The sequence below is a fragment of the Nansenia antarctica genome (assembly GCF_963989245.1).
Source record: "Nansenia antarctica genome assembly, chromosome: 6".
In the NCBI taxonomy this organism is placed as follows: domain Eukaryota; kingdom Metazoa; phylum Chordata; class Actinopteri; order Argentiniformes; family Microstomatidae; genus Nansenia; species Nansenia antarctica.
The window spans coordinates 62,704,402-62,776,490 of record NC_137676.1 but is presented as its reverse complement, the minus strand read 5'-3'; the positions used below and the strand labels follow the sequence as shown (position 1 = coordinate 62,776,490).

Genomic DNA, 72,089 nt, shown 5'->3' with positions numbered 1-72,089 from the left:
TAAAAAGCCCACCTCTAGAGGTCACGCCTTGCAGGCTAATCTTAAAGCTTAAAGCTACCAGGCTAATGCTTGTTGTTGGAGTCTGTCTGCCAAAACAGTGACAACATGGATTATAGCAAGGCTACGTTAGTGCAGCCGTGCTAGCCGCAGAAAATGACAAAAACAGTCAATAGCAGGTTCATGGTAAACAGAATTAGCACAAAAGGCTAAACAGCGTGTTAGCCGGTCGAGAAGGTATAAGTAGATGAGAGAGCTGGCTGACATTGTCACCGGTGCCAGCCTCCCGCCACTTAATTTGATGTCGCCCTGATATTAAGAGAGAGACAGAGAGAGACAGAGAGAGAGACAGAGAGAGACAGAGAGAGAGGGAGAGAGAGAGAGAGAGAGAGAGAGAGAGAGAGAGAGAGAGAGAGAGAGAGAGAGAGAGAGAGAGAGAGGATAAATAAGGACAGTGTCTGATTCCCTCTTCTTTCTTCCACTTTCTTGGCCGTTTGTAAACAGATCTTCGTCCCTCAGGGAAGACATCAATAAGGAGAATATCCCCTCAGCTGCCGGCGCTAGCAGAGCTAGCATTAGCAGAGTTAGCACTGGTGGAGAGGGACGGAGGGCCTCTCAGGACAGCCAGGAGGGTCACGTAGGCCCCAGGCCCAGACCCAGGAAGCCCAAACACTGCCCTACCCTCACCCAGCTCAGCGACAACCAGGACACCCACCACACGGTGAGTCACTCTCCTCTCATCTTTGTCTTTCTTCATCTCTCACTCTCACTCTCTCTCTCTCTCACTCTTCATCTCCCTTCATCTCTTGCTCTCCTATGTCTCTCTCCCTCTTTCTCTCCCTCTATCTTGAGGTTTGCTTACAGGTGATTGCATGCGCTGTTTACCTGCTGTATGTTTGCAGCCGTAATTGCATTAATGCTAATCCTTGCAGTGACCAAGAAGCATTCTTCCCTCTGCTCTGTCTGGTTCAGGTGGCAAAAGCCTGTTAGGATGCAGCTCACAGCAGCTTATATTCAAGACAATTATTGACTTAACTCCAATAGCCGGCTTTACTTAGCCTACCAGTTCACAAACCTCCCCCTCAAGAGCACTTGTTTACCTATCCTGTAACGCACACATGAATGTTTCCGTCATGTCAGGTTTTTTTTGGGGGGGGGGGTTTAGGGTTAGGTTCCAAATGGCAGCCGCTGACCCTTGAAGTTCACCTAGCACAGGTTGGTTTTCAGAACCCTCCCCTTTTCACGCACAAGGTGCACATGGTGCGGCCAGGCAGATGAAACGTGAGCAAGAGTTTTTTTTTTCTTTCTCCTCCTCACAAGTCGTTCCACGTATTACGGCCAGCGACCCCAGGCCTACCCCCTCGATGGCTTCTGTGACTCACAGTAATTAGTGGCTCCGATGTTTCACAAGAACTGCTAAGTGGGGACAAGCAGCGAGATGGAGGAAGACAGGAACATTGGCATCAGCTGAGTGCCATAGAGCCCTAATGGCCTTCTCGCTCTGGACATGGAATGAGACACAGCTCAGCCTGGTGTTGTTCCGCACTAAATGCTTCTCTTCCCTTGGCTGGAACACTGTACTGTAGCAGGTTGAGTAATGAGGGTTAACTTAGCGCTTAGCTTTCAGCCGCTGTGGAGGATGATTCATTTTTAGAGGAACCAGAGTTCAACATGTTTGTCGCTGTGACATACGTGTTGTTTTTGATGTGTTCCCAGATCACGGTGTTCCAAACAGTTGTTTTTGTGAGGGTTGCTGCGCCGGAACACCTGTGTGCTGTCAATAGAGGAGGAGTGTGACGGGTTGTCACAATGTAATATACTGTATGAGGGACAATGGAAGGTTGACATTTAAATTGTGAATTCGAAATGCAACTGACCATGGATGAACATTTCCTGATTCCGATGTTATGTTATTATGATTTACTTACTACTGGCTTTGAAAAACAAGTTACTTGTGGCCTGGCAGGCTCTCTGAACTAAACCCAGCAGTGTTTAAATAAAGCTCATTGATTTTTCGCCTGAATGTATCCAATACAGTGAAATGTCCTAAAAACAGCAGTTGCCTGCCAACAAGCTTAAAGAGTGGCAAGTCATGTTATGTAACGCTAAGGCGTTAGCATTTAAGTGTGTGTGTGTGTGTGTGTGTGTGTGTGTGTGTGTGTGTGCACGGCTGCACGCACGCACGCACGCGTGTGTGCGTTTGCGTGTGGTGTGCGTGTGTGTTTGTATGTGTGTGAAGAGTTCAAAGTCACTGAGAGGGCAGGATGGGGCTGCTGGAGTAGCGTAGGCTGAGGTGAAAGGTCACAGCACACTAAGGCAACCCCTGACTGAGGAGTCTTTCCCCTATGCTTCCTTCCTTCAGTGTGGAAGTCGGTCAAAGATTTATTTGATGTATGTAGTATGTAGTACACACGTATGTACACACTCTTCTTATAACTCTCTCACGGCTAATGCATGGCTGTATCCTATAGTGCATGATATCCATATGACAGGGTGGTGTGTGTGTGTGTGTGTGTGTGTGTGGGGGGGGGGGGGGTGTGTGTGGGGGGGGTGGGGGGGGGGGGGGGGTATGGGTCTGGTGGCTGGAAATAGATGTGTGGTTTCACGTAATAGAAACAAGTCCTCATGGAGACCTTTAGTGGCTTTTTCCATGGCACTCTCTTAAGACTGTGAAGTCAGACTGAGATGATACTCGACATTCGTAAGATGAGTTGGCTGTGGTGATGGCTTTATTGCTCGAGAGTGGCACGGTGTGTGGGGCCCGGGGGGGGGGGTATGGCGGGTGGCTGCGTTTGGCTGATGCAACAGGGTGTAGCTGGGCCTCCAAGGAGCCTTGGGGGGTTGGGAAGAGGGGGGTTTAGGGGCAGTCAGTGGGAGGTAATTAAGTGTCTAAAACTCCCCCCCGGAGTTATTTTTGGGGGTGTCATGGGGTACAGTACATCATAGCATAGTGCATTCAGTAGTACAGCACATTCCCTGCTGTGACCTGCCATGTGTATATCAATCACTCTGTGGCACACAAGAGGGGGGTGATTTACAGTATATACAAGCTGAAGAGTAGAGGCCCTCAAACATGATATGTTTGAGGGTCTCTACTCTTCACCTTGTGGTTAAACTGACTGAGGTAAAAAAAAAAAAAAATCTCCCAATGTCTTCAGATGGTTTGACTCGTTTATCTCAGAGGACACCGCGTGTGAGAATCAATAACTTATCTCATCATTTGTTATTGATTCTCACATGCGGTGTCCTCTGAGATAAACGAGTCAAACCATCTGAAGATATTGGGAGACATTTTTAATTGACCTCAGTCAGGACACTCGTGTCAGTTTAACCATTTATTGCATTACAATTCTGCAACAGACAAGTATACAATACAGGGAGCCCATGACTTAACTACATAGGCTACATACAGAGCGAGCGAGTGGGTGAAGGCTGGGGGTGGTGGATGGAGGCTGGGGGTGGTGGATGGGACGACCACGCAAAACTAACTCTCATAGCAAGTACGACCATGTCACAACTGGCTGATTTTAAGCCTCTGTCCTTTGAACATGTGATGAAGTTTTGCACAGGTGTGAACCAGCTGTCAACTGACGGACAGCTGTGCCGTTCAACATAAGAGTGTCCTGTCTGAACTAACGCTATGCTCTATTATGTTTTGGGAGAAGAAACACTGTGATTCAACTGATCAAAAACACTATAATACAATTTGCTGACTCTGTTTGCGCAGCAGGCAAATTGCATAGGATGGAAATTACTGTAATTCAAATGGTCAATCGGTTGACCGACTTCTCTCTCAGCAGCCTTTGAAATGATTGGCAAAATGCAAATTGGTCTATAGTTACTAACTGCTAAACAATCTCCAGACAAATCTGTTGTTGGACATGTTATGTTTTTTTTTAAGAATACAGTATCAAACCTGTAAGCATCCTTGGCTTTATAGGTTTTTAAAGTGCTCAAGATGTTGTCATCAAACAAAGCAGCATCACAGGGGGTAATATATCGCTCAATTGATATTGATCAACTTCTCACCCAATTCTTCATCAGATCTGTCATCATAAGAAAAGCGACTCTATGTTATGATCAGGGACCATTGTATCATTATATCATTCAGTGAATTTCTAAACCAGACTGCAGTGCTTTCTTACGTGCACCATCTTGTGTTTCATTCATTACCATAGGGTGTCATTAATCCATTGGAGGCTTTTCTTGTTCTTAATGTTACATAATGAGAATACCAATACATTCCAAACTATTTTCATTTTTTAATTACATTTCTTCACACTTAATCCCACTACTTCACGTACATTAGAAAACATGTCCTGTCTAAATACATTGCCTCCTCGGATTGTATACATATTAGTTATCGGTTGTCATCATGTTTCAGAATAAAACTAAGCCAGATTGGAATCTATGAGAGGTTTTTCTAACTGGTCACATTTTGGTGTAAGACTTCTCATGTTCAGTTGTCCTCCAGAAATTCCCTTGCGTTTTAATCACAGGACTTTAGCATAGTTTAAACGGTCTTAAAGATTAAGGCCCAATCCCGATTCTCTTTTTTACCACTTCGGCTCGTTTTGGAGTCACTCGTTTTGGAGTCACTCGTTTTGGAGCCAGAGCCGTAGTGGTTCCCCGGGGGAAATGGGACAACCCTTCACTAATACGTCATCCGTAGTGTAATGAATGGGTTAATTCATAGTCAGGACAGCGCATGCGCCTTAGAGAGAGTTCATGATATACCAGAAGGTGACTGACAGGTGTCGAGAGAACCGAAGTAAACTGGTTTTACCTTTGTTGAACCCAGACTCAAGTGTCTTATTATTCTATGTCCAAGTGACATTACATGTAGTATCGTAGAAAAGCATTGACGCTCGCGATTCATTCACAACTTGAATGAACTTGAACGCTATCAATCGATCAAACAAGTCATCAAATAAAAAAGAACAATGCTTCATTATCAGACCATGACAGAATAAGCTCCTCTAACCTGTATGAAACCTGTGCTCCAGTGGTGTAGTCTAGGTGATACGCAGGACTATGCCGTATACCCACTAGGAAAGGCCAAGGATTTCCGTATACCCACTTAAAAATGTGTGAGGATACTTAACGGCGTTTTGTGACAGAACTTTCACTTTCATTCATAAAATTCACCCCGTCTGTGTTACGAAGCGCTTGACTTTTGGACCATTGGGACTGACTATAGCGTCATATACCATCAACGGGCGGAAACATGAAATATGTCAAAATGCAGCACTATCATGCGCAGATCAGCCTGTGGATAGATAACTTTAGATAGATAACTTTACATTACATTTTTTTTACCATCATCCGCTGTCAAACACCACAATTTATTTTTAAATAAACATGATTGTACATCTCTGTAATCGCGCACCGATGTATTTATATGGGGACGGCTGTGCTTGACGATTCCATTGGACTGACGCCGGGCAGAGGAACAGGGACTGTCGCCCTGCTTTGATAGTCTAATGCAGCGGTTCCCAACCTTTTTGGACTCACGGCCCACTTTACAAATCTCTACAGTATTCGCGGCCCACCTAGTGCGCGAAGCGTGTAAAGAAAAGGTCTATAATGCATTGAAATAACATTAAATTATATAACCCATCAACAATATTACATAATAACAACTGCTCGGATAGGATTGCGGGTTGTTTTGGTTTAATACGTGCCATAGCTGTAAATAAAACATGTCATGCGCGTCTATCATGCACACATCAGCCTAACGTTAGATAGATAACTTCACATTAAATATGTCTATCATCATCCGTTGTCAAACGCAAAAGGTAATCTTTTATTTCTAAACAGGAATGTACATCTCGATGTGAATCGCGCTCCTTATATTATTATATAATATATTATATTATGGGAAGGCTGTGCTTGACGCTTCAATGGGGCTCTCCTGCATAGGCACAATAGCGGCATAATAGCGATCTTTTTTTGTTATGCTTGTTGTAAAGAAAAGGTCTATGATGCATTGAAATGACATTAAACTAAGATAATACGATGGTTATCATATTTTTTCAAGTCTTTAATTACAAGTAATTCCAGAAAAAGTAAATTACATTTCAGGCTCGCTTCCGTATTACGAGAGCGAAAATAACATTTCTGTAGATGTTTCGCAATGCATGCCGGAAGGGAGTCTCATGGCTCCGAATCGAACGAGGGTCAAGATTTGCTCCAAACGGAGTCATGGCAAACCCTAACCCTAACCCTAAATGAGTAATGAATTGGGACGCCACTACGGCTACACGTGAACGCGCAAAACGGAGATTAGGGGTGAAAACGGAGCCGGAGTGGTGAATTGGGATTCACCCTAAGACTTAAAGATGTCTAATGAAGAATAATATATTTGTTAATAATTGATAGACAACAAACCGCTTTAGGCATCTGTAACCCCCAATAAAATTTCATCCAGAACATACATGTATGAAGTAACCATGGCAACATTTCTATTCTGATAACAACAAATGGCTGCACTTTGATCACAATGATGATGTCCATGAGTTAGTAATGACATGTGGTGTCTTGTTTCCAACCACAGCTTAAGGAATGCATCAGTGTCTCAAGAGTACATGACACAGCTGGGACATACGCAATGGAGTCATCAGATGATGGGTAAGCAAATTATATTTAAATATCTATTGTTTTGTTTATAAAACACTGCCAGTATATAGCCTAACATGTTATCTTCTAGACCTTGCGTCTGTGTCTTGCATAGAGAAAATAATCATACCGGCCGATTTCACACATTAATCTAGATCATAAGGTTATACGACACTGTTCATCGTCAGAAGGATTGTAGAAAAGGACAAGAAACTGGATAATGGTAAATGGTAAATGGACTGACTTATATAGCCTTTATCCAAAGCGCTTTACAACGGCCTCTCATTCACCCATTCACACACACATTCACACACCAATGGCGGCAAGCTACCATGCAAGGCACCGGCCCACTCACTGGGAGCAATTTGGGGTTCAGTGTCTTGCCCAAGGACACTTCGACATGTGGCCAGGCGGGGTTCGAACCGCCGATCTGCCAACGTTGCGATCATTAGACGGCAACTCTACCTCCTGCGCCACAGCCGCAGAGATGGACCACATCAAGCCTAGCCCTTTGGTAGCAGAGTGCTCACCTGTCTTGGCATTACATTCTAATGAATGGCATTCATTTAACCAGTCTTATCTGATGAACTTGACAAAAGCTGCTGACTCGGGTAGTATGGGGTGAGATAGCATATCTAAACTGATCACACTTTCAGTTTCTGGCTGGTATAAAACATTTTTAAAAAAAAACACTGATGCCCTTGATGTGCACTTGATCCTTACAAGGTGATGTAACGGGGCTGTTGGTTGCCCAAGTAGTACATTTACAGTGAGCCTTTCTCTCCCCTTTCCAACAGGAGCGATAGTCCAAGAAAGGAGTCCGGTCTTCCTCCACCAAGAGTGAGTTTTCTTTCTTGTGTTCTTTCTCTTTCTCTCTCTTTCTCATTTTCTCTCCCCTTCTCTCTCCCCCCCTCTCTGCTTTTCAGCTTTTCCCTCCCTCCCTGTCTCTCTCTCTCACCCTCCCTCCCTGCTGCTTCTTCCTCCTTCCCTCCCACCCGTGTGTGTTCTCTATCTCTGATATTTACTGTATGCAGTGTGTATATGTGTTCTGGCGCTGTGTTCTCACTGGTGGGGGAAGATAAGGCTAGTCTCAGTTGGCTTGCTGATTGATGTGTGTGTGTGTGTGTGTGTGTGTGTGTGTGTGTGTGTGTGTGTTACAACCAAACAGCAAAGGGGGGAGATTTATGATACCATGTTTCATGTGGTACAACCTCATGTTTGCTGCTCGTAAAAAAAACGACTAAAATCACTCCGGCCATATGCCACAAAAATGTGGTCCTCTGAGGTTCAGTTGGTAGAGCATTGCGCTAACAACGCTTAGGCTGTGAGTTTGATTCCCACTGGGACCATATATACTGAAAAACGTATCCCCTCACTGCAATGTAAGTCGCTTTGAACAAAGGTCTCCGCTAAATGGCATAAATGATAGACAGCAATACAAATGCTAATTTTTGTTAATAACACATGCGAAAGGCTAAACATTTAGCAATTGTACTCTCCCCGCTCTGCTGTCATATGCATTCAATGAGTCATCACACTAGATAGTGACCGTAGCTACTGCATCTGTAGAGCCAAGGATCTTGATAAGAATGCTGTCACTGTTTAGAAACAGCAGCTCTTTGTCAGTTTAAAGTACAGGCCTCACGGGCTACCCCTAGGCTACCACTGGAGCATGTGTCTGTTCTGTGCAGATGGTAACAGGCAGGCCATCCAGTCGTCCATATGCTTGTAATTTGTCGGTCCACGTGGGTGTGTGTGCGTGGGTGCATGTGCACATGTGCGTGTGTGCGCGCATACCTGTGTGTGCGTATACAGTACTCAACCCTCTCTCAGTCGAGATGGGGGTTTAGTTTGATTGGTGGTCGTGAAGACGGGCAATACCCCCCCCCCCCCCAGACGGGTAGTGTCCCCCGCCCCACCCCCCACCCCCTACAGCCAGGAAGTGCTACACCACCCCCCACCCCCAACATCCCAGATGGGCAGTGCCACTGAGATGCCATCTGTGCTTTGGCATTGTCTCGTCAGAGAAAGAGGGAGGCGCAGTGCTGGGGTGCCAGTCTCTCTGCTGGTTGTTTGTGCCAGAGAGGGCATGCTGAGATGTCAGGTCTGGTTGGTGTTCTGTGGAGCTGTCTACTGGCAGGTTTAGTAGGCCGACTCCAGTTGATTTATTTAGCATACATTCAAGGACATGTTCGTATTTTCTCATCTACGTCGACTTTACCCTAATTTGTTAGCGATATATTTTACGCGTTTTATGTGTTGTTTAAATGAAAAAAAAGGTTGTTTGAGTATGAAATTGTTAAGAATTCTATGGGAGCCCTGAAAATGTGCGTCTTACTCCATTCGTGCTCACCGGAAACCCAAGGATATGTTTGTCCAAAAGGCAGGGCACCGTCAGACATTTTCCAATCCTAAAAATAAACTGTTCGTGTGAACCGCTCCATCAACACACAGACATCCTTTTGGTGTTTTAATAAAGAAAATATTATGTTTAAATGTCACAATTTAATATTTCTCTTTGGTTGGTGCACTACATTAAGCAGTTCAAGCAAACATGAGATTGAGTTGTGACCTCAGCGTGCGTGCGTGTACACACACATGCACGCACGCACGCGCTGTGCTTCTTACTGTATCAGTGTGTGGCATGCCTGAACCCCTGTAACCAGATAACAGCCAGCCATGGCTGCCAGGACATGATCACCAGCTGTAGCAGAAGGAGGGACAGAGAGGTGGTGGTGCTAGATGTCATACACACACACACACACACACACACACACACACTGGGGGCAGGTTTATGGGGAAGCAGGGCAGGCAGGTATGCAGCCTAGTTTAAGAGATTAAGGACCTCAACACCCACTTTGCCTTTAAGTGCCACTAACGTCAGTGCAGATCAATGGACCATGGAATATCACTATAGATACAGGGTTGTAGGCAGACCTGACAGGGTGGGGGCTCTTTTATATGGTGAATACAAACAAAACAAGCCATGTTTAATGTGTCAATCAATCAATCAATCAATCAATCAGTCACCGTTTGGGAATACAAACAAATGAAGGCACAGTGTAGTGGTTTACATTTACATTTTAGACATTTAGCAGACGCTTTTAATCAAAGTGAATCTATCCATCGGTCATCGTAAGAAAAAGTAATCTATGCTAGGACCAGGGGCCATTGGCAGTCATAATGCTAGAAGAAGGAAGAATTAAGATTATTATTATATTGAATGTAGAGATAGTATCTCAAGCTTGCCGAGACGGCATGCCATTTGGAGGGCAGGCCGTAACGTGTAATCTCTGGGGAGATGTTTAATACCGATACCACTGATTTATATCTCTCCTGTGCCGTGTTAGCTAAATGGAAGGATTGTAACACAATAACAGAGGATCACAACGGATATAGAGGAGGGGATGACCCTCCTCTATGAGCCTCTTGTACAGTACACAAAACAAGTCACGTACTGTACAGGCACACACACACACACACACACACACAGCTGTTGTAGTGTGTGTGTGTGTGTGTGTGTGTGTGTGTGTGTGTGTGTGTGTGTGCGCACGCCATCCTAGCCTTATCCCTCCACCATGTGTTTTTGTGTTTGTTAGTACACAAACACACAAACACAGCTTAAGACCACCTGCTGTGTGTGAGTCTTGTCTCTCTCTCCATCCTACAGCCAATGGGCTACTGGGTGTGATGTCATCAGAGCGTGAGTTGAGTGAGCTGGGCACAGTGGATTATTCAAGTTCAAGTTTTATTGTCACATTACACAAGTGTAAGAGAATACAATTCTCAGGCTTCAGTTCCTTGGCATTGCAGCACACATACAAATAAGGCAATAGGATAAGTCAAGATAATAAAGTCACAATAGTTACAAAACATAAATGAGACAATTGGACAAGTGACAAGTTGTGGAAGACAAATAAGTCAGGACGCAATTTAGCAGTATTGTGATCAGGGAGATAGTGTGTGTGTGTGTGTGTGTGTGTGTGTGTGTGTGTGTGTGTGTGTGTGTGTGTGTGTGTGCGTGTGCGTGTGCGCGCACGTGCGATTCAGAGCTCTGTTGACCGCATGTTGTGTGTATACAGCAACAGCTTCCAAATGCAAATGCCACACTTGGCTAATGAAGGAATAACCCACACTGGTCCATGAAGCAGCTGTTGAGTCAAATTACTTTTGGTCCCTTGAAAAAGAGGTAGCTACATATTAAAGACCTGTAATTCCTAAACCCTTCAATTTAGATGTGAATACCCTTAAGCTGAGAGTCTGCACCCAATATGTGTTATATAACTGTAACTCGAATATGTTTTGGTAAACAGCTAAAATAACAAAAATGTTGTCAGTGTCCAAATATATATGGACCTAACTGTATAATATAGTATTTCTTACATCTTGACAAAAAGGAGATGCTTCTGGAGAGCACTCTGAGTTGTTTTTCAGTTTTTCCTGTAAAGCCGCATTAACAGTATTTTTAGCACAAATTGATAATCATTAGAGATGATTAATTGTGGCTGAAAAGGAATGAATCAGACAGGCACCAGTGAAATTAATTTGGTTTTGAATGGAGAGTGGTTTTGTAGTGATGCCGTTGAAGTGATTAGTTTCTCGTTCATGTCAATGAACGGATCAATGTGCCCTAATCTGCATATCAACAATGAATAGTTAACGATGTCAACAACATGAAAAAAAGAGAAAAGATCTGCTTTCAATAAACTAGCCCAGTGTCTGCTTGTGGGTGTGCCCTTGTGTGTGTGTGTGTGTGTGTGTGTGTGTGTGTGTGTGTGTGTGTGTGTGTGTGTGTGTGTGAAGCATGTCCAGAGTGGTCACCATGGCAACGTGTTGCCCTCATTGACTTGGTTCATGTCAAGTTGATCAGACACCTCCACTGTGAAGTGGTCGATATTGTCTGACCAAACAGCCTGATAATAGCGTACTCATCATGTCCTCTAATGGGGTTGAGTGGTGGTGGTGGTGGTGGTGGCAGGCAATGGTAGTACTTTTCCATACTGTGTGTGTGGGTGTGGGTGTGGTTGTGGGTGTTGATGTGGGTGTGTTTTTGTTTTGTTTGTGTGTGTGTTTGTTTTTATTATGCATCGTGCAACTGAAAGTGGTTTTGAGTGTGAGATCCTCTCACTTCTAGATCCAAGGTTAGAGTCTTCGTGAAGGTGTGCTGTTACACAGTTGTGTATGCGTGTGCATGCGTGTGCATGCGTGTGTGTATATATACATATATATGTTAAACTGTGCTTGGGTGTTCTGGTAGCTCTTATGGGAACCACATATAGTATCCGTTTACAAGTCAACAGTGACACTACATTCTCCATAAGGGAGTGACTGACATTGATGTGTGTGTGTGTGTGTGTGTGTGTGGGGGGGGGGGGGTAGACACAGAGAGAGAAGGGACACAGGGTACATTTCCTTAGTTATTTATTGGTCGTGGTCATCAGGCAGCTGTCGTCTGAGACCTATTCCCACTCACTCTATCATACATGATTCACTATAACGCTATTTGCCAGTGAGCATTGCAATATGGAATAGCCCCCGCCGATTACAACCCCTTCCTGTAGTCGTAGCCAACACCTGCCAACAGCAGTACCGTACCGGGCGCTGACAGACTCATGGTGTTGTGTCATGAAGTGAATGGGGGTGAAATCTCACTCACCCCCGTCCCGTAAGGAGTCCCTGTGGTATTATGAGGCCTGTGGTCGTTAACGTCCTGATCTTGTTACTGAAATAGCCCCAGTCCCACACCCAGAGAAAGCTGAAGTGTGTGTGTGTGTGTGTGTGTGTGTGTGTGTGTGTTTAGCACTAAGTGTCATGCACACTAACGGGGGGGGGGGGCGGTGGTTGCCCAAAATCGGCATCTGTTTTTCCATAGGGAGAGAGATGGAGGTATTGGTATTGATGTTAACAGAACATGGGAGAAAGAACAGAAGGGGAGAGATTGATTGATTGAAAAAAGGGGAAGGGAGAGAGGCGATGAAGGGAGATGGGGGGGGGGGGAGAAAAAAGAGCGGTAGAAAAACACCTCTGCTCCCATGTGTAAATCTGTCTGCAGAAACAAGAGAGAGAGAAAAACACCCAGTCAGCCTGCATGCGCAGGCGAGTAATCTGTAGACTGTTTGCTTCTCTTTTATATACACTTCCCTCTCTCCCCCCTCCCTCTCTCCCCTGCTCTCACTACTGTGAGACAAACAACTCAGAGAGAGTCAGTGGGGCAGTAAGCATATGCACTGCGAACGAGGGAATCGGGAGAGAGGAGGGTGTGTGTGTTTGTGAGAGAGAGAAAGAGAGGGAAGGAGAGTGAGAGGGAGGGAGAGGGAGGGAGGGTGGGAACCCAGAGGGAAAAGAGGGTGGAGTGTAAAAAAAAAAAACGCTCGCTCTCCCTCACACACACACACACACAGACACACACACACACACACACACACACACACACACAGACACACACACACACACACGCCAGCAGACATGGGCGTATGTTTTGGCCAGCCTCCTGGACCAATCCGAGTGTGGGGACTCCCCCCCCCGCGACGGCTGGGTAGGCAGGGCTAAGGAGAGGCAGTGTGGTGGCTGGAACTTAAGGAGCACTGCTCACTGGCTGTGCCCCGTTGTTCTGTGTTGTGTCTCATTCATGGTGGTGCAGACGCCGAGCATGAAGATCCAGGAGCTGTCTAGTAGCTGTGAGAGCAGGGTGGTTGGACGGGCCTCGGACCCGGAATGCGAGAGCTGTGACGAGGTGCCGCGTCTGGACCTGTCCTCCCTGACCGAGGACAACAACTGGGGAGGTGAGTCCTAGCCTCGCGTGCACACACACACGCGCGCACACACACACACACACACACACACACACACACACACACACACACACACACACACACACACACACGGGTTTCTGAGCAGCTGCAAGCCTTCTGCTCCCCCTCTGTTCCTCTCCCTCCTGCTCCTCTCTCTTCCTCCTCCTCCTCCTCCTCCTCCTCCTCCTCCTCCTCCTCCTCTCCCTGCTTGTTGTGGCTCCTCGTGTGTTTCTCACCGGACTTAAAAGACGCAGATCCTCTTAACTTCTCGCCGCTCCTCTATCAGGAGGGAAACCAGCGTCACACTTTGGTAGCTTGTTTGTGTGGCTGCAGGTCGGAGGGACCCCCCTTGTTGGATATTGCTGTGAGAGAGAGAGAGAGAGAGAGGATAGATATTTTTCTTTTTCATTTTCATTTTTATTATTGGGTGTTGCATTGTATCCGACCACATGGAGGACAGAAATTATTATTATAAAAACATGTTTTTTGATCAGAACTGGATTCATCCTAAGAGGCTTTGATTAAGGTGTGGATGCATGAGTTGTTATTGAGGAGTACGTTGTTGAGTTACAGTCGTTATCAGTAAACACACGCAGCTGGATATGTTTTCTCTCTCGTTAGACAGTTTCTGGGCAGTTTGTGGCTTTTGAATGGCTTCCAGGCTTGTGACTGTTGCAATCGTGGCATTTAAGTAAACATTAAAGGGGAAGATTATCGGTGTTAGAAGTACACCAAATCATTCGGTTCTCTTAAAGAGATTGGACCTGTCAGGGATGTCTGCCCGTAGATATTGCATTGCTCCTTGCATTTATATTCTTAGGGTGTGTTTGAGAGCATGTTTGTTTGTATACAGTATGTGTGTATGTGCGTGGGTGTGGGTGTATATATTTGTGTGTGTGTGTGTGTGTGTGTGTGTGTGTGTGTGTGTGTGTGTGTGTGTGTGTGTGTGTGTGTGTGTGTGTGCATGTGTGCATGTGTGTCTGCTTGCATGACTTGCGTTTCTCTAGGGACAATGATCTTAGTGTGTGTGTGTGTGTTTGGGTTTGATTTCAGCACTGCACGTGAGGAGACATTTACAGTGGCCATAAGTAATGAAGTGTATCTATTTGTTTATTGATGCAGGGCTATCGAATCACATTTGGTCATGCATAGTTTATACAGGAATAGCCATAAGTATTCTATTATTCATAAGTCTATCAAGGGCGTGAGTTCTTCTCTTTCCTGGATAACGAAACTTAATTCCAAACAGGACCATAGAGATTGTATTTGCAGCAACTACAATACAGAGGATTTGAAGATTAAAAGCGATCAGAAAAGCACTATAGGTTAGAAAAGAAAATGGAAGAATAACTATATTTTGTTTGACCTCCATCCATTCAGTTTAACAGTCAGCGTTTAATCCAGGAACAATTATTAACAGCATGAGTGTTTGCATAGGACTGGAGTTGTTTATCAAGGGAAGGGAAGGGTTGCTTTCTCTGTGTGTGTGTGTGTGTGTGTGTGTGTGTGTGTGTGCGTGCGTGTGCGCGCACAAGCATGTGCGTGTACGTGTGTCTGTGTGTGTGTGTGTGTGTGTGCATGTGTGTTTGTCTGCCTGTCTGTGTGTGTGAGAGAGATGTGATTGTTTTGATGTGCAATATTGCGAAAGGCGGAGGTGTGTGTAGAGCTGTCGCTGTTTCAGCTGAAGGTGATTTAATGAACTTGAATGCAGGGTTGTCGGATCCTCAGGCTGGGTTTGATCAGGACTGAACTACCTGCAGGTCCACCCCCGCAGCCGAACCCCTCTGAGACATGCCCTGACATGCAGATTCTTGGTAAAGGTTTGAACCTTGCCAAAAATGATTTGCTGCAGTACAGTACAGTCTTGTCTTGTGTTGTGGTTGGTGTAGGTGCAGGTCAAGGCCCAACTCAAGTTTGTCTATTTCTAATGCAGTGAAAACATAGGTCACACCTTTCACGATACATATTGTTCAAAGAAAGAACTGCATTCAGTCTTGACAACTCAAAAACAGACCCGCAGTTTTTGATGCTCGAGTCTAATTACAGTTTGAGAAATCAAATCATGTAGCACAGTGGAGCCCTCTAGTGGAAGGGTTTGAAACAGAAAACACTGTCTCAGGGAAGGAGCAATGAGCTACTGTCGCTAGACTGTTGCTGAGTCCTAGTTGTTTCCCAGTGCGTGGGCGAGAATCTGGCAGTGAATGTCTGTCTGAGCACTGAACAGACCTTGAACCATGCGTACAGGGCAGGACTGCAGCCACAGTAGTCTGGAAGGCTGGTGCTAGGTGTTTCAGTGGTGCAGCAGTGTCTGGCTTGCGCACACACACACACACACACACACACACACACACAAAACACACACACACACACACACACACACAACAACACACACACACACACACACACAAAGCGCGCACACACACACACACACACACACACACACACACACACAACAACACACACAACAACACACATAAGAGAGGGAGGACGAAAAAACGAACTGCTCGGTTTTTACAAACAGTCAGAATCCAGCTGTTTCATGGTGCTTGACATTTATCCCATAGCCTGTATACTAGATAGTTTTACCCCAAAAATGTTATATATGAATACAGCACGTTGCTACTGGAAATACATTCCAAAGGCAGTATGTAAGACTAGAGACTACAGTGCTTTTTGTTTTGTTTAAATACTCCAGACCCCGTTAGAGAGAGGGAGAGGATGAGGGGGAGATGGTTTGGGTGAGGGGAGTGGGTGAGGGAGGGGGGGATACCTTTGTCCCAGTAAAGTCTGTGCCAGTGACAGTCATGGTGACCCGATGTTTGATCCCCCCTCCCGCCATGCCTGCCAGCGAAGGCAGAATAGTACAGATGGTTAGAATAGAGAGGCCATAGAAATAGAACTCTATCTCTAGGCTCTCTGCCATGCCAACCAGAGTGTTACTGTCACAGATGAGAGTTCAATTTAAATGTCACCCATATTCATATTAAAGTGTGTTTGTGTGTGTGTGTGCGTGCGCATGTGTGTGTGCGTGTTCTGTGTGTGAGACCGTGCTGGCTCTCTATCAGTTTTTGCCCCATTCAGTCTCTCCTCTGTACTCATCACCCTTATTTTCCTCTCTTTTTCCCAACCCCACCCCTCTTCCCCCCCCCCCCCCATCTCTTTTCCTCCTTTCTCCTCTCTCAGATTCTCCATTCTTTAGTGCCCCTTTCCTAGATTTCAAAAGCTTTTTCCACCAGAGTTGCTATGAGGGTAAGTGGCGTTCTACCCGCAGAGACTGTTGCTGACTCGCCCTCAATAACAAACACGACCTTTGCATGACCTTTCACACACTGTATGGCAATCATTAAACGGAATGATCCGGCACATTCTCATCCAGCATCATACACACGCGCACACACACACATACACACACACACACACACACACACACACACACAGGACATACACATACACGCACATATACTCCGCAACCTTTAGGGAAGCTGACAGGATGACATATGTTTCATTAGAACCACAATTGAAGTGAACAAGGTTGCCCAGCGGTAGCTGATTTAAGACCTCACTGTTGTCCTGTTAGCTTGGCTCGAGTGTTACTGGAAACAATAATGGCTGTTAAACCATGACGAATAGATGGAGGGGTTCAACTGCGTGCCAGAGTAGAGACCCTGTAAAACCGCACGTACACCTCTAACCCACGAGGACCTGAGGGACTCAACCCTGGAATTCTAACTAGATCGCTTCTCTTACACCCCCACTAGCCTCTGCTTAGAAAAACATGCATGTAACAGCAACAGTGCACGTTTACCAAGAGTGATTTCTGACTCCTCAAATGTTTACACGACCAATTTCACAACCCCATCTCTTTTTCACTGTGTAATCGTTGCTGGGTGTAGCGGTGTGGTCTCTTGAGACCTTATATTCTCTCGCAGTTCATACACACACACACACACGCACACACGCACACAGGCACGCAACACACGCGCGCACACACACACACACACTACCATTGAGCGTAGGATGATCCCTGAGTCTTTTTTGTTTTAATAAGTGGAACATGTGGCTTCTCTAGTCTAGAACCTTCTCTCTTCTCCTAGCAACAGCCTGTGTGCTCGAACGATCTCCCGCTGGTGGCACAATAGCACGCACGCACACACATATGAATGAACTATAGTAGTGCATACTTACATGGACAGACATACACACACACACACACACACACACCTACACAGGCTATGAGTCAGAGGCAACAGGGACATGCATGCCTGGAAAGCCACAGTGCCATTCCTCTCACAGGGGGTCATGCTCCTACATTATCCCAGTCGGAGCATCAAAGAGCAACGGGAATTATTTATAGCTAAGGATCGTCAGGAGCTTCTGCAAGGTTTATTTTCACTAGGCTTAATTATTGTTAGTTGACTCTGGGGCCATTGTGGCGAGGGGGGCGGGGTGGGGGAGTAGGGGCGCTAAGCTGTCGTTCCAGGAGAACATCTGTCACTAGGTCCTGAGAAAATATTGCGGACAGAGAGAGGGAGTCACTCTCCAGTTCGCTTAGTCATCTGATCGCCGCGGTGACCTTCAGAGGTGCCGGCGCTGGTAGGAGGTGCCAAGGAGCTGTTGCCAGGGAGAAGAACGACTGCCCAGTTTAGTCTTAAAGTGGGCGTTAAATCATTGGGATCCAATGAAGTAGGATTCCAGTGTCAACCCTGTCTTTAGCGCTGTGTTCGGAAAAACAAATAAAACACAGATAGGGTTCATTCAGCCATGTTGTTGTTGTTGTTGTTGTTGTTGTTCTAGTCAAAGCACGCATTGTCCTTATTTAGTTATTTATGCTGGCGTGGAGATGTTGCTGCTGAGCTTGGTGTTGAAGATAGGAGATAAGCTGGTGTTTGTGGACTGGCTTGCGCGTGCCAAGCTCTGCAGGACCCTCCCTTCCCGCCTTGTTGTTGAAGCCTGTTCGTGTGCAGTCTGTCTCCCGCCTCCGAGAGACCTTCGTTTACCTTTTTCAGGGACTTTTTCCTCGCTGCAACTAACCCTGAGGCGTAAACAAATGTGTGTGTCGAGTGTGTGTGGGTGGACCACTTAGCATAACAAATGTGTTGCTGCCGAAAGAGCGTTGTCAATTTCAGTCTGGTGAAGTAAGGGTTACATGAGTAACTTTGTGTCTCGTGTGTGTGTGTGTGTGTGTGTTGCAGAACCTGTCCCAGCTTACTCATCGTGGCAGAGAGAGAGCATGGACAGGGAGGAGGCTCGTCTATCCCCCCACGCAGGGGGACGTCTGATTCGCCAGCTGGTGGAGGAGGACAGCGACCCCATGTTGTCCCCGCGCTTCTACGCCTACGGCCACTGCCAGCAGTATCTGGACGACACCGAGGTGCCGCCCTCACCGCCCAACGCACACTTTGTCAGGTGAGTCCCCGGCATGGATTTGACCATTTTCTGAATGTTTACGTTCGACATCTTGTTTACAGGGTCTGACGGAGAGTCTGATTGACTGTTTACACTAAAAGTGTGTCTGTGTACAGTACATGTTTTTGGAAATGAAATGAGATTGGACGTCAACAGCATGTGGCATGTGGCATGTGGCATGTGTGTGTGTGTGTGTGTGTGTGTGTGTGTGTGTGTGGGACTGTAAGACTAAAACGGTGTGTCTTCCCCCCCCAGTCGTCGGCGGAGTTCATCTCTGGGATCCTGTGATGACGAGAAGGAGGAGCTAACCACGGCCCAGCTCTCCAAGAAGATCCACGGTATGAAGAGGAAGATCCGCAAATACGAGGAGAAGTTTGAGGACGAGCACAAATACAGGGTGAGTAAATAATAATAATAATAATAATAATAATAAATACACTGTCCACACACAGAGCGAGATATTTGTAGAATGGCAACACAAAGGGTTGAATAGTACATGGCACCTAAAGGAATGTTGGGACAGCAGCACAGAGGGGAAACCCATAGCCCCCGAGGGGCGATACTGAGAAACACACATCACATGACCGGCGTCGGCCTCGCAGTAAACAACGTTAGTGGCTCTCTAATAGGACTCAGATGACAGCGACGAGGGAAACGGAGGGGAAAATGGGTCAATGGATACAAATCAAGTTGATGGGAGTCACCACAAAGCAGCGTGTTTTTTCAGGGGAGCTGGAGAGAGGGAAATCATGTGTTTGTTGTTTTTGTTGTTGTCTGTTCCCAAACAGCCCTCTCACAGCGACAAATCGGATAACTCTGAGGTCCTGAGATGGACGAACGAACTGGCCAAGCTGCGCAAAGACCTGAAAGGTATGCCGAACTCAAACGGAGCCATTCGCTCTCCTTTTCCACATATGGCATGAACAATGAAGACCACTCAATTCAAGTCTGTCCGTGCGAAATATCCCCCTCACTCGGAGAGTTTATACTTCACTGAGTCTTTCAGTTACATGGTGTAAGCCAAGCCACAACCATTTTGACTTACTCTGTCTTTCTCTCCTCTACCTTCTCTTCCGTCCCCTTTTGTAGAGCACAAGGTGCTGAAGTCTGAGGAGGACCTCCCTCCCCTGACCCGCCAGCGCAGCAACACCCTGCCCAAAAGCTTCGGCTCCCAGCTAGAGAAGAAGCCCGCCCAGGAGAAGGTCCCCAAGCCCCCTGTCGAGAACACGCTGGAGGCCGTCCAGAACAAGCTGCAGGAGAAAAGGAACGAGGTGGGACGCCCCGAGGACATCAAGGTGAGGGAGAGAAACACACACACACACACACACACACAGACACACACACACACACACACACACTCACACACTCACACACACACACACACACAATAATGACATCACTAATGACATGAGGAGGAGAACCACACACACACACACACACACACACACACAGACACACACACCCCCACACACACACACACCCCCACACACACACACACACCCACACACACACACTCACACACACACACACACTAATGACATCACTAATGACATGAGGAAGAGAACCACACACACACACACACAAACACAAGTGTGTCTTCCACTGTGGTACCAATGTATTGCGCTACTATGGTCGGCGACTGTACACGCACGCAATGTCATGTTGGGGACTGTTGTGCTGAGTCAGAGAGAGGAATAGGCCGTATCTGTCCCGTAGTGACTCACATCCCTCGCTCTCCTCCCGCCAGGATATGACACGAGAGCAGATCGGCGCTGAGAAGGTGGCCCTGCAGAAGGCTCTTCTGTACTACGAGGGCATCCACGGTCGACCAGTAAGTGTTTGCCTTTGTCCTAACACACCCACCCACTCACACATACACACACACGCATGCACACACTCATACACACACAACCTATTTCTCCCCCATGAGTCTTTTCTGTAAAGAAAGAGCTTCCCTCCTGCTGCCAGTGTCGTAAATGACGGCTCAAAGTCTCCAATCAAATGCATCAAATCATGCCTCCATCTTAGACCCTGACCTAGATTGTAACTGGAGAGTGAGTAATGTCTCAATTCAGGCTGTCTGTGTAAAGTGTGTGGGTGCAGGGAGCGTAGTCGGTGTGTGTGGTGTGTGTGTGTGTGTGTGTGTGTGTGTGTGTGTGTGTGTGTGTGTGTGTGCGTGAGTGTGTGTATGCATGCGCAAGTGCAGATGTGTGCCATGACGCATCTTAACTTATTATGTAGGGGCACCGATACAAACTATAGTATGAAATACCAATAGAGTAAGAAGCTTCACCTGTTGGTGCTTAAATGTAGAGTCAAACGTCCTCAGACAGCGACTAAGAATGTCGTCTTTGGAGTTGATAGTGACTAAAGGATACGTTCGGGATAAACAAGCCAGGCGACGTCAAAACGGAACTGTAAAGGATGTGGCATAGATGTTAGATATCGGATCCTAATTGGACTAATTGCCCGGACCTAATCTTGTTCACGTTGTCATCAATCAGGAAGTGGATGTGACCTCTGTGTCACCCCAGTCCTTCACTGTAGCGGCGTTCTGTGGTCGTTTTGTGGCCAGTAGGTACTCTTAAAACAATGGCTGACGGATTTCAAATTGATAGGGAGGATATCTAGGTTACTTGTCATCTTGTTGTACGTCAGCCCTGTAACCCTGTCAGAAGACAGTGGCGAGGGAAATGGAGAGGAAAATGGGCCAATTGATACTAATCAAGTTGATATGAGTCAACCACAGATATGAGTCAACCACAAAGCAGCGAATGCCTTGTTTCTTCGGTGAGCTGGAGAGAGGGAAATCATGTGTTTGTTGTTTTCGTCGTTTGTTTACCCACGCAGCTAGCTAATAGAGAGTGCTACGCTAACACGGTGCCCTTTCTTTCTTCCTTCATTCCTTCCTTTCGTCAAGGTTACCAAGAACGAGAGGCAGATAATGAAACCACTGTACGACAGATACCGCCTCGTCAAACAGATTCTCTGCAGAGCCTCTACCATCCCCGTCATTGTAAGTCATTATTATCTAGCCAGCTCTCTAAAATGCCTTTCCTCCCTCCCTCCCTCCCTCCCTCCCTCTCCCTTTTTCCTCCACAGCTGTTGCTCAACATCGGTTCGTGCTGCTGCTCCTCTTTGACAAAGGTCACGGGAGTTGCTTTAGCTTTACTGTGGCATCAAGCTCCGCAGGGCCACTTAATCCCAGCAGTGCTGTTAGCATTTGCATCAAGAAGGCCAGCGCTAAACTCGGATTTAGTGGATCATTGGATCCACTGGTTTTAGATAGAGCACAGAGGGGGCATGGGGTGGGTGAGGGTTGTTCTGACATTTAACTGCCATACCTTATGTAATAGGAATTAGGTATTATTCCATATGTACGTTATATAAAGCACACACTGTCCCTCGTTCGTTTTGATTAATTTGTTGAGTAAACATTATTAGATTTAAGATTATGTCATCTATAATCTGGATCTAATGGACGTACCTACTGATCCCTACATCCATTACATAAAAGACATACTCCTAATCCCTGTCATATAAATTGGAGCACTAGTGTACTGTACAGTATAGTCTAGTTTACACAGTGGATATAGCTTAGTATGTGTGGTGGTGGCATCCAGGTTTATGTCAATGCTGTAACAACACTTATGTAACAACACTGCCCTTATCTGTTTGAGAACCAGTTACCCAGCATTTTAGAGGCTTAACATCACATGACAGCGTAGTCTGTCAGGGTTGTGTTTTCACTGAGCCAAAAAAACCCAGACAAAGATCATGGTCACGATTGACATGGTCCCTCAGAAAAAAAGGTCATTTGCATGACTACAGAAAGCCATCTGCTCAGACAAAGCCGAACTAACCTTGAACTGGGGTCAGTTTCATGGTGGTAACTAAACTAGTGGTGGCCTAGTGGATAATGAGTTGGACTGGTGCTGATCAGAAGGTCATGAGTTCCCATCTAGTGGTGCCTTTGAGTAAAGCGCTTAGCCCTAAATTACTCCAGGGAGGCCCAGTCCCTGTAATATCTAGCTGCAGGGCTCTCAAGTCTCACGCATTGGGCGTGAGACACACGCGGCGTGTGAGCGTGTGAACGGGTTGAAATGCGTGTGTCTCACGCCCAATGCGTGAGACTTGAGAGCCCTGTAGCTGTAAGTCGCTTTGGATAAAAAGACTAGAATCAGCCTGAGGTGAATCATCTCTCTCTACCCTGCTGTTAGAGCTGACATGGGGTCAGCTTCCAGAGTGGTAACCTCCTCCTTGTTAACCCTCGCTACAGGGTTCACCCTCCAGTTCACCCTCCAGCAAACGCAGGGGTCCTCTCCTCCAGCCTATTATCGAAGGCGTACCCGCGCTCTTCTTCGACGACATCAAGGTGAAGAGCCGCTACTGCTGCTCGACCTGTTGCTCGACTAACCAGTGATCAGACCCGCCCCCTCTCCCCTAACCAACCCCACCATCCCTCTTCCTTCTTTACGTCCCAACCAAACTTGATTGCAGCCTGTTGTTTGAGCAGACGTGCGTGTCACTGCCCACGTGTGTGAAGATATCTAATCATTAGATGCCTGGTTTTAGATGCCCGGATTGCTTTGTGACTTCTGATTTGATTGTGAGGTTTTGGGATCAAACTGTAACGGTGTGCGGCGGTTGAAAGGCTATTTGGCTGGGCTTGGTGTGTCAAAGTGTGTGCGCACCCAAACGTGGCGATCAAACTGAACACTAAAAGGGTGATCAAATCAATAGTGGACTGGAATTGCATCACGTTTATTCTTCTCTTGGTGGTCATGAAAAGACTATTTGATTGAGAAAATCAAATAAAAGGTAGACTGATACTTTTAAATGATTCGATCTTACTAACCTCATCAGAACAAAATGTGCTTGAAGAAATCACAGGATAAATCAAAACTAACTTAAATGCATTTTGAACTGCTGTTGTGTTCTGATGTCATTATCCCATCCCTTGGTCTTAACTTTTTCATTAACAGCACTTGATTCTCGTGCACTAGTGCTTGTCCCATGGAGGTCTTCTGATGGTCCCATGGCGTGTGGCTCTCATCACCCCAGCATAGTGCACCCTTCCCCCCTAGCTCTCCACTGACCCTCCCCCCTCCTCTCTCTCTCTCTTTCCAGGAAGAGGAGGATGGTTCAGAGGACGACAGCGAGTCCAAGCCCCAGTTCATGGTGACGGTGCGGCCCGACTTCAGCATGCTGGGCTTCCTGGACCAGCTGGAAGAGGAGACGGACGGGTTCATTTCCCCCGTAGACGAGCTGTCGCCCTCCAAGAACACCACAGACATGAGGCTGTCGAACCTGCACTCGGCCACCATGTAAGCACCCAGAACCCCGCTGATCTCTGTAGCATACGCATGGGAGATGGACAGTGCTGTGGCCCACACTCTTAAACGGTCCATATGGCCCTCTAATATAGACAGTACACTCAGATTACTACTAGAGTAGTATTGTATTGTGTTGTCTCAAAATGCTTTGCACCCAGGGCACCATTGAAAATGAGACTTTGGTCTCAATTGTCCCTTGTTGAAATAAAGGTTAAAATACAAAATAAAATAGTACAGGATATGCTCAACGGCATGTACTGTAGGGCAATTTAGGTCAGCATTTTCATGTTCCTCTGGGTTTGTGGCGGTGTAAGAATCGTTACGTTATTCCTTCCTCAACAACCGAGATGATGTAACCAAGCCTGTGAAGATTCCTGTCAAGTTGAGATGCCTAAGGCCGTGTTTCTCTCCCCCACTCAGGCCCGAGCTTGTGGAACAGCTCCAAGAGGCCAGGGAGGAGAAGAAGCGGATCCGCAAGAACCTCAGAGAGTTCGAGGATCAGTTCTTCAGGCTAAACGGGAGGTAAAAAACTATTTTCTTTCTGTTAACATAAAGTATGCTTGTTTGGTCTGAGATAAACAATATATGTAAGAGATATGAGAGATAAACACGATGAGTTCCGCATGTAATTATAAGTAAGAGTCTTTTAAGTGCTCGTGATTTATTGCCTTCAATCTTCTGCACCTCAGTTTCCGCAGCAATTTAGAATGTGGCCTATTTTTTCTAATGTTTGTTTTCTTCCTCCCACGTGCTGTTCCCATAGAAACGTGCAGAAGGAAGACCGCTCCCCCTTGGCGGTGGAGTACAACGAATACAAGCATGTCAAAGCCAAGCTCCGGCTGCTGGAAGTACTCATCAGCAAAAGAGACTCTTCCAAGTTCATCTAAGAAAAATAAACAACAACTGAGGACTGATAGTTGAGGCTTGGTCTAGACAGAGAGAGAGATAAAACACCAGCTAGTGAAGGAAAAAGCATCCATCCATCTTTAACAAAAAAACACCTCATCACTACATTGAAACCTCCAAGGACTCTCCTTTCTTTCTTTCTTTCTTTCTTTCTTTCTGCCTGTCTTTCTTTTTTTTCTTCTTTTTTTCTTTCTTTCTTTTTTTCTTTCTTTCTTGTGCCATCTGTGCCGAACACACATTTGGCTTAAGGAGGTGCTAACATGCTGTCTGTCTAATCCGGACTGTAGAAAGCAGTATGGCTCGGGTCTGGAGCCCAGAGAGAGCTACTGACCTGAGCTGTATTCATATTGACATGTAGGTGCTGGCCTGGAGGTTTCTCCATGCTGTCTGTTCCTGTCTTACAAGCCGAGGCCCATAACTCCAAATGGCCGATATATTGGAAATACAGAAGGTCTCAAATCTAAATGGTGGACATCTTTGAAAGAAGTATCATGTCAAACAGGAAAAATCAACAATGGAAGAAAAAGCATAACTTCGCATCAGATTAATACCAATGTATACCCCTAGGTGAAAGATCATCACTCGTTCTAAGAATAAGGATTTTTCATTGATTATTTATTTTCATCCTTTGAATGTTTATAATATGGTGTTTTCATTGGATCACAAAAAAAGCTATTTTCTTCCTCATCGACTACGATTGAAGTCTTAACTTTGGAATTAGATTAGATTTGGGATTTATGTACTCACTGTTATTGCGGTTTTTGAGAGAAGACGATTTTGTAATCATGAAGAATAGGAGAAGATTGTTGTGTATTTTTCTAAGGGAGACAGTTACAATCTGAGACAGTCTAACAGTGTTCACTCAAGAGATGGATTTTTTCACTTTTCTCATGATTGGTGCCATATCCCACAAGCATGGTTGTACTCCATCAACCTTCTGAAATAATGTTGTTAATCTAGGAAACAAACTTTCTGTTTATTGTTGTCATCGATTATTATATCTGTTGTTTTTAACAGGTTTTGTAACTTTAACAAAAGTTAAAAATGATTACAATGAGGATGTATCAGTGGAGCGTTCATTGGTTAAAAGTGAGATCTATAGGATTAACATGGAATGCAGAGCTAGTAGTTTCTATGATGTGTTAATATGATCCAAAGACAATTACTCAGACTACACAGATTGCATACCAAAATAGCATAGAGGATCAATGTATACAATATCATACTCAGCTTAATTGTTGTGATCATCGGTCACTTAGGTTATGCATTTGTCTGTTTGTATATTCGTTTTGCAATGGAGTGTTTTTATTTCCTATTCACTTTGTGTACAAAAATAAGCTATTTCCTGTCTTGAAATCACTGGTTATGTTTTTGCTTGCACTGTTCACAGTGACAAGGGCCATTTTGTGTGGATTCCATCCATCTAACCCTTCCTAAAGACTCTCCAACATGGCTGCCAATATCCAACACAGAGCCCTGGGTGGTCAGCGAGGCATGCTGCTTTCTTTTCTAAGTGATCTCCAGAGCCGATTTGTTCCCTGTAAATATGGATCCTGATCTGTGTTTACATCTCTATTCCTATTTTCTTTCTCCAAAATGGATAATTTTAACAGTGTGACTTCGTTTTTATTGAATGTAAAACACTGGTGGACATAATGAATATGGGTGTGTACATTTTAGTACATAAATTGTATTTGTATTTTGTATATATAATATAAAACCAAACATATTTTTACTGATGTTGGTGGTGTCGGGTTTTCACTGGTGTGGTGTGTCACTGAGTTGGTGTGTGTGTGTGTGGGGGGGGGGGGGGGGGGGGTGTTTGTTGTTATCCTGCATGTTTCACATGGGGTAAGAGTTAAATTACAGTATACACACTAGGGCTGGGCAAACGATCACAAATTCTTTTTCGATAATCGCAAGAATTAACGATCAATTATCGATAAGCTTTTTTTTCATATAAAAAAAAAAAACTAGGGCAGAAATAACAAGCATGTTTTCCTTGGGGGGAAAAACTGTATTTGTGTTGCTATTGCACACATTCATTCATTCACATTCAAACTAGACACTACAGTCAGAACAAGTGTTTTTCAACCTTTTTTGTGCCACGGCACATTTCTTACCTTGAAAAAATCCCACGGCACGCCGCCATCTCAAATGTTACAAAATGATACATAGTAGCCTATCATATACGTAACATTATAAGAACTTGTCGTTATACTCACTCAGTGCGAAGCCTGGCCCTGTATGTTGGCCATGTATGCGAGCCTTGCGCACAATTTGTCACTTGCAAGCAGCTTTGCGTCATCACACTTCTCATCAGTTCAAACGCTTTTCAGCTCCTCCCGTAACTCAAACACACGGGCCGGCACTTTTCCGCATGGAGCAATAACGTCTTATGCTCCGCTCCCATCTCTTCACATAATGCTGCAAATAAGCGGCTTTTCAGAGGTCTTGTATTTACAAAGTTTACCATACGAACAACAGCATTCAACACATCAGATATCTCCGCTGGGAAGTCTCGGCAACATAGCTGCTGCTCCATCAGTGCAGACACTTATGCAGCTGTTCCACTGAAGTCCTCCTTGTTCGACATACTCTGATGTGATCTGAAATATTTCCTCCCCTGTTGTTTTTGTTATGCAATGTCTTGCAAAAAAGACATTTTCTGTGATTGTGTCTCCATCCACAAAGCGTGCATTGGCCAAGAGTTGAGCCAAGACTCAAGTTGCAAAGCAAACTGCCCACTGCCACGTATCTTCTCCAAAACAACATTTTCGATGTCTGCAGACATGTCGGCAAACTTTGGCAATTTCTTTAATGACATCAGAGCTAAGCATCGTGTTCACATTGGCTTTGCAGTCCAGTAATATTAATGTCTCTTAGGGTGTGTTCTCACTAGAACATTTGCTTCACTTGGAATCAGAGTTTTTGATAAAATTCGCTTTGCTCTGCGTCGTTTAGAGCTGTGAGAACGTGCATTCGCAAGTTGCCTGTTTCTGTAGTCTGTGTCCTTGTTTTGGAGTGATGGGTGTTTTGTTTGCAGATTGTGTTTAAGCTTGCTAGGGACCATGGCACTGTTTGATAGCTGTCCACCACAAAGCACAATGGAGTCGGTGCAGCAGGATCTTTCTTCAAATATTTATCCATCTTTGTTGTTAGCAGTGTCACATAAAAATCGACAACGTCAGATTAAGCTATTAATCGCGCTACCGCCACCTACAGGCCTACCAAATATGCGCAACCATACGAGAGCTGTATGAAATCTTTTTTTTTCCTTTTTTTTTTTTGCGCCTTCATTTTTCTGGACCAATTAAGTGGAATTTGATAATTTCCCACGGCACATCTGATGATCTCGCACGGCACACTGGTTGAAAAACACTGTCAGTGAGTAGCCTAAATTGTTTAACTTAAAAACACATTTTACGTTATAAATAAAAATATAGAAAATAAGTAACTCACCATAGGAGCAGTAAAAAAAACAGTTACTCACAAATAGGAGGATGACTGAAAACGTTAGTGTCCTTAAGAGCGTCCAGCTTAACTTAAATGTAAACTCCAGCGAGAGACTGTAGGCGGCAGGCCTACTGGTTCTTGTTCAGAAAGATGATCATGTTAACATGTTCAGGGGTGAGAGACGAACGCAATCTGGTGACAGTTAGGCCAGCCTAACTAATTTCCATTATTATTATTATAATATATATATATAAAAAATAAAAAAAGATTATCGATCAAAATATTTTGTGATCGACCATTGATGCCCACCCCTAATACACACACAACCTCTCCTAGTTTTCCCTCATCATGCTTATTCTGCAGAAGACTCAAGATTTAGTCCGTTAAAACAACACAAAACAACCACACAAGGTGAAATAAAATTTTATTTGTTCAGGGGGAAAAAATATGATATAAAGAAGAATAATGTAATCCATTTAGAAGGTACAAAAGTAAATATTATATACTCAAACCATCCAGTTACATACCCTAGTAGTAAGCCCTTAATTTGCATACAGTGACCAAGAAACATTGACCCACCCCATGCTTTGGAATAGTCACTTCTCTCTGGGTGAAGTAATGACAAGCCTTTTCCCTTGTGTGAAAAAACTAAACATACAGATCCTTCCTCAGTTTCAGGCTCTGCAGTGGCTCAAAGCTCTCACGGCAGGCGTCAGAGTTGTTCTCCATGTCGTTAAGGTTTATGAACCAGCTAAATAACATTAAATATTCTCTTGGGAGACAAACCTGTAGCTATAAGGACGTGTTAAACCAGCGACATACAGAATGATAAGAAAACATACAATCCCATTACGTCATACATGACACACATTAGTCTCGGCGCACGTCACAAACGGCCAAAGACATTGCTTCAGTACATACAATACTTCTGATAGTTAGGATACTGGGTAATAAGAGATCAACTGAACAGGCAGAATGCGTGGACAGATTTATTTTAATCACAATAATTATATTGATGTATCTTACTTGTAGGTGAACACACATAGACAGGACTGGTGTTTTTAATCACCAGAGATTGAGAATACTAGAGCATGGTAATGGAAGTAAAGAAGAGGAAATGCTGCTAAGATGTTTCAAAGTCCTCCATACATCTGGCCATGGTCATAATTACACTACTGCGCTGTGTACGTTTTTCTTTACATCTTTTTTTTAATGGGGCAGTCCCACTCTTATATTTTTTGTTTTATTTTATTTGATGGAGACAGGAAATTAAGCACACCCAAGTAAACATGGGCATATGTGTGCACTGCAGGCTGTAGTGCTAGACCACTGGTTCCTGCCTGGCCACCTGTGTAAATTTGTTATTGCTAATTGGATTGCCAACAGGAATCCCACCCTTGAACCAAATCATGTAAAAATGATTAGTGCCAATGCCGTGTCATCTTGGGATGGAGCCTACTGGGGGGAGAGTATAGGTTATAAGTTGTAGGAATATTCTGCAGAGTCAACGAAAAATCTGCCAGGCAACAAATGTGCAATCATTCTGTCCCCAATAATGCAGATTTTAGATTAGTTATTCCTAATCTGGGGATTTTGGGGATCAAACTAATTGGGATTAGTATTATTTCTGTTTTTGTTTATTTCTATAAGGATGAGCAGGCTTTTGCGTTCACTCTTGACAACATGCACACAGACAACATCAACTGTACACCATTGGAGGAAAAATAATAATCACCATAGCACCTTAAGGGCTGGTGCAAGACAGAGGCGAGTCCAAACTCAGGCAAAATTGGCAAGTTGTGTCGGTGGTAACAGGTAAAACTACCAATGCGCTACAGCGCCGTCTCATCTGCACTCACATGGGTGGAGCAGCAGTAAACCGAGGCGTGTTCACGACAGGAAAATAGCACTAATATTTCAGACACTCCCCCTAAGTGCCACTGCCAGTTCCCTCATTTGCACTGAAACTGCTCACGCCGTTAAAACGTAGCCCTAAATCTCACCAGATGACTCGGCAGCAATGGCAATATTGTTAAATGAGGCTTGAGGACAAGTTGAGCCAGCTAGTCTTTCTGTCCTGTCCATCCACCAGGAGTGGAAATAAACAGGATGTGGGTAGAGGATTAGTACGCCATGACGTATTTTTTAGGGTCAGAGCCTGAATCTGTCTGCCTGCTGTTGGCTAAATGTATTAATCCTGTATTAAACTGTTCTAGGACCAGCAGGAGAGGCCGTCTGGGGTCAGCAATGACGAGGGCAAGGTCAAGTCCATGACTAATGTAAAACCTCCCAATGTAAGCACTTTGCCTCACAGTTCACCTATAACTGTATATCAGACATGGATTATTTTCTCCAAAAAATATAAAAATTCAATAAATTAGTTTAAAGCAACAAAAAAGCTGTTTTTTTAATTCAAAACTGTTCAAGTTATGTACATAAATCCATAAAGCCAAGACTAGGGTTCAACCAAACTGAATACAAAATCTGCTGACACATCCCAAAACAATTACTTTCCCAAACAAAAATCAAGCATAACCCTCAAACAAGTCACATGTAAAGAAACACAACTTGCACTCAGGGACTGTGAATATCAAAATAATAATCTGCATCTACATAACCGTAAGTATGTGCCCCTCTGTCGTGTCACCCCCTTTATACAGTACACCCTATTTCCCCCATCTCTAAAATTATCTCTTGCGGTAAACAGTACATGGAAAGTGCCAACAGAATGCATTCACCTGCTTCACACTCCACTTCGCCCATTCACAGGAGTGTCATTAATAAAGTGCGTTAAAGATCGCTTTATTCATTGCCGCTAATCTCCCCTTCATTTTGGTCCTCCATGCCTGCAGGGGGCGCTGTGCTGCTGCAGGTAGCTCACACCAAGCTAAAGCCCTCGTACTGCTCCACGGCCTGGGTGAGGCAGCGACGCAGCGTCTCTTTGGTCTGGTAGCGGGGCATGTCCAGCAGGTTGTAGCAGGTGTGGGCCACGGGCAGGTAGTGCTCCTCTGTATAGGTCGCCTGGATGACGATGCGCAGGCTCTCCATCCCGTGGATGGGGATGCGGTCGCTTCCTGTCAAGAACACTGGTGGAGGGGAGGGGAGGAGAGGAGGAGGGGAGTTGTAGTGTTTAGCATTTGGCTAGCATAGAAGATATCGGCTGTGTCTCGATACTCTCAAATGGCATCCTTTCCTTGTCTCCTTCATTAACACAGATGGGTGACAGTGGTCATGAAGGAAAGGAGATAAGGAAAGGAAGCAAGTTAAGACTGTTGAGACAGCCGCTGACCTGGTTGCTTTACTCGTTTTTGGTGGGCTCATTCTGTCTATCAGCTCACTCCCCCACGCCTCTATGCGGCTTTCTGTTCAGTTACACGGTGCGTTCCGATTGAGCACAAGGTATTCAGCCATTTTAAGAGAGATTCCAATCTATAGGGAATGAAAATACAGGAAATTGAGCAAGTCTTCTCAACAGTCATTGGCAGAGCTGAGCGAGGACTGCATGAAAATAAATAAATAAGTTGTCATTATTAGTGTGAATTGTTTGTACAATGTAGCTAATTGTCAATTGCTACCTATGTAATGTTCTGATATTAAGGGACTGTAATGTTAGCTGGTGAGCGATAGCTGCTAATGTGTAACATAAACAAACAATACTGCCTGTAATTACTGTCTGGGAAAGATCTTTTGTTTACGTCTATGTTGCGTGGGTGACTGAAATATATGTTGCCTGATGATGCTCCAGGGCATTCCAAACATCTACATTAACAATTTTTGCCATTTAGCAGACACCTTATTCCAAAGCGACTTACAACAAATACATTTGACTAAGTAAGTGAATCATCTATCCACCAGTCACAGCAGGACAAATTAATCTATGCTCGTGCCAGGGGCCATTGGCAGTCGTTATTGGCAAAAACTCGTCTTTTTTTCTACTCAGTGCACCTTATAGTTCCCTGGGCAGATTCACCTGTGCAGTGCGGAGGTGAAACAGGAGTATCCCGATGGTTTGGAACACAGCACTAGAGATTGTCATTGTGAGAAAGTCATGAGACAGCCAAAGCCACTCGAGTCTGACTGTCGTTACTTACATAAGAACTGCTTCTTCTTTTCCAGAGGGAACTCGTGGAAGACCTCCCAAAACATTCTCACAGTCGGGTGAGTGGCTGAATACTCCCCTCTGTAAACCGCATTCTGGAAGAGGAAGTAGAAAAACAACACATGCTGAGTTAGGAAGAGAGACTTATGAAAGTCAAGTTGCCCGTACTATTTTTAAGTATGAAGTGTTCCATTAGGTCACTATGATTCAGTGTCATCATCCACATAGCGGAACGATACTCCTTAATGTGTGACTATCTGCGGAATTCCACACAGTCATGAGTGTGTGTGTGTGTGTGTGTGTGTGTGTGTGTGTGTGTGTGTGTGTTAGGTTTAATACACATTTCCCACATTCAGAGTGTTGCTGTGAGCACCCCCATGCTTCATTTGAGATTTGTGCAGTAATGAATTCAGATTTAAATGCTAACAATATTTTTAAATGAACACCTCCACATTTTAGGTAGCGATATTCAACTGGAGGTATGTGGTATGAGTAGCAATACCAGTGTCTTTTAATGCGTGTCGCCCACAGAGACCCTTTCGCATTCGCTTAGCATAGCATACTCTCTGTGTCTCAATGCCCCACTTTAGCGTTAGCTCATGGTTCTCACCTTCTCCATCTCTTCCCAGTTGTAGTTGTTGTTGCCCACCACCATGGCCATGAGCTCGGAGGGCTGGAACAGAGACAGGATCTTCCCCCCGCACACCTTCAGGAACCCAGAGGAGAAGGCTGTGTACAGCTCGCTCACAGAGGTGGAGAACACATACCGGAGGTAGGCCTCCACAAACTCCTTCCTGTCATAGAGAAAGACACACACACAGACGCACACGCACACACACACACACACACACAGACACACACACACACACAGACACACACACACAGACGCACACGCACACACACAGAGAGAAGAAAAGATGACTAAGTGGCCATACAGTCTGTTTTGTTTAACCAGCGTTGCTTTCAAAACCCATCATCAAAACTACAGAGTTATAATTACATCATTATTACATAGTTAATAAATCACAGTGCTCTTCCTCCTCGATGAGATGAGAATTTCCAGGGGGTCTGAGATTTCTGCGACCTCTCCCTCAGGACAGCTACTGTAATTAGTTGGTCTGTGTGTGTTATGTGTGTGTGTGTGTGAGTGCGCGCGTGCGTGTGTGTACATATCTTCATTCTCATGGAGGATTATTCCCTCTGGAGTCTGTGTTGCTTATGAAACGACAGCAGTGGTGTCTGCAGGAGCAAGCCACAGGGGAGGTGGTGTACCACTATATTATCTGTTAGAGTATAAATCTGTTCTTTTGCACTTTGAGCTGCATTCTTATGTACTGTATGAAAGGTGCTATATAAATAAATCTTATTATTATTATTATTATTATTATTATTATTATTAGGGTTAGGGGATGAGATGACAGTAGCAGTATCACGCCTGCATCTCAGCACAGCATGGCCCAGGGAGGAACATGTGAACTCAGCATGGTTGACCACCTGCCTGGTTTCCTGACAGATAACAGCAGCAGCCAGCTTTGTTAAAGACATGGCAAGCATGAGGAATAGGGAATAGGAACAGTCTTTGGCCCACTGTTTCTCACACACACACACACACACACACACACACACACACACACACACACACACACACACACACACACGCATGCACGCACTCACATGCACATCATGCGCACACACACACACACACGCACGCACGCACACACGCACGCACGCACATGCACATGCACAGCACACGCACACACACACACACACACACACACACACACACACAGCGCATATGAACGCTGCTCTTTGGTCTACTCTCTTTCATACACAGGCACGCACGCACACATACACACATACACACGCACACACACATACACACATACACACACACACACACACACACACAGCTGGAGGGGATAGGGACAATTCCCTTTGGTCTACTCTCTTTTTTTCGCACACATATACAAACACGCACACGCACACACACACACACACACACACACACACACACACACACACACACACACACACACAATCCACGCCTTGTGAGAAAATGTGCATAAACAGCACAGAGCACGCCCTTGAATTTGGCAAGCCCCACAGCTGCAAAGACTGGATCTAACACACAGCAACGGGAGCAGGAAACTAGCGATAGCATCTGTGGGCTAAACTAACATCCAGTCAAAATAATCAAGTCTACAGTAGTGGAAGTAAAGGTGCCCGAATGTCCAGTCGATACTGTTTTACTTGACTTTTACTGAAGTGGTCAAGATATTCTGTCATGCAGAAGCAGTATTGATGTCAAAACAGACAGCTTTTAAAATGGCTGATTTAAAAACTCTTACATTTTCCTCTCTCCCCCCCTCCCCCCCCACTCTCTCCCTCTCACCCCCCCCTCCACTCTTTCTTTCTCTCTCTCTCTCTCCCCCCCCCCCCCACACACTCTCTCCCTCTCCCTCCCCCCGACTCTCTCTCTCTCTCTCCCCCTCTCTCTCTCTCTCAAACCCCCCCCCACACACACACACACACCCCCCTCCCTCCTTCTCTCTGGGTGGCTGCCCTGAGTATTTGCCCCCGCCTGCCAAATGGAATAGCTAATTATAACCAGGACTTTGTGGTGACGATGGGGTCGGCTGTTGTCCGGGGACATCCCCATCTGTTCAACGCACAGTCCCCCGCCCCACACAACCCCCCGCACTCTCCCCTCAGTGGACTCCTCCACACGGCTCTCTGACCCGGTGTCAGTGGCACACTGGGCCAGCTTAAAATATGGGGCAGGGGTGGACATAACATATTTTTGAAGGGATTCAGCACAGAGAAAGGTGGTCATAAGGGGCACAAATGGCCAGTTGTAGGAGAATGTCACAATCTCAGGCGACTTTTGGAAGAAAAGAAAAAAAATCCATTATGTCATCCGCCTTTATCGCAAGAGACGGTGAGACATATCTATGTATGTAGATCACGGTGTCTGCACATTTTCTGCCAAAAACAGTAACGACTGATTTAGAAGTGTGACACTTAATTTAATCCGTTGATTTTGTGAGACACACTGCCCAAGAAGCGGCACTGTAGGTAATCTCCAGTCCATAAAGGGTAACACCTGCTGTTGTTGTGGATATTAGACTTGTTCATGTATTTACTGTCACCTTTGTTAACACAGTCAACAACTCTGGATAAACAGAGAGGACAAAGGCCCCCGGTGGTGACAGTCCACATGTCACAGGCAGGGCTGAGAACTATTGTATCAGTATCTTTACAAGCAGGGTTAATTAAGCAATAACGCCCCACAGGCCGTGATTATTGTCAATATTGTTGTTAGGCCCGACGCGCTGCAGTAATACAGTATATGGAACTGTAAGCTAAAGGTCTGGTGTGTCACTGCTGTCACAGTCAGACTGGTCTCTCAGGACCTTTATAGAAGGTCTATTGTATCAGCATAGTGTAGACCAGGTCAGCATCGAAACCAGCAGCCATTGATAAGGACTAACCAATCAACATTCATCTTATTGAACTCAACTCATGACATTTTCCCTCCTATAATAGACAAATTATGAGGTTTGAGGTCCCCCCCACCTGTTATTCTTGTCCACTGTGATGCTCTCTCCTCCAGGGACGAGCTCCTTCACCTCAGTCAGACCGTAGTACTCTCTGGTGATCTGGGACGGACACACAAGAGGGGCATCATCTAAATACTAAGACATCATCCAGTTACACTGGAGCATCGAGTAGAGTGTGACCGTAGAACTTTGTGAACATCTCGTGGTTGGGGGTGAAAGGAGTTTGTGTTCAGCTTTAGAGCTTTTTCGTTGAGATCTCTGACAACTCCAAGAGTGGGTACATTTTGAGACTTACGGCAAAGTTCAGACAAAATGTCTCCTCCACATCATCCCCCTCATGGTCAAGGAGCTGCTGTAGACTCCTAGAGAGAGATGGAGAGAGAGAGGGAGGGAAGAGAGGACAGAAGGAGAGATGGAAAGAGAGAAACACATTCTTTAATGCATGACAGCAGGGGTACAGAATGTAACATCCCTCTCTCACTACTGTGAGGAAACAGAGAACGAGGGAGTGAGGGAGAGAGAGAGAGAGAGAGAGAGAGAGAGAGAGAGAGAGAGAGAGAGAGAGAGAGAGAGGGAGAGAGAGAGGGAGAGAGAGAGAGAGAGAAAAAAATCACAGCCAATGTCATCCTCATCTTTCTCAACTTTCCTGTCAGCATAGCAGCATCATGAGTTAACGACTCCACCGGGGTGCAACGATTCATCTCTCACAAACTGTTAGCTCTCTGCCAGCCTCGGGAACATAGCTCAAACCGTCACTCTCTGGCGTGATCTGACGAGACACACTCCCCATTTTAGGGCCTTCGCATTACATTACATTGTTACATGTTTGGCATTTAGCAGACGCTCATACAAATGTATTTGACTTACAACAAATACATTTGTCTAAGTAAGTGAATCATCTATCCATCAGTCCATAGCAAGTAAAAGTAATCTTTTTTCCTTTTTACAGTTGAGAAACTGTACAAGGGGGTAGAGAGGATGAAGAGGTCTTAGGAGGGACAGTTAAGGTGTAGCCTGAAGAGATGGGTCTTCAGTCTATGGCGCATCTTGCTACATCGCTAACAACGACCATTTGAACGTTTAGCCATCCCAACAGCTGTGCTGGACTATTCCAAAAGCACCTAGATTAACTGGAAGAGGAACAGAGAGAAGCTTCCCGCAGTGCTAGCTTGCTCGAGGCTAATAATAGAGATTGATTGGGAGAAGGGGAGGGGGTGGTGTGTGCTATGCTAGCTGCTATGGAGATGCTAGCCATCACCACCAAAACATAGGATGGATGGAAGGAGTAACAGGGACAAGGACAGGGGCACTAAGCTGAGAGGAAAGTTGTTGTTCTCCAGCCAATTGGCTGGTCTCCCAGTCTGTGTAAGAGATGATGTGAGTCACCAGAACTGCTAGAAGGTTCCACGAATGCTGCCTTTGCTTTGTATGTGTGGTATATTTGGTTAACTGATCAGTAAGAAACTACACAGAAATACTGGTCACGAGGAAGAACAATCTGTCGTTATGTTCTTTCATCTCTTCTGCACCGATTCTCTGTTCTGACCTACGACTCTATCTGGTGGTGTTGAGGAGGAGGCTCTAAGTCAAGTTAAGGAAAATATAAACAACCCAAATGAGAATGAATTGCCTCAGTCGTTTTTTTGACCCACGATCCTCGAGGGAGCCACTTCCTGTGACACACTCCAGACCTGTGTGCCCTCTGCTAATCTAGGGATCAATAGTTTCGGCACTTCCCTCCGGATGTCTGGAGACAATTAGGCGCTAGGCTAACCACTAGGCTAACCGCTAGCCCTTCCTCCCTCCAAATTGATTGAGGAAGCCGTTCCCCCACGAGGGAGCTAATTTCGTTACATAAACAAACTCCCCACTGTTATATAAGCGAATTATACAGTGAAACAAACTTATGCAAAAAAATAATAAAGATGCCATTTTGGAATGAGTGCAGAGAGCGGGATTTTATGGCCCCATTTCGCCTCAGTTGTATTCAATTGCCTCTAAAAAAAACTGGTTGCACGCCACATTGATTTTACATAAGGAGAAGAGAAGGAGCAATTACTCTCTGATCCAAACTGATACACAGCAAGAACTCCTGAATCCAATTACACCCTTCCACACAAAAGCAGATACTACTACTACTAAGAACTACATGGACAGTAAATTGGTAGTACATGGGACAGTCAAGTGTTTTAATTGTAATGAATTGTAATTAATTGAGGAATGAGGTGCAATGAGGAACACCTTGAGGACTCGGCATGTGACTAGGGGCGAGTCGGCATGGGGGTGCGAGGCAGCCCCCGTGGCCTGGGGGCTGGGGGAGGACGTCTACCGTAGCATTCGCTCTTCGCTTCACTTTTTTTTTTTTTATGTAAACTTTTAAAATGTTATTAAACTGCACTGTTTTCGTTCTGATTATAATTGACTGTATTTTAAATGCTGACAGTTTTAGTCTTGCGATCATCGACTGACTGATCACCTACCTGCCCTCCGTGGGCGAGAGCTCCTTGAGGTCCTCCAGGGTGGGCGCCACGTCCAGCAGCTTCTTGTAGAGGACTAGGGGGAAGTGGAGGTCCACCACGGTGGAGTTGTAGATGGCCAGGCCACAGATGATCCCGATCAGGTGGAACCAGTTGTGCTCCACGAAACACTGGAAACAAGCAGAGACATGCTGGGACATGTATGGAGCTACTAGCTAGCGAAGCAATGCAAAGGTTAAAGGTTAAAGTGGATGCCTCTCCTTGAACCTCACTGCTCTGGTGTATTACAACTACCTTTGTTCACACCTGCGCATTTCTATTTAGCGCAAACGAAGCAAAGAAGATGAGGGAAGGAGGCCTGTTTACGATGCAACTCTAACCTTTGTTTTTGACAATTATTAATGCATTTGTTCCACTCCATTAACTTGAATGTTCTATTTTACACACTTAGTTAATTATTGTATTGTAAAAATAGTAGCAAGTCATACTTTACTAACGATCATTGCTTTGATTAATCTGAGTAGACACTCATGTTAATGACTAAAACCAGAGCCACTCAATAAGCAACAAAACTAATTAGGGCAATGTAATTGCCAGCCAACAACATATTGTTGACCAATTCTATTTTCAGCCAATGACTGTTCTTTTGTTGTCACCATCCTTCTGTTGCCTGTCAGGGGGTTCAGAGACATCAGAGACATTCAGAGACATTTTCACACAATCCAGGTAGCTGTTTTGTATGCAGGAACATTCCCAATGACATGTTGCTTTGAGTTATCTCGCATGAGCACCATTTTTCGTGGAAAACGCTGTTCTAGGCCAAATACGCCCTTAGTGAGAACCGTGTTACATAACCGGCTGATATTCAATAAGGAAAATGTTTTCACCTCACACAAAACACACCACTTTTCAACAATTCAACCTCACTTCACACAATGTATCCATTGACACAGCCGTAATGTCCAGTTGGACAGCCAATTCTGAGCATCAGTGTAAACATTGGTTAATGGAATGTTAAACACCCTATTTCTGGGGAACATACAAACACTAATATCTATTTTGAGATTTTGAGATGCAGGCAATTTGTAATATTTTTTTTTCTTTTCCATGTGGGTGTTTGTGAGGACAATGTTGTTACTTGGTACAAGAGACAGACTGTAACAAAACAGAACTGGAGAGACGGTTTTATCCCCTCCTTGTTATCCATGAACTATCAACAACATTTTGCTTTAGATATGTTTTGACTATTCTTCAAGAGATGGCAAACGTCCTCCTCATGTTGGCTACAAATGCTTCATTGTATTTAATTCTTATGGATAATATCAACACTACACATATACAGTACAGTGTATTGTCTATTATAAAACGGATGGGTGAAATCAAGCAATCTGATTGGTTCATAGCCGTGGTATATTGAGCGTATACCACAGCTACGATTAGTAGAGCCTCATCACAGTTCGAAATGAATACGCCTGTTTCACGGTCAACATTCCAAATATAACAGACTTTTAATTCAATCGCAAGGACATTTTATCAACTTAAAAATAAATAAAAATAAAAATCCTACCCAAAGTAACCATGTAGATTCCCAATATGTGGTCTGTTTATCAAAATAAAGCCTGTTTGAAAATGTGTCGAGACGTTTTCGGAGTGCCCTGCCTGCGTCCACTACAGCCGCGCGTTGACAGTTTTTTTAGTGGGTGTACAATCAACGGAGACATCCAAATTAATGTAAATAAATAGATGCAAATAATGAAATTGTGTAAATAAATGCTAAATTCCTATGAAATCTACAATGCTAGTAGCCTAGGTTAATGAAAAAGAATGTTAGTGTTGTTGCTTAGCGACCAACTGCAATAAGAGGAACTATTTTATTTGAGGGGAACTATTTAAGATGATTAATTACGAATAAAAACTATTTGAATTTGAGTGTGCTTTTCTAATTCATATTGACAGTGTTGGTAACCGTTTTATAAAAGCAATAGCTCACTTCAGGCCAGTGGTATATGCTTATTATATCACAGCTAAGGGGGTTGCCGTCCCTCCGCTTCGCGTCGGGCCGAACAACGCCCCTTAGCTGTGATATAATAAGCATATACCACGGCCTGTCGTGAGCTATTGCTTAAGTATAGTTTATACGTGACAGCAGCTGGTGAAAGCGGGAACAAGTCGGCAACCGACCAAATGTTCGGACTTTTATTCAGAAACATTTAAATAAATGTCAATGTTGTTGAAAATCAATGACACTCTCGCTAGTCAACTAACAGAGCTTGTTTTATGAGCCTGCTAAGAATGTAAAGTAGTGTTATAGTTAACTAGGTAGTAGTGGGGAATACTCACCGAATCCATTGCATTGGCTTGACAAGCGAGTGTGTCATTGATTTTCAACACCGTTGACATTTATTTATTTTTTTAAATACTTTTTTCTGAGTGGGGCAGTCCCACTCATATTTTTCTTTTTTATTGACAGTGAAGATTTAGACAGGAAGGATGGGTAAGAGAGAGGGGAGGGATGACATGCAGGATATGTCCCCGGCCGGAATCGAACCGGGGACCCTGCGGTTACATGGTCAGCACTTAACCCACTACGCCACCTAAGCGCCCCAACGTTGACATTTATTGACATTTTTCTGAATAAAAGTCTGAACATTTTGATTGGTTGCCGACTTGTTCCCACTTTCACCAGCTGCTGTCACATATGGTACACAATTAGGTACGTTTTTACAAATGTTGATGTCCAGTGTTGTGTATGAGACTCACTTTGTCTGAGAACCAGAGGAGGTTAGACTCTGTGTACTGGGTGAACATGCCATAGACTGGATCCATCAGCTCCTTTAACAACAGGAGGAAGAACTCCTTAGTCACCCCGCCTGCATCCACCGCCTCCTCCCCATCAAAGATCACCTAGAGAGAGAGAGAGAGAAAACAAGGGATGAGTCTCTGTAATCGAAGCCACACTTACTATGCCCAAAATTCCCTTTTCAATAGGCCCTTATTCTGCCAAACAAATACCCCATCTCAGCTGATCTGTGCAGCCATTGACAGATGATTGACAGACGATTGACAACTGCCATCATCTCATCATCTCCTTGATGATATGAAACCACTAATCAAAAATGCCTTATTTTCCTCCACCCTGCATTCTAGGGATGCAGCTTTGGCTCCCAACATGACCTCTGACCTGAAGACGGGACCCTGAGAGGGACCTTGAACTCTGACCTTGAGAGGCTTCTTGAGGTCGACGTCTGAGTAGACGGTGAGCTCCCGCAGCGCGTCGCTCACTAAGTTGTCCCTACGCACATGGAGCACCAGGAAAGGGTTCCGCGCCAGGAGGGGTTCCAGTGTCAGCAGCATGAAGACATTGTGCAGGTTCGCTCCGCTCACCGCCATCTTAGAAACATCACAGCCAGTGAGGAGAGAGGGAGGACGGGCACGGAGGACGTCAGATTTACACTCAGCCTAATTTAAACTAGCGCTAATATAATAATACATGCCATTTAGATTTTTCTGTATATGGTCCCAGCAGGAATCAAATCCACAACCTAAGCATTGTTAGCGCCATGCTCTACCAACTGAGCCACAGAGGACGATATTTGCCAGGGCTGATTTAGACCAGGGCTGATTTAGAGAGACAGAGTAATTAACTAATACTTTAATTGACGACTATTGTTTTATATGAGACAAAGGACAAGAAGTTAAAGCTGAAGTGAGGGACATGTAGACAAGTAAACAAGAGCGTTACTAAGGAAGCTTGGTTCAAACAATTGGCTCCCTTTGGGAATGGGAACGGCAACTCGCACTTTTGGTTTGGAGGCCATCATTTCTTAACACCATTGTTAACTTGTAAAGTACCTGACTTCTCCCCCACTCATTGTTTAGGCACCACTTTGGGTTAGTGGTGGTCTAGTGGATAGTGAGTTGGACTGGTGATTGGAAGGTCATGAGTTCAAATCCCACCTGGGATCACCACAAAATTACTCCAGGGAGAATGTCCCTGTAATCTCTAATTGAAAATAGCTTTGGATTAAAAGCGTCTGCTAAATAGTTTAGAAAAACTCTGACCACCTAACTTACACGGTGAAAAATAAAGCGGATACACCGTTAATCGGTAGAATGATCAGCTAATAACAAATGTTATGTCGACTGACAGCCCTACCTACCGTAAATTGTTAGACTCAGCGTGAACAACGCAAAACCATGTAAACTGTAGAAAACTTCTGGTTTGCGTTGTGTAAAGACCAGGCTTCAGTACAAACCACTAAAGGACCTCTCCCAAAGCCTGGCCATTGATGTTCCTGCCTTCTCCATCTAATCCCTCCCAGGCATTTGTAGAAAAAGCCACAACCAGCATCTTGACAAACATTTCCTTCTGATACCGTGCTGATACAGTAGCCTTGACGAGATTACATCCAATACGTACTGTGCCAATACAATACAAGCATTGTTGTCTAACGACTCACGCCCTCTCTCTCTCTCTCTCTCTCTCTCTCTCTCTCTCTCTCTCTCTCTCTCTCTCTCTCTCTCTCCCTCTCCATCCCTTCCTCTCCCTCTCACCCTCTAACGACTCACACCCTCTCTCTCTCCCTCTCACCCTCTAACGACTCACACCCTCTCTCTCTCCCTCTCACCCTCTAACGACTCACACCCTCTCTCTCTCTCTCTCTCTCCCTCTCTATCCCTTCCTCTCCCTCTCACCCTCTAACGACTCACACCCTCTCTCTCTCTCCCTCTGGTTGTTTTGTTACCTGCATCTGCAGCTCGGCGTCGGTTTGCAGCATGGTGGTCTTGGCTTGGGCGTTCAGGATGAATGGGTAGGCACATAAAGTCACTGAGCTCTGGACGTAAGAGAAGAGATTATTAGCGTGAAAAAATTATATTGGAGGAGATGCTTTTCTGAAGATTTGAGGGGTGTGCCACTAAAATGGATTGGAACGAAAAACACCTAATACATAAAACGGATGGATTTGAAATGTTTTTAATTCGAAGTGACAGGCACTTTCAGCACTTGAACATGTTATGACAGTACCTGCATTGGTGGCGCTCTCATTTTCTGAAAAACAACATGAGAGAAGAAGGAAAGATGATAAATCAAGTTGTTTTGGCCCAACATGCTCCTGAACACAAGATTCTGTCTGACCATAAAAGGGCAGAAAGATGAAAGTGGCGAGAGAGAAGGGTGGGGAGAGAAAGAGAGGACCTCGACGAGAGAGAGAGAGAGAGAGAGAGAGAGAGAGAGAGAGAGACAGACAGACAGGACTCACAATCTCTGCTTTACTCAGAAACCACTTGAGGTAGTCTTCCTGGATATCGACCAGGCTGGTGACGTCAGCGATGTAGAAGCGGTTATACTCCACGTGCTTGGCCTTTAGGTTCACCTGGGAAACGACATCAACAAACATTCATCACAAACACAGTAGAATTGATAACTGAAACAGAGGTAAGCCGTCACAGGAGGGTCTGCTCATAAACGATGTGTAAACAGAGGTAAGCCGTCACAGGAGGGTCTGCTCATAAACGATGTGTAAACAGAGGTAAGCCGTCACAGGAGGGTCTGCTCATAAACGATGTCTAAACATTATAACATGGCTTATCGATTAACTAATAAATAAATACATTAAGAAAATATAGACCCATGTATTATGGTACAAGTCTGTTATTTATTACATACAATGTCATTATGGTTTATAAGCTGTTTATACGCTGACCATCATATGTTGCGGACAAAATATATTCAAGTAGTATATTTTGGGGGGGATTTTCATACTCATACCTTTTTGTGAATAGGGAAACCTCCTGTCAGTCAACTTGCGTCCCATTACCTTGTGAAGTTTCTCCAGAAGCTTTAGTGTTGCGCTGATGTAGCGCTCCAGGAACATGGGGATGAGCAGGGCCTTGCCCCCCGTCAACAGATACACCACGATGCTCTTATACATGTCCACCAGCCTGGTGAACGCACTCCCATCCACCAGACACCACCAGTTGTCTAAGGGAGGGGGGGGGGACACAACTCAAAATCAGGCTAAACACTTGTCTTACATTTCTGAGATCTATAGATGGTTAGATAGATAGATAGATAGATAGATAGATAGATACAGTAGATAGATAGATAGATACAGTAGATAGATAGATAGATAGATACAGTAGATCAGTGTTTCTCAACCCTCTCCTCGGGGCGCCCCAGCCGCTCCACATATTTGATCTGTTCCACCACCAGCACACCTGATTCAACTAATCAAGTCCAAAGCAATTATGATTTGGACTTGATTAGTTGAATCAGGTGTGCTGGTGGTGGAACAGATCAAATATGTGGAGCGGCTGGGGCGCCCAGAGGAGAGGGTTGAGAAACACTGCAGTAGATAGATAGATGGAAATATAGCCCGGGTGGGCCCCTCAACCAGGTCTCGGGGTGGTAAAAGGGTAGCCCCTCGGCCCCGAGCCTGGTGGAGTGGAGAGGTAACAACAACCCATACGCCGAAGAAGAAGATAGATAGATAGATAGACAGACAGATGGAGAGATAGATAGATAGATCGATAGATAGATGGAGAGATAGATAGATAGATCGATAGATAGATGGAGAGATAGATAGATAGATAGATAGATAGATAGATAGATAGATACACCGTTATTATATATAGGCACACATGGCCAAGAGGGAGGCTCAAGTAAAGAGCCGTGTTTAGCACTGTGTGCTTCATGTTCAGCCTACGCACCGCAGGGTTTGTACGCAGCGGGTTTCAGAACTGCACTGTAATGTACTGGTCATCCAAGGCCATTCAACGACCTTCCAGCTCCAAGTCTGAATATAGCAGTGTGTGTGTGTGTATGTCTATGTATGCGTCTATAGCAGCTGTTTGATTATCTAAAGCAATGTTAGCGTCTTCAGTGTCTCGTTGACTCATGAAGCTGTAATCCCCCGACTGTGTTTTGTTAAAGCATTCCTACATTGATTGTAAGTTCCTGAGCTAAATGACATTGGGACACATCCCAACTGCTTTTTAGAGATGATCTGCAGTGTTATAGGGAGTATTTGAGACAGGGGGGGGGGGGGGGGGGGGTGTAGCGTGCGTGGTGATCATGCGTAGGATTATGGTGGGTTATATAACAAACCTTTAGCTGCGGTTAGTTGTGCAGTAGGAGTGTTTGTGAGTGTGTGTGCATGTGCGTGTGCGTGTGTGTGTGTGTGTGTGTGTGTGCATGCATGTTTGTGCCTGCCTGTGTGTGTATGTGTGTGTGTGTGTGTGTGTGAGAGAGAGCATGCGTATTTGTGCCTGTGTGTGCTTCCATGTTTGGCCGTGAGCATGTATCTCTGTGTTGGTGTGTACGAACATGTGTCTTTCTCTCTGTTTATCCATGCATGAACGTGTGTGTTTGTGTTTTGCCTCCATGTGTGTTTTGCCTCCATGTGTGTTTGTGCCTGCATGTGCGTGTACGCGTGTCCTTGCATGTGTGGCCAGGAGCTCTGTCTCTGTATCTGTGTTTGTGTGTATGAACATGTGCCAGACTGTGCTTTTATTACATTACATGCATGTCTATATCCTCCTACCCACCCCTGGCGTTGCCATCCAGACAGAGGTGTGTGTGTGTGTGTGTGTGTGTGTGTGTGTGTGTGTGTGTGTGTGTGTGTGCGTGCGTGCGTGCATGGGTGTGTGTCTGTGTGTGTGACTGAAGTTAAGAGGAAGTCCTGTGAGAAATGCAAACAGAGCCGCAACGAGCAGGGAGAGGAGGAGAGCAGGAGAAAGAGAGGGGTGCAGGGAGAGAGGGGGAAGAGGCTAGAGGCTGCCACTCAGACAACACATGTCCAAGGAAGGGAGAGGGCAGACGACTCAGAGAGAGAGAATGTCATGGAGCATGGTGTGTGTGTTTATATAACGTGTTGATCAAATCAAGCATTGGGATTGGCCGAGAAGCATTTAACTACCCTTGAGTGTGTGTGTGTGTGTGTGTGTGTGTGTTATTGCTTAGTGTGTGTGTGTGTGTGTTATTGCTTAGTGTGTGCGTGAATGTGCGTGCGTGCGTGTGTGTGTGTGTGTTATTGCTTAATGTGTGTGTGTGTGTGTGTGCTCCTACCCAGTACTTTGCTGGGGTTGGCGTCCAGGCGGAGTATGGCCATGGCCAGGGGGATGGTGAGGCTGATGTAGTTCTTGGACTCCAGCAGGGCGGGGCACTCTGACAGGATCAGGTAGATCCTCATGGCCTCCACATCCGGGGGAGAGCAGGGCAGCTGGGGGATCAGCAGGCTCTCAAAACTCTTAGTGGCCTGAGAGAGAGAGAGAGAGAGAGAGGGGGGGGGGGAGGGAGAGGAAGAGGGAGGGATGGAGAGGGAGAGAGAGAGAGAGAGAGGGTGTGAGTCGTTAGACAACAATGCTTGTATTGTATTGGCACAGTACGTATTGGATGTTATCTCGTCAAGGCTACTGTATCAGCACAGTATCAGAAGGAAATGTTTGTCAAGATGCTGGTTGTGGCTTTTTCTACAAATGCCAGGGAGGGATTAGATGGAGAAGGCAGGAACATCAATGGCCAGGCTTTGGGAGAGGTCCTTTAGTGGTTTGTACTGAAGCCTGGTCTTTACACAACGCAATAAATCAAGATTGGTTGAGGCGCACCTCCAAATCCCTAACATATGATTAGCGGTAGGGTAGCTTTGGACAGCATGACTCAGTCCTTTAAGCATGCTGTGTGAAGGCAACCAAACCTTTGGCCCTGCGCAGTCTGTTGACCTCAATGAAAATGACGTACATTGTACTATTTCAGAAGTGAAAGGAAAACAAGTAGAACCCCCCCCCCCCCACCTCATGCCTTTCCCCCTATTTTCTCCCCATGTTGGTTCGTCCAAAGTGATTTCTATATGTTCTTAGCTTCCTCCAGGCTTCACGCTGTAGATCATAGGGAAAACGCGGGGGTGTTCCAAAACCAGACACACAACGCTTTGTGCACTTGGATTAAAAATACTGCATTTGACTCAAAATAAAAGAAAACCCTGTGACCGTGTAAGAGGGTTACTCTGCCAATTAAAACACACTTGGGGATTTTCTGGATTTGTAAATGGCACTATTGGCTATGAGCTGCCTCTGACCACTCGCCCGCACATGCCATTTGACCAGCACTATTGTGGGACAACAGGAAAGCATTGGTACAACAGTCAAGGACTAACTAGGAGTGAGTTTCAGTAGTCTAAAGACGCTTCCTCTCCTTGTCTCCTTTCCTTCATCGGTACTGATGTGAAAGACGATGAATGGGTGACCACAAATTGGCCCCAACTCCAGCAATATGGCGTCTTCCATACTGCTTTCACCTATCCAGTGATTTGAGATCAGTGTAGGGGATGGAGAGACGGCCATTTTAGTTTACGCAGATTAATTATTATTATTATTATTATTAATAATAATAATAATAATAAAAATGTAATCCTTCCTTCTTCTAGCATTGTGATTGCCAATGGCCCTGGTCCTAGCATAGATTTGTTATCTATATCTTTTTTTTCTTATAATGACTGATGTATAAATTATTCACTTAAACAAATGTACCTGTAAGTTGTTTTGGATAAAGGCATCTGTTTAAATGTCAAACGTGTAAATGTAAAATAAAAGAAGGTGAAGTGGCCCTTTGAAGTCGTGGGAGGAGACTTTAGCTATTATAGTTACCTGCTCCAGTAGTCTAGAGAACGCCGGCTTGCTGAGGGTCTCAAACAGCAGTCGGACTGAGTTGAGGTCGATGCCGGGGATCTTAGGGTTGGTTTTGAAGTGGCCGTCGTCACTGGAGAAACAATGAACAAACCTGAGAGGAGTGTTTTGACAAACAGCCCAAACGAAACACCAACATACAGTATAGGTATGTCGGGTCCTACCACGAGGTTCTGCGCATAAACCAAAAGTGGCCCTCTGTGGCTCAGTTGGTAGATTGATTGATTGATTGAAAACTTTATTAGAAGATTTGCAGGAGTAGGTACATGAAAGTACATATTACATGCAAGGTCAACTAACAGGATAAAAACCCAAGAAAGCCACTGGCTTACTTCAATTGGGGTCCTTGATTCTCAATTCATCGTTACATGTAAGACAGACAAAAAAAAAAAACTAGTACTATCTACAAGATAATAGACAAATAACTAGTACTATCTACAAGATAAACATACATCCATCATGGGAAGAACAATATAACAAAACATTAGGTATGTACAGCGGGTAGGACAGGTGGGGACATACACCACAGGTGGGGGCGGGGGACAAAACACAAAGTATGTACAGTGGGTAGTTTGGGTCTTTTAATCTGATTTTTGATTTAGAGGGTCCAGTTACGGATTGCAGCCTCATCATGCCGCTAACAGCGCTTAGGTTTGGGGTTTGATTCCAGATGGGACCATATAGTGTATACTGAAAAATGTTTCCCCTCACTGCAATGTAAGTCGCTTTGGATAAAGGCGTCTGCTAAATGCAGATCTCTATTTAGGATTCGGCCCTGTATGATTAACCTGCCTGGACTTTTCATCAGTTTTAATTTGGCTCATAGACGACATTGGAGATGTAAATGAATGGTTGGTCTAATGCCTGGGTCTGTGTGGTTGGTACAGTAACATGATAGAAAGAGGTCAGTTCTGTTGGCTGCTCCACTGTTCTATGCTAACCTACATTGCATAAAGTGGCAGATCAACTGAAGAGTGAGTTCACTAGCGCGCGCACACACACACACACACACACACACACACACACACACCATTAGAACAGTCCTAGGAGGAGAAATCCATGCTATGGAAAGACTGACTCACAGACTACGACTTTTAGGACCACAGATGGACAACAAATGGATGAAGTGGACTCTATGACAATTGACACAGACTTGAGACATGACAGAAGTAGCTTTTTCTTTTCCTTTTAATGTTTTTCTTTTGGTTGTATTTGTTTTTGTTGATGTTGAATTGTTGTATTATTGTTCTTATTGTTGAATAAAAAGAAAATTGCAAAAAAAAGAACAGTCCTAGGAGGACAAACTACGATCAGATACAGCTTCCAGGTATTTAAACAGATTCAGAACCAGATTTCTTTATCCTTTGGTCAGGCCTAGTGAGAATGGAAGGCATGCGCCACACACAAACACAGACACACACACAGACACACACACACACAGACACACACACAAACTTGACAGTATGAAGGACATGCACTATTTACAGTACAACCCATTGATATTGATAGAACTCTGTTCTTTTTAGCCATAATAAATATTGGCCAGATTTGACTGGATGTGAGCGTTGGGTAAACAGAGACGTTGCGATGCTAAGCGCTAACCCAGATAATGATATGCAGGGGGAACAGCCCTGCTCTACCACTCAAAATCTGTAATTTCTCTAAGGACACAAATCTAGCCAATTAGTTTTGGGAACACCAAGCATCGTTCTTGGCTGCACATGCTTCCCAAACGGCTGCCCTGACTCTGCCTCACCGCCCACACAAACAATAACAGATGTGGAAAACATAGGACATGGATTGGAGTGGATGTTTTTAATATTTTGTACTTCTTCCATCCTATCATTGACCCAATAACTCACTCTCACTCTCTCTCTCTCTCTCTCTCTCTCTCTCTCTCTCTCTCTCTCTCTCTCTCTCTCTCTGTCTCTCTCTGTCTCGGTCTCTCACTCGCTCTCTCGCCCTATCTCTCACCTCCCTCTCTCTCTCTCTCTCTCTCTCCTTTTTCATTCATATTACTGACAGCACTAGTGTTTATATAACTGTGAAATCCAGTAGATTAAGGTGGTGTTTTTGCAGAGCGCAGGCTGTAAGGTGCTTATTGCTCCCCACTAGGGGAAAGCATTATTGATGGGTTCCCAAGGTTCCCATTCCCATGAAGCAAGTACGCGATAGGCATCTGACGATGAGTATCTCAGAGAGTGTGTGTATCTCTGTGTGTGTGTGTGTGTGTGTGTGTGTGTGTGTGTGTGTGTGTGTGTGTGTGTGTGAGTGAGTGACTGAGTGAGTGAGTGACTGAGTGACTGAGTATGTCTAGATAGGATCTTTCCCTTCACGCTGGTCAGCAATTTTGAAGCACAGCACATGACGATTGCGTCAGCAGTACAAGCGTCGTAATAAGGCCATTTTGTCGTCCCTCGTGAACCGCTCTCCCTTTTCCCACGAGTCACATGAGACGGGACAAGTTGAATCTCTGGAGGTTGCATTAAATCACATTATGCGACCCTCCTCCTCTCTGTCCACTTCCACTCCCCTTGACCTTGATCTTGATGGGCGTGGCAAGCCTTCCTAGAGATGCACCCAGATTCCTGATAAACCCCCCTTCCACACACCCTGCTGAACTATCCTTTTTTTAAATATACTATATATATCATAATAATAATAATAATACATTAGACTTATATAGAGCTTTTCTAGACACTCAAAGACGCTTTACAAACAAAATGAATAAATAAAAGAAAGTATAGGGGTCTAATACATTTTTTGATTACTAAATCTAAATCTAAGTGTCTTTATAGGACAATCTACTCTGTATACTGCAAGTATATCTAGATTTCGGGCTAAGAAGCGGCGAAAACAAGCAACGCCAGCGTCCTCTCTCGACTGGCATTTTTTGAAAAGTAATCATGTTCTTATATCACTACTTGCATTTCTGATTAGATGCTAAATCTAATCTAATTCCGTTGTATTGCCTTCACCAATAGGATGCACCAGAGATCCACAAAGTGATATGCGTCGGGCCATGAGTCGGCACAAAACTGCTGATTCTCTCTCATAGATGGTAAAATGTGAGGTTTTGGAGGGGAAATAGATGTTTTGGACGGTAATACACATCAAAGGTCAACCGTACTCACCTTTGATCTAAGAAGCTGGCATTCCAGCAGGCTGTCGACGAGAGCAGGAGTATGATGTCACTGTAAACAGAGTCGAGACCAGGAAATGAACAAACAGAAGCAAATAAACAACGCGCTAGACGTCGCATGAAACCATTAAAAGAAGATCAAGGAAGATCAAACGAATACCGGCATATCTTATCCCAAAATGAGGTCACGGTTCAAATCTATTGACTTTTCAGAGATCAGTTTCTAGAACCTAAATGACACCATGGCAACGACTCACTTGGTGATACTGGAATCGGTGTTGTCGATGAGTTTTACCCTCCAGGTGTCCAAGCATTCATTGTTGATCAAAGTGATGCCTTTATTAATGTTGATGACTCTGAAGTCCTCGGGAGGGGCGGAACCCTGTGGTCAACAGACACAGGGTGGAGGGGGAGTGAAGATAACGTAACACAACATTGATGGCTACATTTAGAAACATGATTGTATAGTGCTTCCACTGTAGACAACACAATGGTATCCAGACTGCTGTTTGGGTGGGTTCCTTTTCCTCTTCATAGATAAAATAAATACTGAGGACTAAATACATTGTAGGGAGAGTAAGGGGGTGTGTGTGTGTGTGTGTGTGTGTGTGTGTGTGTGTGTGTGTGTGTGTGTGTGTGTGTGTGTGTGTGTGTGTGTGGGTGGTTGCAGTTGCAGTTGCAGTTATCATGACACATTCCTGGCAAGGATACAGGATATCCGTGGCAGACAGTTTCTAATACATTTCTAGTACAGTTAAAAACCGGAGCAGCGATGCCTCCTAGTGGTAGAGATTAGAAACTGATATGCTTTATAAAAAATATCAGCAATATCTTCATTTAATATCATGGTTGGTGTGGTGCATTTTTAAATAAAATGTTTGTGATTTGACACAGATATATATAAAAATAAATAAAGTGCTTTGCTGCTTGGAGTGGAGTGAATATGTGAATTGTCCCTTTAGAGACTGGTGGTGATGTACCTCTTCATCGGAGATCAATAAGAAGTTATGGTCCCCTCCGCAGTTGATTTTGGTGATGGCATAATGCTCTGGTTATAGCAATGGGAAGGAGGAGGACAATGGTCAGATGCATTCCATTCAGTCAATTCAGGAAGTACAATTAAATAACAATTCATCAATTGCAGATAGGGCATTACTTTTCAAACGATTTCTCAATAAACTGACAATTAGAAACGTTCTTCTTCAATGAAATAATTCCTGAATTGAAATCAAATTGACCTCAACCCTTCGAGGTATAAGATCAGATCAGCTCAGCTGGTGAAACGTTTTCATTATGCTCCACTAGATGGCACACGACTAAGAGGAAACCTTGTCAGAGATAATACATCAACGTCCAAACACTCCACTCCAGTATTGCAGAGCTGTTATTCACTCATATATAACAACCTGATACGTTTTATTACAAGGGGAGACATTTAAATAATCTCCTGGATGTCAAACATTTTACTACTTGAGGCTATTTGATACTTTTGACTTTTGAAGGAGCCATTCCATAAGTAGGTTAATGTGTTCTTTCCCTCCGTTTCAATACTTCCTCTGCATATAAAATGCAATTTGAACTTGATATACAAATGCATGATTGATGATGCCATTTGCTCCATATTTCCCTGAGGATATACACAGCCATATCGTATGTGGTGTGCTGCTCTGCAGACCTAGGACAGATTCGTAGGACTGGTATTTGAAGTGTGAAGTTTCCGCCATAGACTGAAGACCCATCTATTCGGGCTACACCTTAATTGTCCCTCCTAAGACCTCTTCATCCCCTCTACAGTAAATAATAAAAAAATATATATATATGTATAATAATAATAATAATAATCATTATTATTAGTAGTAGTAGTAGTATTATATTCTTCCTTCTTCTAGCATTATGACTGCCAATGGCCCCTGGCCTGAGCATAGATTGCTTTTTCTTATGATTGATGGATAGATGATTCACTTACTTACAAATGTATTTGTTGTAAGTCACTTTGGCTAAAGACATCTGCTAAATGTGGGACATACACAGTACAGTATAAGACATACACAGTATATCGTAGGTCTGGACCTATGACAGTGGACATTATGCCTGCATACGTCCCTGGGCATAAGTCATGGTAGTTGTGTGTGTATGTGCTGTCGTCTGACCTGCTCCAACAACAACAACAACAACAACAACAACAACAACAACCGTTAATTCTCCCTGGATGGATGCCTCCCTGCCCCTCTCTGAAAACACCTCACACCTTCAGTCTCCCATCTCAGCACATTGGCGATGGTTTTCAGATCATTTCCGATAACTTTCCGGGAATTATCAGAAAGTTTCCCAAACTTATGGGAATTTTGCAACCCTAATTAACACAGACATATTCAGTCAGGGTGTAAAGACACAAAGGCACAATGGCAATGGCTCATTTTAGTTTTCAACATATCCATGTCCATGTATGTGAAACTATGGGCAGTAGATGACAGTTATAAAACCCCTGTAGGTCTGTTGGGAAACACACACACACAGAAGTGTGTGAAGGTTAAGGGGATATTTCCCATATTTCCTTTGTCTTGTCACTAACTAACCTTTTCACACTGCTGAGCTGAACTTTACTGCGTTGCCTGGTTTCTCTGTTCCTTACCATTGCTGTGTCAGTGCTGGAAAGGGTAACGTGACAAAAGAAAATATATCCGAGCCAACCCAGCACAGTTCAGTTCAGTACAATAGTTTGAAAAGGATAAAATTGGCTTTAATAATAATAATAATAATAATAATAACTTTAATTCATATAGCGCCTTTCAAAAACCCCAAGGACGCTTTAGGCAGCAGCATAAGTCATCCAGTAGTCACCTGACATATGAGGACTTCCTGTGAGGAGAGACAGGCCGTTTTTTACAGGAAGTGGACTCCTGGCGTCTCCCCGTGTCCCTGTACCCAGCTGGCCGTGGGTGTTACAACCGAACGCGTACACCATACCCGAGGAAGGCAGGAACGCCAAGGTGTGGTGTCTGAGGGGGAGGGATGGAGGGAGGGAGCAGGTAGAGAGAGAGAGAGAGAGAGAGAGAGAGAGAGAGAGAGAGAGAGAGAGAGAGAGAGAGAGAGAGAGAGAGAGAGAGAGAGAGAGAGAGAGGGTAGAAATAGGAGAATGAGGAAGTTGGAACAATTAGATAAGGCAAGAAGATATTCTGTAGCACAACACTCAAGTGAAGTGGTTGTGAAATACAAGTAATTGACCAATGAGATGAGTGCCAGGTCAGTGATTGACCAATGAGATGAGTGCCAGGTCAGTGATTGACCAATGAGATGAGTGCCAGGTCAGTGATTGCCAATGAGACGAGTGCCAGGTCAGTGATTGACCAATGAGATGAGTGCCAGGTCAGTGATTGCCAATGAGACGAGTGCCAGGTCAGTGTCAAATTACTCAAGACTGCCTGGAGCCCTTCCCTAACTATTATGAGATCTGCAGTTCTGTAGGGTTGTGGTATTGTCTGTAATATTGTAATGTTTTCTGTGTGTTGTCAGCTGTGCAGTGTGTACTGAGGGTTGTGTTGTTGTGGACATTGTACAGTACAGAACTGCATAGCCCGTACATAGACGTGCGCTGGTAGGCAAACTGGTAGTAGTCGCTCTATGAGTAGAGGGCTGTAAGGGAATTTTCCTGGATGCACAGTGTGCAGGTTTTTTACCTTTGCCTGCTTGCGGCTCTGTCATCATGTGAAGCGCATTGAGTCACATCTTGTGAGAAATGCGCTATACAAATAAAACTTGATTTGATTTGATTTAGACAAGACTGTGGTGGGCCGCCATAGTCTAATTTCTCATTTGTCCCGCCATAGTTTCATAACAAACTAAAGTAATATTTTTAAAGTATTTTTAGCGCTGTTTTTTGCGTGTGCATTTTTCAACATTGCTCGGGCTGTTGGCAGAAAGTGTTTGAACAGGTCCCCACCGGCCCCCCACCCACCACCACCCACCACCACCCCCACACCCCCGTTGTGGAAACATTTTCTGGGTGTTGTTGGCTGTGCAGTGTGCAGCACTGAGGTTGTGTTGTAACCTGTACCTGCCGCAGTCGATCTGAGACACCTCGCTGCCCATCAGCTCCTGCACCTGTCTGGGCAGAGGCTCGTTGTTGGAGGAGTCGTGGCCCAGTTGACCTCGCGAGCCGTCCCCAAATGTAAACAAACCTCCGTCCTGACAGAAAGACAGAGAGAAAGAGTGTGAGACCCAGGCAGGCAGACAGACAGACAGACAAGCAGGCAGACAGACAGACAGGCAGGCAGGCAGGCAGGCAGGCAGGCAGGCAGGCAGGCAGGCAGGCAGGCAGGCAGACAGCCAGCCAGTCAACCAGACAGCCAGCCCCCGGTTAAAAAATCAACAATGAAAGAATCGTGTTTATCGGCTTCAAGATATAGGTTAGGTTGAAATAGCTAGCAAACAATTAGACATGCACACAAACATCCCTCACGCCCCAAAACACTGATAATGGAATAGCAGACCGACGGGACTGGAATGTGAGTGGAATGTTGTTTTGCGTATGATAATTAATCATTAACAGTCATTCCTACTCTATGTGTCCACCTGAGTAGCTGTAACAATGCTGACCAGGACATGGTGAAGAGACAACATCCAAGCCAGCACAGTGAGGTTTGGCTTGACCTTGTAGTGTGCGGTTCCATTTGTTAAGTATGTACTGTCGCCGGCAAATGATACATTCCAGTGACAGAGAGCGTCATTGTGTGTTGTTGTTGTCGTTGTTGGTGGTGGTGTGTACCTTCGTGAGGGCAGCTGTATGCTCGTCACCACAGCTGATGTAAACCACTTTCTGGGATCTCAGAAACTTGATGTGGCAGGGGACAGCACGGTCTGTAAGGGGGGTGGGGGGGGGGGGCAATCGTACAAACACACAATCCCCATCACCTTTAGAAGCTTCAGTTTTAGCCTGTTCTGAATAAGCTCACATACATGTATGATGTATAGCTATAGCACTCTTGACATGGTGAACTATAGAAGGTTTACAGGCAGTTAATAAGCAGACCAGAAAGTGTAAAGGTACAGTTAATTTGGATTATTTGGTCACAAGCCTTGTCTCTTACGCCTGGGCCACACCGGATACCTCTACCTCAGCAGCGCGTGTGCGTTTCATTCCGGCGGCCATGTTAACAGGTTAGAGCAGCCGCACAGCCACTCTAACCACGCTGTGCGGCTGCTCTAACCTGTTAACATGGCCGCCGCAATGAAACGCACAAGCGCTGCTGAGGTAGAGGTATCCGGTGTGGCCCAGGCATGAGTGTGTTAGTGACCAATGATCATCGTAGAGACATCACCTTGTTCGTCATTGAGGCCTAGTTGCCCGGCACTGTTCTTGCCCCAGCCGAACACGGCTCCGGAGAGGGACAGGGCGAAGCTGTGGTCCCCCCCAGCAGTGATCTGAGCCAAGGGGATCCCAGAGAGGGACTTGAGAGGCTGGGGGGTCAGGGTGCTGGGCTCGCCCTTCCCCAAACCCAGCTGACCTCTTGAGTTCTGGCCCCACGTGAACAGCTGCCCGTCTGAGGGAGAAAGGAGGGGGGGGGGGAGGGAGTTAGCATTAGCGGCGAAAGCTAATATTGATGTTCTGTATACAGTACGTGGTGTAGAGTAGCATAGGACAGAGAGCTAGCCAGTATTGGCTTCTCACCTTTAGAGAGTGCGATGCAGTGCTGGTTGCCACACATGACTTGGGAGATGCGATGTTCGCACAGCTTTTTGATCAACCTGCGTTGAAAGAAGGGAGTCACTGACTGTTAACGGCGCACACTTCATCCAACAGTCCCTGACATGTGGAATGAGCATAATCAGGGACAGCTCCCTGTGCTGCAACAGAAAACGCTCTCAAGGCAATTACAGAAGACAAGGCAGCGCTCAACCTGTCCCTGTTTGTTTTAATGCACCTCTTGCAGTATTTGTCTCTTACTGAGTCGAGCTAACGCATCTACAGTACAGTATGTAGAGCTCTACTGCTCTCTTTTTCTACCCTTGTAACTGCCAATGGCCCCCGGTTTTGGCATAGATTACTTTATAGATGATTCACTTAGACAAAATGTATTTGTTGTAAGTCGTTTTGGATATAGGTGTCTGCTAAATGCCAACATTTAAAAAAATATGATATTTAATTATGGGTCACCTGGGTATTCTGACGGCCTCCTCGGTGGTCCCCAGGCCTAGCTGGCCCCCGCCTCCAGCCCCCCAGGCAAACACCTGGCCCTGTTCACTCACCGCCATGGAGTGGGCGCGGCCGCTCGACACCACCGCTATCTTCTGGGTGTCCAGAGCTCTGACTAGCTCTGAGCAGCAAAAGAGGGGGGGGGGGGAGAAAGGGATTCAAACTATTAACCCAGTCTGAACTGTATGAATACTATAGATACACACAGTACATCAGTGTCATTATGTAAAACAAGTATGTCCTCATTGTAGGCTAAATATCTTGTATGATGACGATAGAACTTGATGTCATCAAAAAGGGCGTCATGCCACTAGATAGGCCTCTCTATCTGGCAGTGAGCCTCAGACCAAACCTATGCTAGGTATTTCGAATGGGCACATTATCTGGCCAGTGGAATGTTCCAGAAGACTGATTTTATTTTATTTTTTTAAAGGATATTGAATGTTCCAGTACTTCCCTCAATAGCCTACCTCATTTCTCTATGACCTTTCACTTTCAATTAGCGTATTCAGATAGGCTGTCAGAGACAAACCGAAACAAACATTTCAATAAGGATTAATATCTCCGTTTCCTCTATCCTCATACTCCTCTTTTTTCATGTAGCCTATAGGCTACGGGAAAAAAGTTGGACAAGAACCAAAAACAAGCATTATAACATAGTTAGCCTACTATCTCACTTTGTAGCCCTGTAATTACACCAAAACACTGGTGGAGAGAGAGAAGTTGCAAACATGCTCATAAATAACACACACAGCAAGTCGTCACATGCGTGTCTGAACACAAATACGTGTGCTCAATCATGCTGTAGTGGTGGGGCGGTTTGCATGGGATACACAGACACACACGCACGCACACACACACACACACAGTTGGTCCAACATCCACCGAGCTCTAGCTCAAGTTTTCTTCTACACACACACACACACACACACACACACACACACACACACACACACACTCACACACAGACACACACATGCTGTAGTGGTGGGGGCGGTTTGCATGCGATACACTCAGCAGTGTGCAGCCTCATGGGAATGGGGGCACCCACGGCAAAATAGAAACCACTTAGGAAGATGAAAGGGAACACAGAATTCACAGTGTACCGTGCCAGCTAGAAGCTGCTACACACACTTCCTGTGTGGTCGAAATAGGCCAGGCTATGTAGCATCTTGTACAGTATCCTGTGTTATCTTTTTTTAACCAAGATGAATGAAGATTTACAAAGTAACGTATGATTTCCATAAGCACATCTTACTCTTAGAACCGAGAATAGAACAGTATTTTCCTCAGTGATGAAGGAAGTAGTACAACTGTACCGTACTGTAGAAAAGTGTAGGGCTGTAGGCTATCTGAAGCCGAGAGGTAGTCAAAGTAGTGGTACACACACAATAGCCTATGTGGGAGAAAGAAGGGACAATTTCTCTCACAGTATTCCAGTTATTCCGGTTTTGTCTTCTAAAAAAGGTTTCCTTTTGCGAAGCAGACCTGTAAGGCCTAAAGTATGAAGTATCTGTATTTTTTCTATATCTATCTATCTAGCCTATCTATCTGTCTATATATAGCAATATCTATCTATAGCTAAACCAGTGTGACTATACAGTACAAAAAAATCTCTCACACACACACACACACACAGTAAGTCATTGGTGACTGTGTGAGATCTCATTAACAGCCATGTGATAGTGGGTGTATCCACAGTCTGGTATATAGCCTACCATTTGCCGGTACTGCTAAGACCTTTCTGGGATTAGGGCCTATAGGCTAGTCATTAGGTACTGAAGAGGTCAAGACATTACAAATGCTTTCTGACTCTCATACCTCCTCTGTCTAGTCTCTGTTTACAAGGCTACAATCACACCTACTCCATCACACATAAAGCTGTAGTCTGCTGAAGAGATTAAAAAATGATATCATTAAATGACACAGGTGCAGCAGCAGTCTGATACCAGTACAGTTGACTGCTCTCTGGCAGATTTCCCATGCTCAAAAGAGGAAAATAGTGGTACAGTAAGCTATTTGTTGTCCAAAAGGATATTCAGTCTAGCTGTTATAGCCTGGAGTAAAATCGACAACAGAACAGCAGAGACAGAACGGACCTCGAATACGATTATCTTTAGTTTCGCTTTTCAGATGATAGGATTGTAAGGCCATCGCCTATGTCAGATGGGTGCAAAACCGTTGATTGACAGCTTACCTGGCGAGTCGCCCTGCTTGTCGTGACCCAGCTGCCCACAGCTGTTAGACCCGCACGTGTACACGCTCCCGTCGTGCAACAGGAACAGTGAGTGGTGTCCGCCGCAGGACACCTCCTTCAGCCCCCTACCGCTGAACACCTGGCAGGTCCGGGGTTCGAACACGGGTTCCCCCACCGCCTTGCCGATACCCAGCTGGCCCTCGACCGTACTCCCCCAACACAGCATCATGGAGAGGAAAGGGAGGGAGACGGAGGCGTGAGATGATAGTTGGAGGGAGGGAGGGAGAGAGAGAGAGAGAGAGAGAGAGAGAGAGAATGGGGAGAGCTTCAGGCTGGAAGGCGGTCCTCCCTTCTCCCCTTGGTGTAAATCACGAGCCTGGAGGAAGAGATGAGAAGGAGCACGTGGTCATTTCAGAGTGAGAAACCCAAGCACGACCTCGGCACTCCTGCTGTTCTATGTATAGGCTAAGTTATAAGAATGAAGCAACAAGCAAGATTGGGGAGTGGGTGGGGTCCAGGCCCAAGTGTGTGTGCATGCATGTGTGTGTGTGTGTGTGTGTGTGTGTGTGTGTGTGTGTGTGTGTGTGTGTGTGTGTGTGTGTGTGTGTGTGTGTGTGTGTGTGTGTGTGTGTGTGTGTGTGTGTGTGTGTGTGTGTGTGTGTGTGTGTGTGTGTGTGTGTGTGTGTGTGTGTGTGTGTGTGTGTGTGTGTGTAGCGTGAGTGTGTGTGTCTTGCAGGGGTGAATAAGGAACCACCAACATGTTGTAGCCTAAATAAACCCCACAGCTACTGTAATCCCTGCTTAAGGAGCTCCAAGTTGTCCTGCCTTATCGCAATCCACTCCCAACGTGCGTGTGGCGGGGCAGTGTAAGCCAAGGTGAAAGACAGAGAAAGAGAGATAGAGATAGGGGGGGGGGGGGAAATAGATTGAGTAAGAAAGAGAGACAATAGGAGGGAGGAAAGAGAAAAGGGCTGCAAAGTGTAGAGCCCTCCTAGTAACCACAGAAATTAGACATTGGCTCCCACCCTTCCTCCCTAGAATCCTAAGGAAAGTCTCAGTTGGCAAATAACTGTACAATGATGCATGGATCCAAAGGGGAGGTTGAAGTGTACAGGTTTTTACTTTTGCCTGCTTGCGGCTCTGTCAGTATTTGATTGATTGATTGATTGATTGACTGAGAATGTTCATTATGTGAAGCGCATTGAGTTGCATCTTGTAAGAAATGCGCTATACAAATAACATTTGATTTTTGATTTTGATTTGAAGATGCTGACGTTCCAAGAGGGCTCGTCTCGGGTGACTCTACGGACTGCAGAGTAGTCTGATGCAAGGGGGTGACACATTGTAACTGCCTAGCTAGTAACTTTGACAGCACACCCATCACACCATGTATGATCGATCACAGAAAATACATCCACATGTACAGTATGTATGGCGAGCTTGCTAAAGACTCAAGCCCCTCAGTCTGAGAGGGATAGTTTGGTCAAATCCCAGCAGCAGCTGGCCGTTTATCCGATTAATCGACGTCGGCTGACATTTAGATTTCAAGCTTTTTTTTCACAATGTATTTCACAATCGTCTGATTGCTGACAGCTCACCTCCCGTCACCCAAGTTAACTCGATCGCAGACGAATGAAGCAAAAACGTTAAGCTCCAGATCGTCCAGTCGGATCATCAAAAGCGGTAATATTGCGAGCTTCCAGAAATACGTCCATTACAGAAAAGCGTTTATATTATTTCTAGCCGATCCAGTGACTGTGTGTGTATGTAATTGACTTTAACACGTTCAAATCGAAATGGCAAAAATATAGTTACAACACGTATTTATTTAAAGCTCAAACAGTCCATATTTACCTGAAGAGACGCATTCCTTAATTTCCAGCTGGGCGTTTCGAACAATAACAAGGAAGTTGTGAATTCAGGATGATGCCTTTCGTCACTGAACACGTGACTAAGGCTGCGTTCGTCAATTCGCTCTGTGAGCGCCGGAGCGCACACTGGGTTCAACGTCATAGAGCGACGAAGTAATTTGATTGGACAAGAGGCATTCCATGACTGCTGATCAGATTTCCAGAGCATATTTACGAACGCACCCTAACTCAAATCTTGGGGCAAGTGCAAAGGCAAGCTTGTCTCTATTGCATTCGCTTCGCTGAATTTTTTTTTGTTGCGTTATATATACAGCACAGTGTTTTATTTGTATAGTATAGTGGATAGTGTATAATATAGCCTTTATTTATGTAAACCAGCTCCTTTTCCCTTCTTGTTTTTAGTATTTTTTTCCTAGCACCAGGGGAGCCCCCCCTCCCAAATTTCGTTGTTTGGTACCTGTACTATATCAATGATAATAAAGACCATTCATTCATTCATTCATATATATATGAAAAAGCTTACAGGCTGTTTTTAAAAAAAAGTTTATTACTATCAATTAGGTTGAGGTTTATACTACAATCTTCACAAAGAAAATAGGGACTTTCTAAAAGTATATTTGCAGGGCCTACACACTTAATAGGCCTAGGCTATGTCATACAACACAGATAGCAATGGTATCCAGTACCTAACACAGAATAAGATTTAATTTTTGTGTCAGATCACATCAAATCAAATGTTATTTGTCATGTACATTCATTGCATATGGCCGCAATTCACATAGTGAAATGCTTTGGGATCATGCTCCTCGCACAACAACAGTCAGTAAAAAGTCAACAATACAATATGATATAGAAGAACAAAAAAATACTTGAAGTGTTACAAAATCATTACATTATTATTCGTGTTTTGAAAGACATGAGAAAAGGCCTGTTGGTTTCTAGAGTTTCAACATTTTCAGAATTTCCAGATGACATCACAGTGAGTGATTGCATGAAGAAGTCTCTCGTCTAGTATGCCGATGGTGCTGTAATTTGGGAGATGTAACTCTTCAAAGCAGGTCTGGGCTTCTGGATAATGTTTATCGGCGTCTGGCTTGGACAAGCGTTTGATTTTCAGTCGCAGTTTGGAATGGCAACCTCTAGGTAGTCTGTCGGTTCCTGTCAGAAATGCTAGCAAAATAAAGAATGTCGATACATTAGATGAAGCATTTATGGAAATGTATGGTTATTCACAGTCACTCACTGAGGTATAATGGCCAGGGCCCTGAGGTTTTCCTGACCACATGACATGACCAGGAAAAACTACAGGACCTTAACAATTGTTATAACACAGAAGATCATGATAATATACAGCTACAGTAGATATCAGAGATAGAACAGTGTTCTATCCTCCATGGATCCAGTTCTATCTCTATTCACAATAACTCACTTAGGAACTTTCTCTTGTTCTCCTCAGAGAACTCTGTGAAGACGATCCAGAAGTTCTTGATGACCTCATCTGTGCAACTATATCCTTGATATACAGCATTCTGTTAAAGAAAAAAACATAATCCAAACTATGATTAGATTTTTCCTGCTGTGTAAATTATACTGAATTATCATTGTCTCCTTCTCATATACAAGTAATAGATTGATTGCATTGTTGCTCCAATCCACATTAAGGCGAGAGAAGGATAGATCATTATCAGCTTGTGTGGTGCAAGACTACTAGAGTGGATGTGTCCCAACACCCAATAGTCTGTCCTCTATTCCTCGCTTCCTTCTGAAAACCCATTGAAGAAGATATAGAGTCCTTCCCTCAGCAATCTCTTACAATACACTTTGAGAAGGAAGCGGAGAGGACACCTTAACTGTCCCTCCTGAGACATCTACATCCCCTCTACACCCTTGTATAGTTTCTCTACTGTTTAATATTTAAAACAATTAAATAATAATAACAAAGAATTTAAAAAGCTTTATGACTGACAATGGCCCCTGGACCTAGCATAGATTACTTTTTCCTGCTAGGACTGGTGGTTCACTTGCTTAGACAAATGTATTTGTTGTAAGTCGCTTACATTTACAAAAATGTAAATATAAATGTAGTTACCGTACGCTCGCAGATCTCTATTTAGGATTCGGCCCTGTATGATTAACCTGCCTGGACTTTTCAGCAGTTTTAATTTGGCTCACAGACGACATTGGAGATGTAAATGAATGGTTGGTCTAATGCCTGGGTCTGTGTGGTTGGTACAGTAACATGATAGAAAGAGGTCAGTTCTGTTGGCTGCTCCACTGTTCTATGCTAACCTACATTGCACAGAGTGGCAGATCACCTGAAGAGTGAGTTTACTAGAGGGTAAAGAAGTGCTAAGACAATGCAGGATGCAATTGTAGGATGCAAGAAATTAAAGAATGACGATTGGGATGTTGCCATTGAGGATCACCTCTCTCAGCTCCTCCCATCGGTAGATGTCGTCTCCATGCAGAGTTGCCATCAGCTCCTCAGGTAGATACATCCTCCATGCTTGTAATGGACAGCCCTGAAGGAAGCCTCTCCTGAAGTCCTCAAACTGAGTCCTGACAGCCTTGTTGAACACAAAGTCAACGTACAAGTCCACATATTTCTGCCTGTGAACAACACAGAAGATGTGTTTACAGTATACATAAACGCTGCCTGTGTTTTAACCTAAACATTATCTTGTTAATTCCAAATATTTCTACCATCACCTACCTGTTGACCTTGGTTACTGGGACCTCCCCTCCGTTTGGGATCAGTTCCTCACCCTTGATCTTAGAAAGATAATACATATGTTTACTATATTTGTATGAGTGGCAGTCTGAGTGCATACAACTAGTGTACATGTAAGAATCAACTTACTGTGAAATCCAAACACAGCTCTTCTAAAACCTCCTCATCTTCTGTCAGAAGCTTTTGTAAGCCCCTGATTTAGAAAAACAAATATATTGACTGGTCATCATACAGTATCTAAGATTAATGGTAGGGCATCTCTCTAAAGCAACAACTACTGTGCCAGCAGTTGAAGAGAAGATAATTGTACCTTGCTTCAATTGGAGACAGCTCTTTCAGGTCATCCCATGTTGGATTCAAACCCAGGAGCTTCTTGAACAGTGCCAGCGGGAAGCAGACGTCCATTAAATATTGGTTATACACTGCAATCCCATAGAACACTCCGAGCCAGTAGAAATCATCAGCCACATTGCAGTCCTATCGATAGGGCACACAAATCAAAATCCAGTCGATATTTTCATATTTCTGTTGGTTCAAATGCTTTTAAATGTTGAGAAAATTGAGGGACCCCCGATAAGAGTAGGATTGATATGGAACATACATTTGAAGATCTATATGTGAACCAGGCCAGACCAGAGTCCTCGTTAACATCCAGTATCTTTGGTTCTGATGTGAGAACTTCCCTCCCAATGAGGGAGAAGAACTCCATTGAGTCCGCATCTTTACCCTCATTGAATGTCACCTGGACATAAAAAAACATACAGTTTGTTGTATGTTGGTGGTATGACAATGTAAGTATGGTCTGGTGACATTGATTCATAGCAATATTTTCCACTGAAACAATGTTTTACCATTATATCTTTCACGTAAAATAAATTGCTGTGATACTCTACTAACCATAAATGAATAGTTGTAGTCGAAGTCACCAACTCGAAGGTAGCTGATAATATGTAGCAGGAGTAACTCTCGGGTCAGATGTATTGTAAGTGTCGCAAATTTTTGGGTGGCCAACTGGACAGGTGGGTAGATGGTTATTCAAAAAAATACATTTAGGACAAGACAAAAATACATTTAGGACAGGACAAAACATTATCTTTAAAGCTCTTTTCACCCACCAAATTAGTTCTTAAGGACATTTCCCCTCATTTTTTGTGTTTAAAAACACATTTCATTGCAGTGTAATACATTTACCCACAATCCTTCTTATGACACCTCAGTCATTCCATGCAACATAGATAGTTAGAGTTGTAACTTACTTTTAGCATGAGCTCCGCTTGAAAAAGCTTATATTTAGCTCCCCTGCTAAATATGGAGTTTTGAAGAGCCAATTCAAGGATAAAATTCTGGAAGTCGAAATACAAATGCTTAAACAAACAACTATTTAATTTATTCATTTATTATTTTATTTAATATTATTAGTTAATATTTGTGAATATATGTTGAATAAATTGGCCTTTAATTACCCTAGGCAAATCTCGTAGTTTCCAAAACTTGTCGAACATCTAAGAAAAGAAAGATTCATGAAGTTTGGATGTTCTGCAATTCCAAACATGTTCAAGTATTATAATTGTATTATTATTATTATGTGAAATAGGCAATCATGAAAATACTCACTGACTGGCACATCCGGTCCATCCTCTTCAGATGGAAGGAGCTGGCTTCTACTTTTAAGTGTCTGCTGCCATTGACCTACATAAAGGAAATGTTACAGCAGCTGGTGAAACCGGGAACAAGTCGCCAACCAATCAAAATGTTCTGATTTTTTTGAAAATCAATGACACACTCGCTAGTCAAGCCAAAACATTGCAATGTTTCAGGGAGTAATCATTCAGGGAGTAATCCCCACTACTACCTAGTTAACTATAACACCACTTTACATTGTTAGCAGACTCACAAAACAAGCTGTGTTAGTTGACTAGAGAGTGTGTGATTGATTTTCAACAACGCTGAAATGCATTTAAATGTTTTTATTGTCTAGAATAAAAGTCTCAACATTAAACCAGCTGCTGTCACAAATGGTTCATTGCAATACCTGTAGAGTTTTGCCTATGACACACAAATATGGCACCAGATACAGTATTTACCTCATTCAAACTCTGCATAACAGTTAAGATCTTCTCCAGTGACCTATCCGAAAATGATTCACAAAACATCTCTGTTGCCACTGATTGTAATGTTTTCACCGTTGTTCTGAAGAAGGAATAGGGAAGTCTCAACCACAGCCCCTCTGCAACAAATGCATGAGTTTTGTCAAAACAAGTCCAGTACATCTTACTGTATACTCAAAAAGTGAAGCATTGTTTAGTTGGATGGGGACATACCGAGGACCTGTAGCTTGTCAGGGTGCATTCTGAAGATGGAGGCAGTGAAGGCTTTGGCGAGGTCTGTACCACGGTTGTGTTTGACCAGGACCCGCAGGAGCTCCGGGATGACCAGGTAGACCCTCAGGCCCTCCACCCCGATGGGCTCCTCATCCAGGGAGGGAAGCAGCATACGTTGGACGACCGCTTCAACCTAGCACCATGAGAGGGGAGACTTTCAGCATGAAAAGGACAAGTAGTTGCAGAGGTATTTAAAAACGGTGGTATAGAATTAGAACTACATTGTCCATCTTGGGGGTGAAAATATGCCTTTGGTATTTAATGTGTAATCAGAGAGGCCTGGCAGAGGGATTAGATTAGATTCAACTTTATTGTCATTGCAGAGTACAAATACCAGACAACGAAATGCAGTTTAGAAGAAAAAAAAGAAAGAAATCCAGAAGTGCAAATAGTGACAGTACAAAATAGGATATGTAGTTATTAAGTGATAATTACAGTATGTTAAGTGTAGTAGGTATATACAAGAGATGGATAACAGTAAGCTATGTACAGTATGGTATATAGAGTGTAGACAGATGTATACATTAGAAACAAATATTTTAAAAATGGGGTACGTACAGATAGGTGCAAAAATATATGGTATGTTTAACAAAGGAATAGCTCATACATATCCATTAAACAGCCTTTTCTGTCAATTACTTTTGGTCCCTTGAAAAAGAGGGGGCTACATATTAATGAGCTGTAATTCCTAAACCTTTCCTCCAATTTGGATGTGAATACCCTCAAATTAAAGCTGAGGGTCTGAACTTTCAGCCCATATTCATTATATAACAGGTAACTTGAATATGTTTTGGTGAACTGCTAAAATAACAACAATTCTGTCAGTGTCCAAATATAATATGAACCTCTGTGTATGTGCAAAGATAAATATGTGCAAAGATAAGATAAGAATACCTCAGTCAGTATCATGTCCTTTCTCGCCAGCTTCTGGAAGGCGAGACGAGCGAGAGACAAATCCAGGCCAGAACGCTTCAGTGAGGTTTGGTAATGTTTGTCCTGACTAGTGATGAAACCAAGAGAACGAATACTGAATATACACATAGATTATTTACGTTATGGAGAAATGTTCCTGGGGAGGTAGTGTGGTTTTACCTTTTGTCAAGGAAACTGCCATTTAGACATGACGCGGAGGAAAAGATCTCTGTGATTTCCCTGCAAATGAAAGTTTAAGAGCATTTCTGCTCAGTAAACATGTTTGTACTGAATGTTTGGAACTTTTCTGCAGTTGTTTTGCACACTGGTTGGTGTTGCCATGTCTGACAACAATACTTATTTGTATGAAAATTACTTACTTCTTTATGTTCTTCCAAGATATAGAATCATCTGAGATCCATTTGTCAATGGTTTCATCATCTAATGTTTGTGTCACTTTGCCAAGACTTGAACAAGGGTTATTAAACCCTTTTTCAGACTCCTGTAATGACAATTGTAAACAAACACCTTTAATGAAGCAACTTTTATATATACATTTACAATATACATTTATTTAGGACTTCATAAAGAAAAGCTTAAATGTACCAATACCTGAGCTAAAAAACACAGTGCGAAGGAATGATGTCCTCCAGCGAGGATTTTCTCAATGTTCTGATCTTCTATGTGGTCTGACAGGTTGATCAAACATTAGACATTATTACATTTGTTATCTTTCCCGACTCTGCCTCCTGATCTTTAGTCGGGACGGCTCAGGGGAGCTTTCTATTTCCCCAACACATTGTATAAACACTTCCAGTTAGCATGTCAAGTTTCAGAAAGGCTTAAACTGAACTGTTACCTACCCTGTAGTTGTTGAACTGGCAGAGGAACCGCCTGATCTATCTTCACTCCATTTCCCAGCTGCCCTTGCTCTCCACGGCCAAACGAGTAGATCTTTTTGGAGTTCACCAGCGCTAATGTGTGATGTCTGAAGTTAAAGAAATTATAGCAATATGATTCAATAATCATATGCTAAGATATAATAGCTAAACAGCAGTAGTATTTTCATTTACACTAATGTTTATGACACAATACGATGTGATTGTGAGGACTGTGTAGGATTGTGGGCCTACCTTCCACAGGCTATCTGAGTCACCTTTGACCCCCAGAGTTCCGCCACCAGTCGGGGTCGTAGTTCGTCTCTGAGAGAGTTGTGGCCAAGCTGACCATAACATCCTGAGCCAAATGTAAACACTACACCTCCCTAGAAAAGCAGACAATTGAGACAGTTATCTACCATAGTAGTGTCTTTCTTCTTACTATTGATGTCACTGTATCTATCATCTATGAAGTGAGTCATAAACTACTATAGCCTAGAGATATGCTATGAATATGTATTGGGGGGGCATTTGCTATGACTTGAATAAAGAATACAGAAGTGCGTGGAAGCTATTGTTGAGTCAGATAAGTCTCACCTTTGTCAAAACGGCAGTATGGCCCTCCCCACAGGAAATGACAACAGTCTTCTTCAGATTCAGACAATCAACAGGAGCTGGGTCATGTCTGTCTATAGGAAATGGATTTAGAATGTATTGATAATAATATAAATATTATTGTCAATACACAATATTGACTTGGGGGTGAATGGGTAAGTTTACTGAGATCTTTAGCACCAAGGTCATCTTTGCATCCATTGCTTAAATGGGCTTATCTTGGAGATGATCTTGGTGCTCCAAAGCTTTCGGGAAACCCTAGACCAGATCATGCTTCTAGCAATCCAACTGAAAAAGTGAGTCACTAATCTGCGTGTGTGTTCTCTACCTGTTATGTCCCCTAGCCCCAGCTGACCGGCGCTGTTCTTTCCCCAGCTGAACACGGCTCCGGAGGGGGACAGGGCGAAGCTGTGGTCCCCCCCAGCAGTGATCTGAGCCAAGGGGATCCCAGAGAGGGACTTGAGGAGCTGGGGGGTCAGGGTCAGGGTGCTGGGCTCGCCCTTCCCCAAACCCAGCTGACCGCTCGAGTTCTGGCCCCACGTGAACACATGACCATCTGAACAGAAAATCAAAGGTACAAGAAAATGAAAATGTACAAGACACTTTCATATGCATTGTTAGTATCGGCAGGTGATACCTTTTTATAGTTGATAATATAATATGATTGTAACCTGATGTCAGTGGTTATTTACCTTGGGTTAGTGCTATTGAATGCTGGTCTCCACACGCCACCTGAGTTACCCTTACTTTATGTAAGTTATCTATGGGTCTGAGACAATAACAATAACAAGGAATACATTATATTAACATTAAGCATGGACATTAGGTGCTAATACAATTGCAATTGCAACATCACACACATTTTGTCAAGAACATACCTGGGAACATTGGATTTGTTGAGAGAGTGAACTCTGCCTTCTTCTGACAGTAGAACAACATAAGAATCCCCGCAACTCGCAGTCTGTATCCGCTGCTTACAGTCTACATTCTCTGAGTACATAACACACACGTTATTAGGTATGTGACTTCAGGGGGGTATTCCATCAACGTCGCTAAAGGAAAATCCAGGTGACTCGCGAGACTTAAAATAAGCCTAGTTTTTGCTTTAGCGACGTTGATGGAATACCTCCCAGGAAAAGTCTATGGGGGATAATTGGTGACGTGTAAATAAATTGCGTAAGCACGCTCTGTGCACATGAACTGCGTAGAATGATTTCAAAAAAGAAGTTAAAAAGCTTACTCAGTCGTCCCGTTCTCTTGATGCCTTGGTCCTCTTGCATCCGAGCGACGGACACTTTCCCGTCATTTCTGATAAACGTGACTACTGAGTTACCGGCGCAAAGACCCCTGACTTGAGACGTCGAGGGCGTAAAATGAACGCTGTCAGTGTCCGTCTTATCTAAACCATTTGCCTTCACTAAACCAAATGCATAACGCGTGTTCTCGCCCCATGAAAACATTTTGAATGTTAATACAATTTAAGCGACTCATAGCCAAAGAACAACTACCCAGTGAAACTCCAGAAACACGAACAATGTGAGTGCTGAAACTGAAGTTGAAACTCTATTTCCTCTATTCCTCTGTTTCCGTGTGTGCTGACAATCTTGTTCGTATGACATCCGTCATGGTGTAACCTCAGCTGATACGTGGGTAGGCTGCCTGTAAACATCATATTAAGCCTTGGAAAATATTTGGTGTCTGCCTACACAGTCCATTATGTGTGTCCTACGCAGTGCAAATAGGGCACGTTTATGGAGCTATTATAGTGCCAGCACAAATTGAATCTAAATGTAATCGTTTTTAATTGGTATGCAACATTTGAAATTGTATTTTACCGATTTAATTTGAGTTTCAGATCCGACATTTAAAATCCGAAGGGATTGGGAGACACTGCAATTTATTATTTCATAACTGTCTGTACATATATGCATAAAAGTGCGTGTAATTGCACGAATATGCGAATATGTGCATTATAATGATCAAAATAACTTTTTAGAAATGTTATATTATGACTATTGTCGGAACATGCCGGTTATTGTCGTTCAGAGAATACAGCTCAATGTAAAAAGCAATGCTTTTAATGTACATATAATAACAATAACAACAACAACAACAACAACAACAACAACAACAGAAAAACATGTTTGATAACGTAGCCGACATTTCGATGTACGATTTCAATGTAGGCCTACGATTCAGTATAACACAACCGCCCTAAACAGTTGCAAGCAGTTTCGTCAACCTTGTGCATGGGGCCATGTTAAAACTGCAGAGCCATAGGTCATTACAGACAGATTGTAATGTTAGTTGAACTGTTGAGCGATGAGAGATTACATGTATGAAGTAGATTGACTACACCATAATGATTTGACATGAAAGAGACCAGGCAGCTGATATAACAATATACATTAGATTCTTATTCTTGTTCTGATATAGGCTTGGCCAGACCTGGGCATTGTACGGCCCGCGGGCCAAATACGTCCCGCCGGATGATTCTGACCGCCCGCGAAAGATTACATGATAATTAGAGAAATAAAAAATTATAATAAAAAAAAAACATTTTTATATATTATATTTTCTAATTATCTTATGGGTGGACTAAAACAGCATTGCTTTTATTTTGAAGCCCATTTATTCTCACAGTGCACGCAATCGTGCACGTGATTGACAACCTGTCTACCTTACTTGTCACCCCTGAAAAATGCGAAAATGTCGGCTCATGCCAAAAAGAGGAAAGTGGATGCCGAACGCAGAACTTTCTAACAAATATGGACTACTAATGTTTTCTTTACTGAAGTCAAGGGTAAACCTGTGTGTTTGGTTTGTGGGGAGCATGTCA

At 44.2% G+C, this 72,089-nt stretch overlaps 3 protein-coding genes across 3 annotated transcripts in view; 1 reads left to right on the top strand and 2 right to left on the bottom strand.

Moving 5' to 3' along the window:
• The window catches only part of fam13a (family with sequence similarity 13 member A), a gene marked incomplete at its 5' end in the record, with an annotated part of 38,069 nt that extends 11,297 nt beyond the window's left edge, over window positions 1-26,772 (top strand). Inside the window, 11 exons of the mRNA XM_080534745.1 lie at window positions 502-718; window positions 13,256-13,397; window positions 18,599-18,812; window positions 19,068-19,209; window positions 19,601-19,682; window positions 19,902-20,107; window positions 20,560-20,643; window positions 21,733-21,828; window positions 23,943-24,139; window positions 24,569-24,670; window positions 24,912-26,772. Of these exons, the coding sequence (XP_080390871.1) occupies window positions 502-718; window positions 13,256-13,397; window positions 18,599-18,812; window positions 19,068-19,209; window positions 19,601-19,682; window positions 19,902-20,107; window positions 20,560-20,643; window positions 21,733-21,828; window positions 23,943-24,139; window positions 24,569-24,670; window positions 24,912-25,035 (1,606 nt within the window). The 3' untranslated portion in view covers window positions 25,036-26,772. The remainder of the gene's footprint in view (window positions 1-501; window positions 719-13,255; window positions 13,398-18,598; window positions 18,813-19,067; window positions 19,210-19,600; window positions 19,683-19,901; window positions 20,108-20,559; window positions 20,644-21,732; window positions 21,829-23,942; window positions 24,140-24,568; window positions 24,671-24,911) is intronic.
• A 4,203-nt stretch (window positions 26,773-30,975) lies between these two features.
• Window positions 30,976-60,088, bottom strand: LOC308160807 (putative E3 ubiquitin-protein ligase HERC3; the record flags this gene model as incomplete). The annotated part of the gene is made up of 24 exons (XM_080534744.1): window positions 30,976-31,596; window positions 32,602-32,704; window positions 33,220-33,403; window positions 36,186-36,268; window positions 36,465-36,531; window positions 38,650-38,816; window positions 41,407-41,550; window positions 41,866-42,036; window positions 43,392-43,481; window positions 43,673-43,696; window positions 43,908-44,021; window positions 44,466-44,629; window positions 46,715-46,904; window positions 48,292-48,403; window positions 51,465-51,524; window positions 51,730-51,854; window positions 52,453-52,520; window positions 54,314-54,471; window positions 55,527-55,657; window positions 56,238-56,329; window positions 56,791-57,012; window positions 57,141-57,217; window positions 57,627-57,786; window positions 59,863-60,088. The coding sequence occupies 24 exons, from the start codon at window positions 60,086-60,088 to the stop codon at window positions 31,388-31,390; spliced, it is 3,141 nt and encodes a 1,046-aa protein (XP_080390870.1). The 3' UTR covers window positions 30,976-31,387.
• Window positions 60,089-62,305: 2,217 nt separating this feature from the next.
• Window positions 62,306-70,799, bottom strand: LOC308161295 (putative E3 ubiquitin-protein ligase HERC3). The gene is made up of 24 exons (XM_080535287.1): window positions 70,491-70,799; window positions 70,129-70,240; window positions 69,943-70,019; window positions 69,579-69,806; window positions 69,233-69,324; window positions 68,891-69,021; window positions 68,621-68,745; window positions 68,370-68,446; window positions 68,138-68,259; window positions 67,938-67,997; window positions 67,740-67,845; window positions 66,786-66,978; window positions 66,549-66,691; window positions 66,079-66,153; window positions 65,928-65,966; window positions 65,721-65,807; window positions 65,362-65,475; window positions 65,066-65,206; window positions 64,775-64,941; window positions 64,594-64,657; window positions 64,447-64,505; window positions 64,160-64,343; window positions 63,163-63,262; window positions 62,306-62,903 (listed from the first exon to the last, which is right to left on the bottom strand). Exons 1-24 carry the CDS (start codon window positions 70,708-70,710, stop codon window positions 62,689-62,691), a joined length of 2,931 nt encoding a protein of 976 aa, XP_080391413.1. The 5' UTR covers window positions 70,711-70,799; the 3' UTR covers window positions 62,306-62,688.
• Window positions 70,800-72,089: the final 1,290 nt, after the last annotated feature.

Bases quoted from the DNA above. Each gene is read 5' to 3' on its own strand.
- LOC308161295 (XM_080535287.1), bottom strand. From the start codon at position 70,710: ATGTTTTCATGGGGCGAGAACACGCGTTATGCATTTGGTTTAGTGAAG. The intron at 70,241-70,490 runs GTAAGCTTTTTA...TTATGTACTCAG, and splicing joins CAAGAGAACGGGACGACTGA to AGAATGTAGACTGTAAGCAG. The intron at 68,260-68,369 runs GTATTGGTACAT...TTGTCATTACAG, and splicing joins CACTGTGTTTTTTAGCTCAG to GAGTCTGAAAAAGGGTTTAA.